This window comes from Pseudophryne corroboree, chromosome 1, assembly GCF_028390025.1.
Source record: "Pseudophryne corroboree isolate aPseCor3 chromosome 1, aPseCor3.hap2, whole genome shotgun sequence".
Taxonomy (NCBI): domain Eukaryota; kingdom Metazoa; phylum Chordata; class Amphibia; order Anura; family Myobatrachidae; genus Pseudophryne; species Pseudophryne corroboree.
In genome coordinates this window covers 47,007,508-47,079,182 of record NC_086444.1, presented here as the reverse complement: position 1 = coordinate 47,079,182, position 71,675 = coordinate 47,007,508, and the positions used below count along the sequence as shown (strand labels likewise).

Genomic DNA, 71,675 nt, shown 5'->3' with positions numbered 1-71,675 from the left:
AGCTGTAGTTGTGCAAGGGTTAAACAGCGTTGGTCAACAGATTTGACACTTAAAACTCACACAGGGTGGTCACTTACATATCACCCACCTGCAATTTTCCTTGACCAACAAGCATTTGGGCATGAAAATGGTGGCAAAGCGGGCACAGACACCAGATTTCATCATTTTGAATAAGAAGCTGTAGTTGTGCAAGGGTTAAACAGCGTTGGTCAACAGATTTGACACTTGAAAATCACACAAGGTGGTCACTTACATATCACCCACATGCAATTTGCCTTGACCAACAAGCATTTAGGCATGAAAATGGTGGTAAAGCGGGCACAGACACCAGATTTCATCATTTTGAATAAGAAGCTGTAGTTGTGCAAGGGTTAAACAGCATTGGTCAAAAGATTTGACACTTGAAACTCACACAGGGTGGTCACTTACATATCACCCACCTGCAATTTTCCTTGACCAACAAGCATTTGGGCATGAAAATGGTGGCAAGGCGGGCACAGACACCAGATTTCATCATTTTGAATAAGAAGCTGTAGCTGTGCAAAGGTTAAACAGCGTTGGTCAACAGATTTGACACTTGAAACCCACACAGGGTGATCACTTACATATCACCCACCTGCAATTTGCATTGACCAACAAGCATTTGGGCATGAAAATGGTGGTAACGCGGGCACAGACACCAGATTTCATCATTTTGAATAAGAAGCTGTAGTTGTGCAAGGGTTAAACAGCATTGGTCAAAAGATTTGACACTTGAAACTCACACAGGGTGGTCACTTACATATCACCCACCTGCAATTTGCCTTGACCAACAAGCATTTGGGCATGAAAATGGTGGCAAGGCGGGCACAGACACCAGATTTCATCATTTTGAATAAGAAGCTGTAGCTGTGTAAAGGTTAAACAGCGTTGGTCAACAGATTTGACACTTGAAACTCACACAGGGTGATCACTTACATATCACCCACTTGCAATTTGCCTTGACCAACAAGCATTTGGGCATGAAAATGGTGGTAAAGCGGGCACAGACACCAGATTTCATCATTTTGAATAAGAAGCTGTAGCTGTGCAAAGGTTAAACAGCGTTGGTCAACAGATTTGACACTTGAAACTCACACAGGGTGATCACTTACATATCACCCACCTGCAATTTGCCTTGACCAACAAGCATTTGGGCATGAAAATGGTGGTAACGCGGGCACAGACACCAGATTTCATCATTTTGAATAAGAAGCTGTAGTTGTGCAAGGGTTAAACAGCGTTGGTCAACAGATTTGACACTTAAAACTCACACAGGGTGGTCACTTACATATCACCCACCTGCAATTTTCCTTGACCAACAAGCATTTGGGCATGAAAATGGTGGCAAAGCGGGCACAGACACCAGATTTCATCATTTTGAATAAGAAGCTGTAGTTGTGCAAGGGTTAAACAGCGTTGGTCAACATATTTGACACTTGAAAATCACACAAGGTGGTCACTTACATATCACCCACATGCAATTTGCCTTGACCAACAAGCATTTAGGCATGAAAATGGTGGTAAAGCGGGCACAGACACCAGATTTCATCATTTTGAATAAGAAGCTGTAGTTGTGCAAGGGTTAAACAGCATTGGTCAAAAGATTTGACACTTGAAACTCACACAGGGTGATCACTTACATATCACCCACCTGCAATTTGCCTTGACCAACAAGCATTTGGGCATGAAAATGGTGGTAACGCGGGCACAGACACCAGATTTCATCATTTTGAATAAGAAGCTGTAGTTGTGCAAGGGTTAAACAGCGTTGGTCAACAGATTTGACACTTGAAACTCACACAGGGTGGTCACTTACTTATCACCCACTTGCAGTTTGTCTTGACCAACAAGCATTTGGGCATGAAAATGGTGGTAAAGCGGGCACAGACACCAGATTTCATCATTTTGAATAAGAAGCTGTAGCTGTGCAAAGGTTAAACAGCGTTGGTCAACAAATTTGACACTTGAAACTCACACAGGGTGATCACTTACATATCACCCACTTGCAATTTGCCTTGGCCAACAAGCATTTGGGCATGAAAATGGTGGTAAAGCGGGCACAGACACCAGATTTCATCATTTTGAATAAGAAGCTGTAGCTGTGCAAGGGTTAAACAGCGTTGGTCAACAGATTTGACACTTGAAACTCACACAGGGTGATCACTTACATATCACCCACTTGCAATTTGCCTTGACCAACAAGCATTTGGGCATGAAAATGGTGGTAACGCGGGCACAGACACCAGATTTCATCATTTTGAATAAGAAGCTGTAGTTGTGCAAGGGTTAAACAGCGTTGGTCAACAGATTTGACACTTGAAACTCACACAGGGTGGTCACTTACATATCACCCACCTGCAATTTTCCTTGACCAACAAGCATTTGAGCATGAAAATGGTGGCAAAGCGGGCACAGACACCAGATTTCATCATTTTGAATAAGAAGCTGTAGTTGTGCAAGGGTTAAACAGCGTTGGTCAAAAGATTTGACACTTGAAAATCACACAGGGTGGTCACTTACATATCACCCACATGCAATTTGCCTTGACCAACAAGCATTTGGGCATGAAAATGGTGGTAAAGCGGGCACAGACACCAGATTTCATCATTTTGAATAACAAGCTGTAGTTGTGCAAGGGTTAAACAGCGTTGGTCAAAAGATTTGACACTTGAAAATCACACAAGGTGGTCACTTACATATCACCCACATGCAATTTGCCTTGACCAACAAGCATTTGGGCATGAAAATGGTGGTAAAGCGGGCACAGACACCAGATTTCATAATTTTGAATAAGAAGCTGTGGTTGTGCATAGTGATGTACACCGGACATTTTTTGGGTTTTGTGTTTTGGTTTTGGATTCGGTTCCGCGACCGTGTTTTGGATTCGGACGCGTTTTGGCAAAACCTCCCTGAAAATTTTTTGTCGGATTCGGGTGTGTTTTGGATTCAGGTGTTTTTTAACAAAAAACAAACCCTCAAAAACAGCTTAAATCATAGAATTTGGGGGTAATTTTGATCCCATAGTATTATTAACCTCAATAACCATAATTTCCACTCATTTCTAGTCTATTCTGAACACCTCACACCTCACAATATTATTTTTAGTCCTAAAATTTGCACCGAGGTCGCTGGATGACTAAGGTAAGCGACCCAAGTGGCCGACAAAAACAACTGGCCCATCTAGGAGTGGCACTGCAGTGTCAGACAGGAAAGCAGATAAAAAAAAATTGTCCCCAAACAGCACATGATGCAAAGAAAAATAAGAATTTACTTACCGATAATTCTATTTCTCGTAGTCCGTAGTGGATGCTGGGAACTCCGTAAGGACCATGGGGAATAGCGGCTCCGCAGGAGTCTGGGCACATCTAAAGAAAGCTTTAGGACTACCTGGTGTGCACTGGCTCCTCCCCCTATGACCCTCCTCCAAGCCTCAGTTAGGATACTGTGCCCGGACGAGCGTACACAATAAGGAAGGATTTTGAATCCCGGGTAAGACTCATACCAGCCACACCAATCACACTGTACAACTTGTGATCTGAACCCAGTTAACAGTATGATAACAGAGGAGCCTCTAGAAAAGATGGCTCACTACAGCAATAACCCAAATTTTTTGGTAACAATAATTATGTACCAGTATTGCAGACAATCCGCACTTGGGATGGGCGCCCAGCATCCACTACGGACTACGAGAAATAGAATTATCGGTAAGTAAATTCTTATTTTCTCTGACGTCCTAGTGGATGCTGGGAACTCCGTAAGGACCATGGGGATTATACCAAAGCTCCCAAACGGGCGGGAGAGTGCGGATGACTCTGCAGCACCAAATGAGAGAACTCCAGGTCCTCCTCAGCCAGGGTATCAAATTTGTAGAATTTTACAAACGTATTTGCTCCTGACCAAGTAGCTGCTCGGCAAAGTTGTAAGCCGAGACCCCTCGGGCAGCCGCCCAAGATGAGCCCACCTTCCTTGTGGAGTGGGCATTTACAGATTTTTGGCTGTGGCAGGCCTGCCACAGAATGTGCAAGCTGAATTGTACTACAAATCCAACGAGCAATAGTCTGCTTAGAAGCAGGAGCACCCAGCTTGTTGGGTGCATACAGGATAAACAGCGAGTCAGATTTCCTGACTCCAGCCGTCCTGGAAACATATATTTTCGGGCCCTGACAACGTCTAGCAACTTGGAGTCCTCCAAGTCCCTAGTAGCCGCAGGCACCACAATAGGTTGGTTCAGGTGAACGCTGAAACCACCTTAGGGAGAAACTGAGGACGAGTCCTCAATTCCGCCCTGTCCGAATGGAAATTCAGATAAGGGCTTTTACAGGATAAAGCCGCCAATTCTGACACGCGCCTGGCCCAGGCCAGAGCCAACAGCATGACCACTTTTCCTGTGAGATATTTTAACTCCACAGATTTAAGTGGGTCAAACCAATGTGACTTTTGGAACCCAAAAACTACATTGAGAGCCCAAAGTGCCACTGAAGGCACAAAAGGAGACTGTATATGCAGTACCCCTTTTACAAACGTCTGAACTTCAGGGACTGAAGCTAGTTCTTTTTGGAAGAAAATTGACAGAGCCGAAATTTGAACCTTAATGGACCCCAATTTCAGGCCCATAGACACTCCTGTTTGCAGGAAATGTAGGAATCGACCCAGTTGAATTTCCTCCGTCGGGCCTTACTGGCCTCGCACCACGCAACATATTTTCGCCAAATGCGGTGATAATGTTTTGCGGTTACATCCTTCCTGGCTTTGATCAGGATAGGGATGACTTCATCCGGAATGCCTTTTTTCCTTCAGGATCCGGCGTTCAACCGCCATGCCGTCAAACGCAGCCGCGGTAAGTCTTGGAACAGACAGGGTCCTTGCTGGAGCAGGTCCCTTCTTAGAGGTAGAGGCCACGGAACCTCCGTGAGCATCTCTTGAAGTTCCGGTTACCAAGTCCTTCTTGGCCAATCCGGAGCCACGAATATAGTGCTTACTCCTCTCCATCTTATCAATCTCAGTACCTTGGGTATGAGAGGCAGAGGAGGGAACCCATACACTGATTGGTACACCCACGGTGTTACCAGAGCGTCTACAGCTATTGCCTGAGGGTCCCTTGACCTGGCGCAATACCTGTCGAGTTTTTCCCAACGGTTTATAATCATGTGGAAGACTTCTGGGTGAAGTCCCCACTCTCCCGGGTGGAGGTCGTGCTGAGGAAATCTGCTTCCCAGTTGTCCAATCCCGGAATGAATACTGCTGACAGTGCTATCACATGGTTTTCCGCCCAGCGAAGAATCCTTGCAGCTTCTGCCATTGCCCTCCTGCTTCTTGTGCCACCCTGTCTGTTTACGTGGGTGACTGCCGTAATGTTGTCCGACTGGATCAACACCGGCTGACCTTGAAGCAGAGGTCTTGCTAAGCTTAGAGCATTGTAAATGGCCCTTAGCTTCAGGATATTTATGTGAAGTGATGTCTCCAGGCTTGACCATAAGCCCTGGATATTCCTTCCCTGTGTGACTGCTCCCCAGCCTCGCAGGCTGGCATCCGTGGTCACCAGGACCCAGTCCTGAATGCCGAATCTGCGGCCCTCTAGAAGATGAGCACTCTGCAACCACCACAGGAGGGATACCCTTGTCCTTGGTGACAGGGTTATCCGCTGATGCATCTGAAGATGCGACCCGGACCATTTGTCCAGTAGGTCCCACTGGAAAGTTCTTGTGTGGAATCTGCCGAATGGGATTGCTTCGTAGGAAGCCACCATTTTTACCCAGAACCCTTGTGCATTGATGCACTGAGACTTGGCTCGGTTTTAGGAGGTTCCTGACTAGCTCGGATAACTCCCTGGCTTTCTCCTCCGGGAGAAACACCTTCTTTCTGGACTGTGTCCAGGATCATCCCTAGGAACAGAAGACAAGTCGTCGGAACCAGCTGCGATTTTGGAATATTGAGAATCCAATCGTGCTGCCGCAACACTACCTGAGATAGTGCTACACCGACCTCCAACTGTTCCCTGGATCTTACCCTTATCAGGGAATCGTCCAAGTAAAGAATAACTAAAATTCCCTTCCTTCGAAGGAATATCATCATTTCGGTCATTACTTTAGTAAAGACCCGGGGTGCCGTGGACCATCCCTACGGCAGCGTCTGAACTGATAGTGACAGTTCTGTACCATAACCTGAGGTACCCTTGGTGAGAAGGGTAAATTTTGACATGAAGGTAAGCATCCTTGATGTCCCGAGACATCATGTAGTCCCCTTCTTCCAGGTTCGCAATCACTGCTCTGAGTGACTCAATCTTGAATTTGAACCTCTGTATGTAAGTGTTCTAAGATTTTAGATTTTAGATTTAAAATCGGTCTCACCGAGCCGTCTGGCTTCGGTACCACAATAGTGTGGAATAATACCCCGTTCCCTGTTGCAGGAGGGGTACCTTGATTATCACCTGCTGGGAATACAGCTTGTGAATGGCTTCCAAAACTGCCTCCCTGTCAGAGGGAGACGTCGGTAAAACCGACTTTTGGAAACGGCGAGGGGGAGACGTCTCGAATTCCAATTTGAAATATTACCTGAAGGATCCAGGGGTCTAATTGCAAGTGAGCCCACTGCGCACTGAAATTCATTGAGAACGGGCCCCCACCGTGCCTGAGCTTGTAAAGCCCTAGCGTCATACTGAGGGCTTGGCAGAGGCGGGAAAGGGTTTCTGTTCCTGGGAACTGGCTAATCTGTGCAGCCTTTTTCCTCTCCCTCTGTCACGAGCAGAAAAGAGGAACCTTTTGTCCGCTTGCCAACAAAGGACTGCGCCTGATAATACGGCGTCTTATTTTGAGAGGCGACCTGGGGTACAAACGTGGATATCCCAGCTGTTGCCGTGGCCACCAGGTCTGAAAGACCGACCCCAAATGTCCCCTTTTTTAAGGCAATACTTCCAAATGCCGTTTGGAATCCGCATCACCTGACCACTTTACTGGTAGAATTGGACAACGCACTTATACTTGATGCCAGTCGGCAAATATTCCGCTGTGCATCATGCATATATAGAAATGCATCTTTTAACTGCTCTATAGGCAATAATATACTGTCCTTATCTAGGATATCAATATTTCCAGTCAGGGAATCCGACCACGCCAACCCAGCACTGCACATCCAGGCTGAGGCGATTGCTGGTCGCAGTATAACACCAGTATGTGTGTAAATACATTTTAGGATACCCTCCTGCTTTCTATCAGCAGGATCCTTAAGGGCGGCCATCTCAGGAGAGGGTAGAGCCCTTGTTCTTACAAGCGTGTGAGCGCCTTATCCCCCCTAGGGGGTGTTTCCCAACGCACCCTAACCTCTGGCGGGAAAAGGTATACTGCCAATAACTTTTTAGAAATTATCAATTGTTATCGGGGGGAAACCCACGCATCATCACACACCTCATTTTATTTCTCAGATTCAGGAAAACTACAGGTAGTTTTTCCTCACCAAACATAATACCCCTTTTTGGTGGTACTCATATTATCAGAAATGTGTAAACATTTTCCATTGCCTCAATCATGTAACGTGTGGCCCTATTGGAAATCACGGTTGTCTCTTCACCGTCGACACAGGAGTCAATATCCGTGTCTGCGTCTGTATCTGCCATCTGAGGTAACGGGCGCTTTAGAGCCCCTGACGGCCTATGAGACGTCTGGACATGCACAAGCTGAGTAGCCGGCTGTCTCATGTCAACCACTGTCTTTTATACAGAGCTGACACTGTCACGTAATTTTCAACAGTACATCCACTCAGGTGTCGACCCCCTAGGGGGTGACATCACTATTACAGACAATCTGCTCCGTCTCCACATCATTTTTCTCCTCATACATGTCGACACAAACGTACCGACACACAGCACACACACAGGGAATGCTCTGATAGAGGACAGGACCCCACTAGCCCTTTGGGGAGACAGAGGGAGAGTTTGCCAGCACACACCAGAGCGCTATATATATACAGGGATAACCTTATATAAGTGTTTTTCCCTTTATAGCTGCTGTATGTTTTAATACTGCGCCTAATTAGTGCCCCCCTCTCTTTTTTTAACCCTTTCTGTAGTGTAGTGACTGCAGGGGAGAGCCAGGGAGCTTCCCTCCAACTGAGCTGTGAGGGAAAATGGCGCCAGTGTGCTGAGGAGATAGGCTCCGCCCCCTTTTCGGCGGCCTTATCTTCCGTTTTTCTGTATATTCTGGCAGGGGTTAAATGCATCCATATAGCCCAGGAGCTATATGTGATGTATTTTTTTTTTTTTTTTGCCATGTAAGGTATTTTTATTGTGTTTTATTGCGTCTCAGGGCGCCCCCCCCCAGCGCCCTGCACCCTCAGTGACCGGAGTGTGAAGTGTGCTGAGAGCAATGGCGCACAGCTGCGGTGCTGTGCGCTACCTTATTGAAGACAGGAACGTCTTCTGCCGCCGATTTTTCCGGACCTCTTCGCTCTTCTGGCTCTGTAAGGGGGCCGGCGGCGCGGCTCCGGGACCCATCCAGGCTGGACCTGTGATCGTCCCTCTGGAGCTAATGTCCAGTAGCCAAGAAGCCCAATCCACTCTGCACGCAGGTGAGTTCGCTTCTTCTCCCCTTAGTCCCTCGATGCAGTGAGCCTGTTGCCAGCAGGTCTCACTGAAAATAACAAACCTAATCTAAAACTTTCACCAAGAAGCTCAGGAGAGCCTCTAGTGTGCACCCTTCTCGTTCGGGCACAGAGATCTAACTGAGGCTTGGAGGAGGGTCATAGGGGGAGGAGCCAGTGCACACCAGGTAGTCCTAAAGCTTTCTTTAGATGTGCCCAGACTCCTGCGGAGCCGCTATTCCCCATGGTCCTTACGGAGTTCCCATCATCCACTAGGACGTCAGAGAAAAAAGAGGTGCAATGAGGTAGCTGTGTGACTAAGCTAAGCGACCCAAGTGGCAGACACAAACGCCTGGCCCATCTAGGAGTGGCACTGCAGTGTCAGACAGGATGGCACTTAAAAAAAATAGTCCCCAAACAGCACATGATGCAAAGAAAAAAAGAGGTGCACCAAGGTCGCTGGATGGCTAAGCTAAGCGACTCAAGTGGCCGACACAAACACCTGGCCCATCTAGGAGTGGCACTGCAGTGTCAGACAGGATGGCAGATTTAAAAAATTGTCCCCAAACAGCACATGATGCAAAGAAAAAAAGAGGTGCACCAAGGTCGCTGGATGGCTAAGCTAAGCGACCCAAGTGGCCGACACAAACATCTGGCCCATCTAGGAGTGGCACTGCAGTTTTCTAGGGAGAGGATGAGTGCTTCCATCCTCATGTGAAGCTGAACCACTAGCCATGAACCCTCAGCCGTTCCTTGCCACTCCGTGTCGTAAATGGCACATTGGCAAGTTTACGCTTCTCCTCAGACGATTTTAATTTACATTTTTGGGTCATTTTACTGAACTTTAATTTTTTGTATTTTACATGCTCTCTACTATGACATTGGTCATCGGCCTTGGCAGACGACGTTGATGGCATTTCATCATCTCGGCCATGGCTAGTGGCAGCAGCTTCAGCACGAGGTGGAAGTGGATCTTGATCTTTCCCTATTTTACCCTCCACATTTTTGTTCTCCATTTTTTAATGTGTGTAATTATATTCCAGTAATATATCAATAGCAATGGCCTACTACTATATATACTGCGCACAAAAACTTAAATGCACCACAGGTATGGATGGATAGTATACTTGACGACACAGAGGTAGGAAGAGCAGTGGCCTACTGTACCGTACTGCTATATATTATATACTGGTGGTCAGCAAAATTATGCACTGTCCTACTACTATATATATATACTGCGCACAAAAACTTAAATGCACCACAGGTATGGATGGATAGTATACTTGAAGACACAGAGGTAGGTAGAGCAGTGACCTACTGTACCGTATTGCTATATATTATATACTGGTGGTCAGCAAAATGATGCACTGTCCTACTACTATATATATACTGCGCACAAAAACTTAAATGCACCACAGGTATGGATGGATAGTATACTTGACAACATAGAGGTAGGTAGAGCAGTTGCCTACTGTACCGTACTGCTATATATTATATACTGGTGGTCAGCAAAATGATGCACTGTCCTACTATATATATACTGCGCACAAAAACTTAAATGCACCACAGGTATGGATGGCTAGTATACTTGACGACACAGAGGTAGGTAGAGCAGTGACCTACTGTACCGTACTGCAATATATTATATACTGGTGGTCAGCAAAATGATGCACTGTCCTACTACTATATATATATACTGTGCACAAAAACTTAAATGCACCACAGGTATGGATGGATAGTATACTTGACGACACAGAGGTAGGTAGAGCAGTGGCCTACTGTACCGTACTGCTATTATATACTGGTGGTCAGCAAAATTATGCACTGTACTCATATATACTACAATGCAGCACAGATATGGAGCGTTTTTCAGGCAGAGAATGTATAATACTGGTGGTCACTGGTCACTGGTCAGCAAAACTCTGCACTGTCCTCCTTCTATATAATACTGGTGGTCCCCAGTCCCCACAATAAAGCACACTGAGCACAGATATTTGCAGCACACTGAGCACAGATATGGAGCGTTTTTCAGGCAGAGAACGTATAATACTGGTGGTCACTGGTCACTGGTCAGCAAAACTCTGCACTGTCTTCCTCCTATATAATACTGGTGGTCCCCAGTCCCCACAATAAAGCACACTGATCACAGATATTTGCAGCACACTGAGCACAGATATGGAGCATTTTTCAGGCAGAGAACGTAGATATTTGCAGCACACTGAGCACAGATATTTGCAGCACACTGAGCACAGATATTTGCAGCTCACAGAGCACAGATATTTGCATCACACTGAACAAACTGAGAGAACGCTAGCAACGTCCTCTCCCTATCATCTCCAATGCACGAGTGAAAATAGCGGCGACGCGCGGCTCCTTCTATAGAATACGAATCTCGCGAGAATCCGACAGCGGGATGATGACGGTCGGGCGCGCTCGGCTTAACCGAGCAAGGCGGGAGGATCGGAGTTTGCCTCGGAACCGTGTAAAATGGGTGAAGTTCGGGGGGGGTTCGGATTCCGAGGAACCGAACCCGCTCATCACTATGCAGAACTACAGCTTCTTATTCAAAATTATGAAATCTGGTGTCTGTGCCCGCTTTACAACCATTTTCATGACCAAATGCTTGTTGTTCAAGGCAAATTGCAAGTGGGTGATATGTAAGTGACCACCCTGTGCGAGTTTTAAGTGTCAAATCTTTTGACCAACGCTGTTTAACCCTTGCACAGCTACAGCTTCTTATTCAAAATGATGAAATCTGGTGTCTGTGTCCGCTTTACCACCATTTTCATGGCCAAATGCTTGTTGGTCAAGGAAAATTGCAGGTGAGTGATATGTAAGTGACCACCCTGTGTGAGTTTCAAGTGTCAAATTTTTTGACCAACGCTGTTTAACCCTTGCACAGCTACAACTTCTTATTCAAAATGATGAAATCTGGTGTCTGTGTCCGCCTTGCCACCATTTTCATGCCCAAATGCTTGTTGGTCAAGACAAACTGCAAGTGGGTGATATGTAAGTGACCACCCTGTGTGAGTTTCAAGTGTCAAATCTTTTGACCAACGCTGTTTAACCCTTGCACAGCTACAGCTTCTTATTCAAAATGATGAAATCTGGTGTCTGTGCCCTCCTTGCCACCATTTTCATGCCCAAATGCTTGTTGGTCAAGGAAAATTGCAGGTGAGTGATATGTAAGTGACCACCCTGTGTGAGTTTCAAGTGTCAAATCTGTTGACCAACGCTGTTTAACCCTTGCACAACTACAGCTTCTTATTCAAAATGATAAATCTGGTGTCTGTGCCCGCTTTACCACCATTTTCATGGCCAAATGCTTGTTGGTCAAGACAAACTGCAAGTGGGTGATATGTAAGTGACCACCCTGTGTGAGTGTCAAGTGTCAAATCTGTTGACCAACGCTGTTTAACCCTTGCACAGCTACAGCTTCTTATTCAAAATGATGAAAACTGGTGTCTGTGCCCGCCTTGCCACCATTTTCATGCCCAAATGCTTGTTGGTCAAGGAAAATTGCAGGTGGGTGATATGTAAGTGACCACCCTGTGTGAGTTTCAAGTGTCAAATCTTTTGACCAACGCTGTTTAACCTTTGCACAGCTACAGCTTCTTATTCAAAATGATGAAATCTGGTGTCTGTGCCCGCTTTACCACCATTTTCATGCCCAAATGCTTGTTGGTCAAGGAAAATTGCAGGTGGGTGATATGTAAGTGACCACCCTGTGTGAGTTTCAAGTGTCAAATCTGTTGACCAACGCTGTTTAACCCTTGCACAGCTACAGCTTCTTATTCAAAATGATGAAATCTGGTGTCTGTGCCCGCCTTGCCACCATTTTCATGCCCAAATGCTTGTTGGTCAAGGAAAATTGCAGGTGGGTGATATGTAAGTGACCACCCTGTGTGAGTTTCAAGTGTCAAATCTTTTACCAACGCTGTTTAACCATTGCACAACTACAACTTCTTATTCAAAATGATGAAATCTGGTGTCTGTGCCCGCCTTGCCACCATTTTCATGCCCAAATGCTTGTTGGTCAAGACAAACTGCAAGTGGGTGATATGTAAGTGACCACCCTGTGTGAGTTTCAAGTGTCAAATCTTTTGACCAACGCTGTTTAACCTTTGCACAGCTACAGCTTCTTATTCAAAATGATGAAATCTGGTGTCTGTGCCCGCCTTGCCACCATTTTCATGCCCAAATGCTTGTTGGTCAAGACAAACTGCAAGTGGGTGATATGTAAGTGACCACCCTGTGTGAGTTTCAAGTGTCAAATCTTTTGACCAACGCTGTTAAACCCTTGCACAGCTACAGCTTCTTATTCAAAATGATGAAATCTGGTGTCTGTGCCCGCCTTGCCACCATTTTCATGTCCAAATGCTTGTTGGTCAAGACAAACTGCAAGTGGGTGATATGTAAGTGACCACCCTGTGTGAGCTTCAAGTGTCAAATCTTTTGACCAACGCTGTTTAACCCTTGCACAGCTACAGCTTCTTATTCAAAATGATGAAATCTGGTGTCTGTGTCCGCTTTACCACCATTTTCATGCCCAAATGCTTGTTGGTCAAGACAAACTGCAAGTGGGTGATATGTAAGTGACCACCCTGTGTGAGTTTCAAGTGTCAAATCTTTTGACCAACGCTGTTTAACCCTTGCACAGCTACAGCTTCTTATTCAAAATGATGAAATCTGGTGTCTGTGCCCTCCTTGCCACCATTTTCATGCCCAAATGCTTGTTGGTCAAGGAAAATTGCAGGTGAGTGATATGTAAGTGAACACCCTGTGTGAGTTTCAAGTGTCAAATCTGTTGACCAACGCTGTTTAACCCTTGCACAACTACAGCTTCTTATTCAAAATGATGAAATCTGGTGTCTGTGCCCGCTTTACCACCATTTTCATGGCCAAATGCTTGTTGGTCAAGACAAACTGCAAGTGGGTTATATGTAAGTGACCACCCTGTGTGAGTTTCAAGTGTCAAATCTTTTGACCAACGCTGTTTAACCCTTGCACAGCTACAGCTTCTTATTCAAAATGATGAAATCTGGTGTCTGTGCCCGCCTTGCCACCATTTTCATGCCCAAATGCTTGTTGGTCAAGACAAACTGCAAGTGGGTGATATGTAAGTGACCACCCTGTGTGAGTTTCAAGTGTCAAATTTTTTGACCAACGCTGTTTAACCCTTGCACAGCTACAGCTTCTTATTCAAAATGATGAAATCTGGTGTCTGTGCCCTCCTTGCCACCATTTTCATGCCCAAATGCTTGTTGGTCAAGGAAAACTGCAGGTGAGTGATATGTAAGTGACCACCCTGTGTGAGTTTCAAGTGTCAAATCTGTTGACCAACGCTGTTTAACCCTTGCACAGTTACAGCTTCTTATTCAAAATGATGAAATCTGGTGTCTGTGCCCGCCTTGCCACCATTTTCATGCCCAAATGCTTGTTGGTCAAGCCAAATTGCAAGTGGGTAATATGTAAGTGACCACCCTGTGTGAGTTTCAAGTGTCAAATCTGTTGACCAACGCTGTTTAACCCTTGCACAGCTACAGCTTCTTATTCAAAATGATGAAATCTGGTGTCTGTGCCCGCCTTGCCACCATTTTCATGCCCAAATGCTTGTTGGTCAATGCAAATTGCAGGTGGGTGATATGTAAGTGATCACCCTGTGTGAGTTTCAAGTGTCAAATCTGTTGACCAACGCTGTTTAACCCTTGCACAGCTACAGCTTCTTATTCACAATGATGAAATCTGGTGTCTGTGCCCGCCTTGCCACCATTTTCATGCCCAAATGCTTGTTGGTCAATGCAAATTGCAGGTGGGTGATATGTAAGTGATCACCCTGTGTGAGTTTCAAGTGTCAAATCTGTTGACCAACGCTGTTTAACCCTTGCACAGCTACAGCTTCTTATTCAAAATAATGAAAACTGGTGTCTGTGCCCGCCTTGCCACCATTTTCATGCCCAAATGCTTGTTGGTCAATGCAAATTGCAGGTGAGTGATATGTAAGTGACCACCCTGTGTGAGTTTCAAGTGTCAAATCTTTTGACCAACGCTGTTTAACCCTTGCACAGCTACAGCTTCTTATTCAAAATGATGAAATCTGGTGTCTGTGTCCGCTTTACCACCATTTTCATGGCCAAATGCTTGTTGGTCAAGGAAAATTGCAGGTGAGTGATATGTAAGTGACCACCCTGTGTGAGTTTCAAGTGTCAAATTTTTTGACCAACGCTGTTTAACCCTTGCACAGCTACAGCTTCTTATTCAAAATGATGAAATCTGGTGTCTGTGTCCGCCTTGCCACCATTTTCATGCCCAAATGCTTGTTGGTCAAGACAAACTGCAAGTGGGTGATATGTAAGTGACCACCCTGTGTGAGTTTCAAGTGTCAAATCTTTTGACCAACGCTGTTTAACCCTTGCACAGCTACAGCTTCTTATTCAAAATGATGAAATCTGGTGTCTGTGCCCGCCTTGCCACCATTTTCATGCCCAAATGCTTGTTGGTCAAGACAAACTGCAAGTGGGTGATATGTAAGTGACCACCCTGTGTGAGTTTCAAGTGTCAAATCTTTTGACCAACGCTGTTTAACCCTTGCACAGCTACAGCTTCTTATTCAAAATGATGAAATCTGGTGTCTGTGTCCGCTTTACCACCATTTTCATGCCCAAATGCTTGTTGGTCAAGACAAACTGCAAGTGGGTGATATGTAAGTGACCACCCTGTGTGAGTTTCAAGTGTCAAATCTTTTGACCAACGCTGTTTAACCCTTGCACAGCTACAGCTTCTTATTCAAAATGATGAAATCTGGTGTCTGTGCCCTCCTTGCCACCATTTTCATGCCCAAATGCTTGTTGGTCAAGGAAAATTGCAGGTGAGTGATATGTAAGTGACCACCCTGTGTGAGTTTCAAGTGTCAAATCTGTTGACCAACGCTGTTTAACCCTTGCACAACTACAGCTTCTTATTCAAAATGATGAAATCTGGTGTCTGTGCCCGCTTTACCACCATTTTCATGGCCAAATGCTTGTTGGTCAAGACAAACTGCAAGTGGGTGATATGTAAGTGACCACCCTGTGTGAGTTTCAAGTGTCAAATCTTTTGACCAACGCTGTTTAACCCTTGCACAGCTACAGCTTCTTATTCAAAATGATGAAATCTGGTGTCTGTGCCCGCCTTGCCACCATTTTCATGCCCAAATGCTTGTTGGTCAAGACAAACTGCAAGTGGGTGATATGTAAGTGACCACCCTGTGTGAGTTTCAAGTGTCAAATTTTTTGACCAACGCTGTTTAACCCTTGCACAGCTACAGCTTCTTATTCAAAATGATGAAATCTGGTGTCTGTGCCCTCCTTGCCACCATTTTCATGCCCAAATGCTTGTTGGTCAAGGAAAACTGCAGGTGAGTGATATGTAAGTGACCACCCTGTGTGAGTTTCAAGTGTCAAATCTGTTGACCAACGCTGTTTAACCCTTGCACAGTTACAGCTTCTTATTCAAAATGATGAAATCTGGTGTCTGTGCCCGCCTTGCCACCATTTTCATGCCCAAATGCTTGTTGGTCAAGCCAAATTGCAAGTGGGTAATATGTAAGTGACCACCCTGTGTGAGTTTCAAGTGTCAAATCTGTTGACCAACGCTGTTTAACCCTTGCACAGCTACAGCTTCTTATTCAAAATGATGAAATCTGGTGTCTGTGCCCGCCTTGCCACCATTTTCATGCCCAAATGCTTGTTGGTCAATGCAAATTGCAGGTGGGTGATATGTAAGTGATCACCCTGTGTGAGTTTCAAGTGTCAAATCTGTTGACCAACGCTGTTTAACCCTTGCACAGCTACAGCTTCTTATTCACAATGATGAAATCTGGTGTCTGTGCCCGCCTTGCCACCATTTTCATGCCCAAATGCTTGTTGGTCAATGCAAATTGCAGGTGGGTGATATGTAAGTGATCACCCTGTGTGAGTTTCAAGTGTCAAATCTGTTGACCAACGCTGTTTAACCCTTGCACAGCTACAGCTTCTTATTCAAAATAATGAAAACTGGTGTCTGTGCCCGCCTTGCCACCATTTTCATGCCCAAATGCTTGTTGGTCAATGCAAATTGCAGGTGAGTGATATGTAAGTGACCACCCTGTGTGAGTTTCAAGTGTCAAATCTTTTGACCAACGCTGTTTAACCCTTGCACAGCTACAGCTTCTTATTCAAAATGATGAAATCTGGTGTCTGTGTCCGCTTTACCACCATTTTCATGGCCAAATGCTTGTTGGTCAAGGAAAATTGCAGGTGAGTGATATGTAAGTGACCACCCTGTGTGAGTTTCAAGTGTCAAATTTTTTGACCAACGCTGTTTAACCCTTGCACAGCTACAGCTTCTTATTCAAAATGATGAAATCTGGTGTCTGTGTCCGCCTTGCCACCATTTTCATGCCCAAATGCTTGTTGGTCAAGACAAACTGCAAGTGGGTGATATGTAAGTGACCACCCTGTGTGAGTTTCAAGTGTCAAATCTTTTGACCAACGCTGTTTAACCCTTGCACAGCTACAGCTTCTTATTCAAAATGATGAAATCTGGTGTCTGTGCCCTCCTTGCCACCATTTTCATGCCCAAATGCTTGTTGGTCAAGGAAAATTGCAGGTGAGTGATATGTAAGTGACCACCCTGTGTGAGTTTCAAGTGTCAAATCTGTTGACCAACGCTGTTTAACCCTTGCACAACGACAGCTTCTTATTCAAAATGATAAATCTGGTGTCTGTGCCCGCTTTACCACCATTTTCATGGCCAAATGCTTGTTGGTCAAGACAAACTGCAAGTGGGTGATATGTAAGTGACCACCCTGTGTGAGTGTCAAGTGTCAAATCTGTTGACCAACGCTGTTTAACCCTTGCACAGCTACAGCTTCTTATTCAAAATGATGAAATCTGGTGTCTGTGCCCGCTTTACCACCATTTTCATGCCCAAATGCTTGTTGGTCAAGGAAAATTGCAGGTGGGTGATATGTAAGTGACCACCCTGTGTGAGTTTCAAGTGTCAAATCTGTTGACCAACGCTGTTTAACCCTTGCACAGCTACAGCTTCTTATTCAAAATTATGAAATCTGGTGTCTGTGCCCGCCTTGCCACCATTTTCATGCCCAAATGCTTGTTGGTCAAGGAAAATTGCAGGTGGGTGATATGTAAGTGACCACCCTGTGTGAGTTTCAAGTGTCAAATCTTTTGACCAACGCTGTTTAACCTTTGCACAGCTACAGCTTCTTATTCAAAATGATGAAATCTGGTGTCTGTGCCCGCTTTACCACCATTTTCATGCCCAAATGCTTGTTGGTCAAGGAAAATTGCAGGTGGGTGATATGTAAGTGACCACCCTGTGTGAGTTTCAAGTGTCAAATCTGTTGACCAACGCTGTTTAACCCTTGCACAGCTACAGCTTCTTATTCAAAATGATGAAATCTGGTGTCTGTGCCCGCCTTGCCACCATTTTCATGCCCAAATGCTTGTTGGTCAAGGAAAATTGCAGGTGGGTGATATGTAAGTGACCACCCTGTGTGAGTTTCAAGTGTCAAATCTTTTACCAACGCTGTTTAACCATTGCACAACTACAACTTCTTATTCAAAATGATGAAATCTGGTGTCTGTGCCCGCCTTGCCACCATTTTCATGCCCAAATGCTTGTTGGTCAAGACAAACTGCAAGTGGGTGATATGTAAGTGACCACCCTGTGTGAGTTTCAAGTGTCAAATCTTTTGACCAACGCTGTTTAACCTTTGCACAGCTACAGCTTCTTATTCAAAATGATGAAATCTGGTGTCTGTGCCCGCCTTGCCACCATTTTCATGCCCAAATGCTTGTTGGTCAAGACAAACTGCAAGTGGGTGATATGTAAGTGACCACCCTGTGTGAGTTTCAAGTGTCAAATCTTTTGACCAACGCTGTTAAACCCTTGCACAGCTACAGCTTCTTATTCAAAATGATGAAATCTGGTGTCTGTGCCCGCCTTGCCACCATTTTCATGCCCAAATGCTTGTTGGTCAAGACAAACTGCAAGTGGGTGATATGTAAGTGACCACCCTGTGTGAGTTTCAAGTGTCAAATCTTTTGACCAACGCTGTTTAACCCTTGCACAGCTACAGCTTCTTATTCAAAATGATGAAATCTGGTGTCTGTGTCCGCTTTACCACCATTTTCATGCCCAAATGCTTGTTGGTCAAGACAAACTGCAAGTGGGTGATATGTAAGTGACCACCCTGTGTGAGTTTCAAGTGTCAAATCTTTTGACCAACGCTGTTTAACCCTTGCACAGCTACAGCTTCTTATTCAAAATGATGAAATCTGGTGTCTGTGCCCTCCTTGCCACCATTTTCATGCCCAAATGCTTGTTGGTCAAGGAAAATTGCAGGTGAGTGATATGTAAGTGACCACCCTGTGTGAGTTTCAAGTGTCAAATCTGTTGACCAACGCTGTTTAACCCTTGCACAACTACAGCTTCTTATTCAAAATGATGAAATCTGGTGTCTGTGCCCGCTTTACCACCATTTTCATGGCCAAATGCTTGTTGGTCAAGACAAACTGCAAGTGGGTGATATGTAAGTGACCACCCTGTGTGAGTTTCAAGTGTCAAATCTTTTGACCAACGCTGTTTAACCCTTGCACAGCTACAGCTTCTTATTCAAAATGATGAAATCTGGTGTCTGTGCCCGCCTTGCCACCATTTTCATGCCCAAATGCTTGTTGGTCAAGACAAACTGCAAGTGGGTGATATGTAAGTGACCACCCTGTGTGAGTTTCAAGTATCAAATTTTTTGACCAACGCTGTTTAACCCTTGCACAGCTACAGCTTCTTATTCAAAATGATGAAATCTGGTGTCTGTGCCCTCCTTGCCACCATTTTCATGCCCAAATGCTTGTTGGTCAAGGAAAACTGCAGGTGAGTGATATGTAAGTGACCACCCTGTGTGAGTTTCAAGTGTCAAATCTGTTGACCAACGCTGTTTAACCCTTGCACAGTTACAGCTTCTTATTCAAAATGATGAAATCTGGTGTCTGTGCCCGCCTTGCCACCATTTTCATGCCCAAATGCTTGTTGGTCAAGCCAAATTGCAAGTGGGTAATATGTAAGTGACCACCCTGTGTGAGTTTCAAGTGTCAAATCTGTTGACCAACGCTGTTTAACCCTTGCACAGCTACAGCTTCTTATTCAAAATGATGAAATCTGGTGTCTGTGCCCGCCTTGCCACCATTTTCATGCCCAAATGCTTGTTGGTCAATGCAAATTGCAGGTGAGTGATATGTAAGTGACCACCCTGTGTGAGTTTCAAGTGTCAAATCTTTTGACCAACGCTGTTTAACCCTTGCACAGCTACAGCTTCTTATTCAAAATGATGAAATCTGGTGTCTGTGTCCGCTTTACCACCATTTTCATGGCCAAATGCTTGTTGGTCAAGGAAAATTGCAGGTGAGTGATATGTAAGTGACCACCCTGTGTGAGTTTCAAGTGTCAAATTTTTTGACCAACGCTGTTTAACCCTTGCACAGCTACAGCTTCTTATTCAAAATGATGAAATCTGGTGTCTGTGTCCGCCTTGCCACCATTTTCATGCCCAAATGCTTGTTGGTCAAGACAAACTGCAAGTGGGTGATATGTAAGTGACCACCCTGTGTGAGTTTCAAGTGTCAAATCTTTTGACCAACGCTGTTTAACCCTTGCACAGCTACAGCTTCTTATTCAAAATGATGAAATCTGGTGTCTGTGCCCTCCTTGCCACCATTTTCATGCCCAAATGCTTGTTGGTCAAGGAAAATTGCAGGTGAGTGATATGTAAGTGACCACCCTGTGTGAGTTTCAAGTGTCAAATCTGTTGACCAACGCTGTTTAACCCTTGCACAACGACAGCTTCTTATTCAAAATGATAAATCTGGTGTCTGTGCCCGCTTTACCACCATTTTCATGGCCAAATGCTTGTTGGTCAAGACAAACTGCAAGTGGGTGATATGTAAGTGACCACCCTGTGTGAGTGTCAAGTGTCAAATCTGTTGACCAACGCTGTTTAACCCTTGCACAGCTACAGCTTCTTATTCAAAATGATGAAATCTGGTGTCTGTGCCCGCTTTACCACCATTTTCATGCCCAAATGCTTGTTGGTCAAGGAAAATTGCAGGTGGGTGATATGTAAGTGACCACCCTGTGTGAGTTTCAAGTGTCAAATCTGTTGACCAACGCTGTTTAACCCTTGCACAGCTACAGCTTCTTATTCAAAATTATGAAATCTGGTGTCTGTGCCCGCCTTGCCACCATTTTCATGCCCAAATGCTTGTTGGTCAAGGAAAATTGCAGGTGGGTGATATGTAAGTGACCACCCTGTGTGAGTTTCAAGTGTCAAATCTTTTGACCAACGCTGTTTAACCTTTGCACAGCTACAGCTTCTTATTCAAAATGATGAAATCTGGTGTCTGTGCCCGCTTTACCACCATTTTCATGCCCAAATGCTTGTTGGTCAAGGAAAATTGCAGGTGGGTGATATGTAAGTGACCACCCTGTGTGAGTTTCAAGTGTCAAATCTGTTGACCAACGCTGTTTAACCCTTGCACAGCTACAGCTTCTTATTCAAAATGATGAAATCTGGTGTCTGTGCCCGCCTTGCCACCATTTTCATGCCCAAATGCTTGTTGGTCAAGGAAAATTGCAGGTGGGTGATATGTAAGTGACCACCCTGTGTGAGTTTCAAGTGTCAAATCTTTTACCAACGCTGTTTAACCATTGCACAACTACAACTTCTTATTCAAAATGATGAAATCTGGTGTCTGTGCCCGCCTTGCCACCATTTTCATGCCCAAATGCTTGTTGGTCAAGACAAACTGCAAGTGGGTGATATGTAAGTGACCACCCTGTGTGAGTTTCAAGTGTCAAATCTTTTGACCAACGCTGTTTAACCTTTGCACAGCTACAGCTTCTTATTCAAAATGATGAAATCTGGTGTCTGTGCCCGCCTTGCCACCATTTTCATGCCCAAATGCTTGTTGGTCAAGACAAACTGCAAGTGGGTGATATGTAAGTGACCACCCTGTGTGAGTTTCAAGTGTCAAATCTTTTGACCAACGCTGTTAAACCCTTGCACAGCTACAGCTTCTTATTCAAAATGATGAAATCTGGTGTCTGTGCCCGCCTTGCCACCATTTTCATGCCCAAATGCTTGTTGGTCAAGACAAACTGCAAGTGGGTGATATGTAAGTGACCACCCTGTGTGAGTTTCAAGTGTCAAATCTTTTGACCAACGCTGTTTAACCCTTGCACAGCTACAGCTTCTTATTCAAAATGATGAAATCTGGTGTCTGTGTCCGCTTTACCACCATTTTCATGCCCAAATGCTTGTTGGTCAAGACAAACTGCAAGTGGGTGATATGTAAGTGACCACCCTGTGTGAGTTTCAAGTGTCAAATCTTTTGACCAACGCTGTTTAACCCTTGCACAGCTACAGCTTCTTATTCAAAATGATGAAATCTGGTGTCTGTGCCCTCCTTGCCACCATTTTCATGCCCAAATGCTTGTTGGTCAAGGAAAATTGCAGGTGAGTGATATGTAAGTGACCACCCTGTGTGAGTTTCAAGTGTCAAATCTGTTGACCAACGCTGTTTAACCCTTGCACAACTACAGCTTCTTATTCAAAATGATGAAATCTGGTGTCTGTGCCCGCTTTACCACCATTTTCATGGCCAAATGCTTGTTGGTCAAGACAAACTGCAAGTGGGTGATATGTAAGTGACCACCCTGTGTGAGTTTCAAGTGTCAAATCTTTTGACCAACGCTGTTTAACCCTTGCACAGCTACAGCTTCTTATTCAAAATGATGAAATCTGGTGTCTGTGCCCGCCTTGCCACCATTTTCATGCCCAAATGCTTGTTGGTCAAGACAAACTGCAAGTGGGTGATATGTAAGTGACCACCCTGTGTGAGTTTCAAGTATCAAATTTTTTGACCAACGCTGTTTAACCCTTGCACAGCTACAGCTTCTTATTCAAAATGATGAAATCTGGTGTCTGTGCCCTCCTTGCCACCATTTTCATGCCCAAATGCTTGTTGGTCAAGGAAAACTGCAGGTGAGTGATATGTAAGTGACCACCCTGTGTGAGTTTCAAGTGTCAAATCTGTTGACCAACGCTGTTTAACCCTTGCACAGTTACAGCTTCTTATTCAAAATGATGAAATCTGGTGTCTGTGCCCGCCTTGCCACCATTTTCATGCCCAAATGCTTGTTGGTCAAGCCAAATTGCAAGTGGGTAATATGTAAGTGACCACCCTGTGTGAGTTTCAAGTGTCAAATCTGTTGACCAACGCTGTTTAACCCTTGCACAGCTACAGCTTCTTATTCAAAATGATGAAATCTGGTGTCTGTGCCCGCCTTGCCACCATTTTCATGCCCAAATGCTTGTTGGTCAATGCAAATTGCAGGTGGGTGATATGTAAGTGATCACCCTGTGTGAGTTTCAAGTGTCAAATCTGTTGACCAACGCTGTTTAACCCTTGCACAGCTACAGCTTCTTATTCACAATGATGAAATCTGGTGTCTGTGCCCGCCTTGCCACCATTTTCATGCCCAAATGCTTGTTGGTCAATGCAAATTGCAGGTGGGTGATATGTAAGTGATCACCCTGTGTGAGTTTCAAGTGTCAAATCTGTTGACCAACGCTGTTTAACCCTTGCACAGCTACAGCTTCTTATTCAAAATAATGAAAACTGGTGTCTGTGCCCGCCTTGCCACCATTTTCATGCCCAAATGCTTGTTGGTCAATGCAAATTGCAGGTGGGTGATATGTAAGTGATCACCCTGTGTGAGTTTCAAGTGTCAAATCTGTTGACCAACGCTGTTTAACCCTTGCACAGCTACAGCATCTTATTCAAAATGATGAAAACTGGTGTCTGTGCCCGCCTTGCCACCATTTTCATGCCCAAATGCTTGTTGGTCAAGGAAAATTGCAGGTGGGTGATATGTAAGTGACCACCCTGTGTGAGTTTCAAGTGTCAAATTTTTTGACCAACGCTGTTTAACCCTTGCACAACTACAGCTTCTTATTCAAAATGATGAAATCTGGTGTCTGTGCCCTCCTTGCCACCATTTTCATGCCCAAATGCTTGTTGGTCAAGACAAACTGCAAGTGGGTGATATGTAAGTGACCACCCTGTGTGAGTCTCAAGTGTCAAATCTGTTGACCAACGCTGTTTAACCCTTGCACAGCTACAGCTTCTTATTCAAACTGATGAAATTTGGTGTCTGTGCCCGCGTTACCACCATTTTCATGCCCAAATGCTTGTTGGTCAAGACAAACTGCAAGTGGGTGATATGTAAGTGACCACCCTGTGTGAGTCTCAAGTGTCAAATCTGTTGACCAACGCTGTTTAACCCTTGCACAGCTACAGCTTCTTATTCAAAATGATGAAATCTGGTGTCTGTGCCCGCCTTGCCACCATTTTCATGCTCAAATGCTTGTTGGTCAATGCAAGTTGCAGGTGGGTGATATGTAAGTGACCACCCTGTGTGAGTTTCAGGTGTCAAATCTGTTGACCAATGCTGTTTAACCCTTGCACAGCTACAGCTTCTTATTCAAAATGATGAAATCTGGTGTCTGTGCCCGCTTTACCACCATTTTCATGCCCAAATGCTTGTTGGTCAAGGAAAATTGCAGGTGGGTGATATGTAAGTGACCACCCTGTGTGAGTTTCAAGTGTCAAATCTGTTGACCAACGCTGTTTAACCCTTGCACAGCTACAGCTTCTTATTCAAAATGATGAAATCTGGTGTCTGTGCCCGCCTTGCCACCATTTTCATGCCCAAATGCTTGTTGGTCAAGGAAAATTGCAGGTGGGTGATATGTAAGTGACCACCCTGTGTGAGTTTCAAGTGTCAAATCTTTTACCAACGCTGTTTAACCATTGCACAACTACAACTTCTTATTCAAAATGATGAAATCTGGTGTCTGTGCCCGCCTTGCCACCATTTTCATGCCCAAATGCTTGTTGGTCAAGACAAACTGCAAGTGGGTGATATGTAAGTGACCACCCTGTGTGAGTTTCAAGTGTCAAATCTTTTGACCAACGCTGTTTAACCCTTGCACAGCTACAGCTTCTTATTCAAAATGATGAAATCTGGTGTCTGTGTCCGCTTTACCACCATTTTCATGCCCAAATGCTTGTTGGTCAAGACAAACTGCAAGTGGGTGATATGTAAGTGACCACCCTGTGTGAGTTTCAAGTGTCAAATCTTTTGACCAACGCTGTTTAACCCTTGCACAGCTACAGCTTCTTATTCAAAATGATGAAATCTGGTGTCTGTGCCCTCCTTGCCACCATTTTCATGCCCAAATGCTTGTTGGTCAAGGAAAATTGCAGGTGAGTGATATGTAAGTGACCACCCTGTGTGAGTTTCAAGTGTCAAATCTGTTGACCAACGCTGTTTAACCCTTGCACAACTACAGCTTCTTATTCAAAATGATGAAATCTGGTGTCTGTGCCCGCTTTACCACCATTTTCATGGCCAAATGCTTGTTGGTCAAGACAAACTGCAAGTGGGTGATATGTAAGTGACCACCCTGTGTGAGTGTCAAGTGTCAAATCTGTTGACCAACGCTGTTTAACCCTTGCACAGCTACAGCTTCTTATTCAAAATGATGAAATCTGGTGTCTGTGCCCGCTTTACCACCATTTTCATGCCCAAATGCTTGTTGGTCAAGGAAAATTGCAGGTGGGTGATATGTAAGTGACCACCCTGTGTGAGTTTCAAGTGTCAAATCTTTTACCAACGCTGTTTAACCATTGCACAACTACAACTTCTTATTCAAAATGATGAAATCTGGTGTCTGTGCCCGCTTTACCACCATTTTCATGGCCAAATGCTTGTTGGTCAAGACAAACTGCAAGTGGGTGATATGTAAGTGACCACCCTGTGTGAGTTTCAAGTGTCAAATCTTTTGACCAACGCTGTTTAACCCTTGCACAGCTACAGCTTCTTATTCAAAATGATGAAATCTGGTGTCTGTGCCCGCCTTGCCACCATTTTCATGCCCAAATGCTTGTTGGTCAAGGCAAATTGCAAGTGGGTGATATGTAAGTGATCACCCTGTGTGAGCTTCAAGTGTCAAATCTTTTGACCAACGCTGTTTAACCCTTGCACAACTACAACTTCTTATTCAAAATGATGAAATCTGGTGTCTGTGCCCGCTTTGCCACCATTTTCATGCCCAAATGCTTGTTGGTCAAGACAAACTGCAAGTGGGTGATATGTAAGTGACCACCCTGTGTGAGTTTCAAGTGTCAAATCTGTTGACCAACGCTGTTTAACCCTTGCACAGCTACAGCTTCTTATTCAAAATGATGAAATCTGGTGTCTGTGCCCGCCTTGCCACCATTTTCATGCCCAAATGCTTGTTGGTCAAGACAAACTGCAAGTGGGTGATATGTAAGTGACCACCCTGTGTGAGTTTCAAGTGTCAAATTTTTTGACCAACGCTGTTTAACCCTTGCACAGCTACAGCTTCTTATTCAAAATGATGAAATCTGGTGTCTGTGCCCTCCTTGCCACCATTTTCATGCCCAAATGCTTGTTGGTCAAGGAAAACTGCAGGTGAGTGATATGTAAGTGACCACCCTGTGTGAGTTTCAAGTGTCAAATCTGTTGACCAACGCTGTTTAACCCTTGCACAGTTACAGCTTCTTATTCAAAATGATGAAATCTGGTGTCTGTGCCCGCCTTGCCACCATTTTCATGCCCAAATGCTTGTTGGTCAAGCCAAATTGCAAGTGGGTAATATGTAAGTGACCACCCTGTGTGAGTTTCAAGTGTCAAATCTTTTGCCAACGCTGTTTAACCATTGCACAGCTACAGCTTCTTATTCAAAATGATGAAATCTGGTGTCTGTGCCCGCCTTGCCACCATTTTCATGCCCAAATGCTTGTTGGTCAATGCAAATTGCAGGTGGGTGATATGTAAGTGATCACCCTGTGTGAGTTTCAAGTGTCAAATCTGTTGACCAACGCTGTTTAACCCTTGCACAGCTACAGCTTCTTATTCACAATGATGAAATCTGGTGTCTGTGCCCGCCTTGCCACCATTTTCATGCCCAAATGCTTGTTGGTCAATGCAAATTGCAGGTGGGTGATATGTAAGCGATCACCCTTTGTGAGTTTCAAGTGTCAAATCTGTTGACCAACGCTGTTTAACCCTTGCACAACTACAACTTCTTATTCAAAATAATGAAAACTGGTGTCTGTGCCCGCCTTGCCACCATTTTCATGCCCAAATGCTTGTTGGTCAATGCAAATTGCAGGTGGGTGATATGTAAGTGATCACCCTGTGTGAGTTTCAAGTGTCAAATCTGTTGACCAACGCTGTTTAACCCTTGCACAGCTACAGCTTCTTATTCAAAATGATGAAATCTGGTGTCTGTGCCCGCCTTGCCACCATTTTCATGCCCAAATGCTTGTTGGTCAAGACAAACTGCAAGTGGGTGATATGTAAGTGACCACCCTGTGTGAGTTTCAAGTGTCAAATTTTTTGACCAACGCTGTTTAACCCTTGCACAGCTACAGCTTCTTATTCAAAATGATGAAATCTGGTGTCTGTGCCCTCCTTGCCACCATTTTCATGCCCAAATGCTTGTTGGTCAAGGAAAACTGCAGGTGAGTGATATGTAAGTGACCACCCTGTGTGAGTCTCAAGTGTCAAATCTGTTGACCAACGCTGTTTAACCCTTGCACAGCTACAGCTTCTTATTCAAAATGATGAAATCTGGTGTCTGTGCCCGCGTTACCACCATTTTCATGCCCAAATGCTTGTTGGTCAAGACAAACTGCAAGTGGGTGATATGTAAGTGACCACCCTGTGTGAGTCTCAAGTGTCAAATCTGTTGACCAACGCTGTTTAACCCTTGCACAGCTACAGCTTCTTATTCAAAATGATGAAATCTGGTGTCTGTGCCCGCCTTGCCACCATTTTCATGCTCAAATGCTTGTTGGTCAATGCAAGTTGCAGGTGGGTGATATGTAAGTGACCACCCTGTGTGAGTTTCAGATGTCAAATCTGTTGACCAATGCTGTTTAACCCTTGCACAGCTACAGCTTCTTATTCAAAATGATGAAATCTGGTGTCTGTGCCCACTTTACCACCATTTTCATGCCCAAATGCTTGTTGGTCAAGACAAACTGCAAGTGGGTGATATGTAAGTGACCACCCTGTGTGAGTCTCAAGTGTCAAATCTGTTGACCAACGCTGTTTAACCCTTGCACAGCTACAGCTTCTTATTCAAAATGATGAAATCTGGTGTCTGTGCCCGCCTTGCCACCATTTTCATGCCCAAATGCTTGTTGGTCAAGACAAACTGCAAGTGGGTGATATGTAAGTGACCACCCTGTGTGAGTTTCAAGTGTCAAATCTTTTGACCAACGCTGTTTAACCCTTGCACAGCTACAGCTTCTTATTCAAAATGATGAAATCTGGTGTCTGTGTCCGCTTTACCACCATTTTCATGCCCAAATGCTTGTTGGTCAAGACAAACTGCAAGTGGGTGATATGTAAGTGACCACCCTGTGTGAGTTTCAAGTGTCAAATCTTTTGACCAACGCTGTTTAACCCTTGCACAGCTACAGCTTCTTATTCAAAATGATGAAATCTGGTGTCTGTGCCCTCCTTGCCACCATTTTCATGCCCAAATGCTTGTTGGTCAAGGAAAATTGCAGGTGAGTGATATGTAAGTGACCACCCTGTGTGAGTTTCAAGTGTCAAATCTGTTGACCAACGCTGTTTAACCCTTGCACAGCTACAGCTTCTTATTCAAAATGATGAAATCTGGTGTCTGTGCCCGCTTTACCACCATTTTCATGGCCAAATGCTTGTTGGTCAAGACAAACTGCAAGTGGGTGATATGTAAGTGACCACCCTGTGTGAGTGTCAAGTGTCAAATCTGTTGACCAACGCTGTTTAACCCTTGCACAGCTACAGCTTCTTATTCAAAATGATGAAATCTGGTGTCTGTGCCCGCTTTACCACCATTTTCATGCCCAAATGCTTGTTGGTCAAGGAAAATTGCAGGTGGGTGATATGTAAGTGACCACCCTGTGTGAGTTTCAAGTGTCAAATCTGTTGACCAACGCTGTTTAACCCTTGCGCAGCTACAGCTTCTTATTCAAAATGATGAAATCTGGTGTCTGTGCCCGCCTTGCCACCATTTTCATGCCCAAATGCTTGTTGGTCAAGGAAAATTGCAGGTGGGTGATATGTAAGTGACCACCCTGTGTGAGTTTCAAGTGTCAAATCTTTTACCAACGCTGTTTAACCATTGCACAACTACAACTTCTTATTCAAAATGATGAAATCTGGTGTCTGTGCCCGCTTTACCACCATTTTCATGGCCAAATGCTTGTTGGTCAAGACAAACTGCAAGTGGGTGATATGTAAGTGACCACCCTGTGTGAGTTTCAAGTGTCAAATCTTTTGACCAACGCTGTTTAACCCTTGCACAGCTACAGCTTCTTATTCAAAATGATGAAATCTGGTGTCTGTGCCCGCTTTACCACCATTTTCATGCCCAAATGCTTGTTGTTCAAGGAAAATTGCAGGTGGGTGATATGTAAGTGACCACCCTGTGTGAGTTTCAAGTGTCAAATCTGTTGACCAACGCTGTTTAACCCTTGCACAGCTACAGCTTCTTATTCAAAATGATGAAATCTGGTGTCTGTGCCCGCTTTACCACCATTTTCATGCCCAAATGCTTGTTGTTCAAGGAAAATTGCAGGTGGGTGATATGTAAGTGACCACCCTGTGTGAGTTTCAAGTGTCAAATCTGTTGACCAACGCTGTTTAACCCTTGCACAGCTACAGCTTCTTATTCAAAATGATGAAATCTGGTGTCTGTGCCCGCCTTGCCACCATTTTCATGCCCAAATGCTTGTTGGTCAAGGCAAATTGCAAGGGGGTGATATGTAAGTGATCACCCTGTGTGAGCTTCAAGTGTCAAATCTTTTGACCAACGCTGTTTAACCATTGCACAACTACAACTTCTTATTCAAAATGATGAAATCTGGTGTCTGTGCCCGCTTTACCACCATTTTCATGGCCAAATGCTTGTTGGTCAAGACAAACTGCAAGTGGGTGATATGTAAGTGACCACCCTGTGTGAGTTTCAAGTGTCAAATCTGTTGACCAACGCTGTTTAACCCTTGCACAGCTACAGCTTCTTATTCAAAATGATGAAATCTGGTGTCTGTGCCCGCCTTGCCACCATTTTCATGCCCAAATGCTTGTTGGTCAAGGAAAATTGCAGGTGGGTGATATGTAAGTGACCACCCTGTGTGAGTTTCAAGTGTCAAATCTTTTACCAACGCTGTTTAACCATTGCACAACTACAACTTCTTATTCAAAATGATGAAATCTGGTGTCTGTGCCCGCTTTACCACCATTTTCATGGCCAAATGCTTGTTGGTCAAGACAAACTGCAAGTGGGTGATACGTAAGTGACCACCCTGTGTGAGTTTCAAGTGTCAAATCTTTTGACCAACGCTGTTTAACCCTTGCACAGCTACAGCTTCTTATTCAAAATGATGAAATCTGGTGTCTGTGCCCGCTTTACCACCATTTTCATGCCCAAATGCTTGTTGTTCAAGGAAAATTGCAGGTGGGTGATATGTAAGTGACCACCCTGTGTGAGTTTCAAGTGTCAAATCTGTTGACCAACGCTGTTTAACCCTTGCACAGCTACAGCTTCTTATTCAAAATGATGAAATCTGGTGTCTGTGCCCGCTTTACCACCATTTTCATGCCCAAATGCTTGTTGGTCAAGGAAAATTGCAGGTGGGTGATATGTAAGTGACCACCCTGTGTGAGTTTCAAGTGTCAAATCTTTTGACCAACGCTGTTTAACCCTTGCACAGCTACAGCTTCTTATTCAAAATGATGAAATCTGGTGTCTGTGCCCTCCTTGCCACCATTTTCATGCCCAAATGCTTGTTGGTCAAGGAAAATTGCAGGTGAGTGATATGTAAGTGACCACCCTGTGTGAGTTTCAAGTGTCAAATCTGTTGGCCAACGCTGTTTAACCCTTGCACAGTTACAGCTTCTTATTCAAAATGATGAAAACTGGTGTCTGTGCCCGCCTTGCCACCATTTTCATGCCCAAATGCTTGTTGGTCAATGCAAATTGCAGGTGGGTGATATGTAAGTGATCACCCTGTGTGAGTTTCAAGTGTCAAATCTGTTGACCAACGCTGTTTAACCCTTGCACAGCTACAGCTTCTTATTCAAAATGATGAAAACTGGTGTCTGTGCCCGCCTTGCCACCATTTTCATGCCCAAATGCTTGTTGGTCAAGGAAAATTGCAGGTGGGTGATATGTAAGTGACCACCCTGTGTGAGTTTCAAGTGTCAAATTTTTTGACCAACGCTGTTTAACCCTTGCACAACTACAGCTTCTTATTCAAAATGATGAAATCTGGTGTCTGTGCCCGCTTTACCACCATTTTCATGCCCAAATGCTTGTTGGTCAAGACAAACTGCAAGTGGGTGATATGTAAGTGACCACCCTGTGTGAGTTTCAAGTGTCAAATCTGTTGACCAACGCTGTTTAACCCTTGCACAGCTACAGCTTCTTATTCAAAATGATGAAATCTGGTGTCTGTGCCCGCTTTACCACCATTTTCATGCCCAAATGCTTGTTGGTCAAGACAAACTGCAAGTGGGTGATATGTAAGTGACCACCCTGTGTGAGTCTCAAGTGTCAAATCTGTTGACCAACGCTGTTTAACCCTTGCACAGCTACAGCTTCTTATTCAAAATGATGAAAACTGGTGTCTGTGCCCGCCTTGCCACCATTTTCATGCCCAAATGCTTGTTGGTCAATGCAAATTGCAGGTGGGTGATATGTAAGTGATCACCCTGTGTGAGTTTCAAGTGTCAAATCTGTTGACCAACGCTGTTTAACCCTTGCACAGCTACAGCTTCTTATTCAAAATGATGAAAACTGGTGTCTGTGCCCGCCTTGCCACCATTTTCATGCCCAAATGCTTGTTGGTCAAGGAAAATTGCAGGTGGGTGATATGTAAGTGACCACCCTGTGTGAGTTTCAAGTGTCAAATTTTTTGACCAACGCTGTTTAACCCTTGCACAACTACAGCTTCTTATTCAAAATGATGAAATCTGGTGTCTGTGCCCGCTTTACCACCATTTTCATGCCCAAATGCTTGTTGGTCAAGACAAACTGCAAGTGGGTGATATGTAAGTGACCACCCTGTGTGAGTCTCAAGTGTCAAATCTGTTGACCAACGCTGTTTAACCCTTGCACAGCTACAGCTTCTTATTCAAAATGATGAAATCTGGTGTCTGTGCCCGCGTTACCACCATTTTCATGCCCAAATGCTTGTTGGTCAAGACAAACTGCAAGTGGGTGATATGTAAGTGACCACCCTGTGTGAGTCTCAAGTGTCAAATCTGTTGACCAACGCTGTTTAACCCTTGCACAGCTACAGCTTCTTATTCAAAATGATGAAATCTGGTGTCTGTGCCCGCCTTGCCACCATTTTCATGCTCAAATGCTTGTTGGTCAATGCAAGTTGCAGGTGGGTGATATGTAAGTGACCACCCTGTGTGAGTTTCAAGTGTCAAATCTTTTGACCAACGCTGTTTAACCCTTGCACAGCTACAGCTTCTTATTCAAAATGATGAAATCTGGTGTCTGTGTCCGCTTTACCACCATTTTCATGCCCAAATGCTTGTTGGTCAAGACAAACTGCAAGTGGGTGATATGTAAGTGACCACCCTGTGTGAGTTTCAAGTGTCAAATTTTTTGACCAACGCTGTTTAACCCTTGCACAGCTACAGCTTCTTATTCAAAATGATGAAATCTGGTGTCTGTGCCCTCCTTGCCACCATTTTCATGCCCAAATGCTTTTGGTCAAGGAAAATTGCACGTGAGTGATATGTAAGTGACCACCCTGTGTGAGTTTCAAGTGTCAAATCTGTTGACCAACGCTGTTTAACCCTTGCACAACTACAGCTTCTTATTCAAAATGATGAAATCTGGTGTCTGTGCCCGCTTTACCACCATTTTCATGGCCAAATGCTTGTTGGTCAAGACAAACTGCAAGTGGGTGATATGTAAGTGACCACCCTGTGTGAGTCTCAAGTGTCAAATCTGTTGACCAACGCTGTTTAACCCTTGCACAGCTACAGCTTCTTATTCAAAATGATGAAATCTGGTGTCTGTGTCCGCTTTACCACCATTTTCATGCCCAAATGCTTGTTGGTCAAGACAAACTGCAAGTGGGTGATATGTAAGTGACCACCCTGTGTGAGTTTCAAGTGCCAAATTTTTTGACCAACGCTGTTTAACCCTTGCACAGCTACAGCTTCTTATTCAAAATGATGAAATCTGGTGTCTGTGCCCTCCTTGCCACCATTTTCATGCCCAAATGCTTTTGGTCAAGGAAAATTGCAGGTGAGTGATATGTAAGTGACCACCCTGTGTGAGTTTCAAGTGTCAAATCTGTTGACCAATGCTGTTTAACCCTTGCACAACTACAGCTTCTTATTCAAAATGATGAAATCTGGTGTCTGTGCCCGCTTTACCACCATTTTCATGGCCAAATGCTTGTTGGTCAAGACAAACTGCAAGTGGGTGATATGTAAGTGACCACCCTGTGTGAGTGTCAAGTGTCAAATCTGTTGACCAACGCTGTTTAACCCTTGCACAGCTACAGCTTCTTATTCAAAATGATGAAATCTGGTGTCTGTGCCCGCCTTGCCACCATTTTCATGCCCAAATGCTTGTTGGTCAAGGAAAATTGCAGGTGGGTGATATGTAAGTGACCACCCTGTGTGAGTTTCAAGTGTCAAATCTTTTACCAACGCTGTTTAACCATTGCACAACTACAACTTCTTATTCAAAATGATGAAATCTGGTGTCTGTGCCCGCTTTACCACCATTTTCATGGCCAAATGCTTGTTGAACAAGACAAACTGCAAGTGGGTGATATGTAAGTGTCCACCCTGTGTGAGTTTCAAGTGTCAAATCTTTTGACCAACGCTGTTTAACCCTTGCACAGCTACAGCTTCTTATTCAAAATGATGAAATCTGGTGTCTGTGCCCGCCTTGCCACCATTTTCATGCTCAAATGCTTGTTGGTCAATGCAAGTTGCAGGTGGGTGATATGTAAGTGACCACCCTGTGTGAGTTTCAGATGTCAAATCTGTTGACCAATGCTGTTTAACCCTTGCACAGCTACAGCTTCTTATTCAAAATGATGAAATCTGGTGTCTGTGCCCGCTTTACCACCATTTTCATGCCCAAATGCTTGTTGGTCAAGACAAACTGCAAGTGGGTGATATGTAAGTGACCACCCTGTGTGAGTCTCAAGTGTCAAATCTGTTGACCAACGCTGTTTAACCCTTGCACAGCTACAGCTTCTTATTCAAAATGATGAAATCTGGTGTCTGTGCCCGCCTTGCCACCATTTTCATGCCCAAATGCTTGTTGGTCAAGACAAACTGCAAGTGGGTGATATGTAAGTGACCACCCTGTGTGAGTTTCAAGTGTCAAATCTTTTGACCAACGCTGTTTAACCCTTGCACAGCTACAGCTTCTTATTCAAAATGATGAAATCTGGTGTCTGTGTCCGCTTTACCACCATTTTCATGCCCAAATGCTTGTTGGTCAAGACAAACTGCAAGTGGGTGATATGTAAGTGACCACCCTGTGTGAGTTTCAAGTGTCAAATCTTTTGACCAACGCTGTTTAACCCTTGCACAGCTACAGCTTCTTATTCAAAATAATGAAATCTGGTGTCTGTGCCCTCCTTGCCACCATTTTCATGCCCAAATGCTTGTTGGTCAAGGAAAATTGCAGGTGAGTGATATGTAAGTGACCACCCTGTGTGAGTGTCAAGTGTCAAATCTGTTGACCAACGCTGTTTAACCCTTGCACAGCTACAGCTTCTTATTCAAAATGATGAAATCTGGTGTCTGTGCCCGCTTTACCACCATTTTCATGGCCAAATACTTGTTGGTCAAGACAAACTGCAAGTGGGTGATATGTAAGTGACCACCCTGTGTGAGTGTCAAGTGTCAAATCTGTTGACCAACGCTGTTTAACCCTTGCACAGCTACAGCTTCTTATTCAAAATGATGAAATCTGGTGTCTGTGCCCGCTTTACCACCATTTTCATGCCCAAATGCTTGTTGGTCAAGGAAAATTGCAGGTGGGTGATATGTAAGTGACCACCCTGTGTGAGTTTCAAGTGTCAAATCTGTTGACCAACGCTGTTTAACCCTTGCGCAGCTACAGCTTCTTATTCAAAATGATGAAATCTGGTGTCTGTGCCCGCCTTGCCACCATTTTCATGCCCAAATGCTTGTTGGTCAAGGAAAATTGCAGGTGGGTGATATGTAAGTGACCACCCTGTGTGAGTTTCAAGTGTCAAATCTTTTACCAACGCTGTTTAACCATTGCACAACTACAACTTCTTATTCAAAATGATGAAATCTGGTGTCTGTGCCCGCTTTACCACCATTTTCATGGCCAAATGCTTGTTGGTCAAGACAAACTGCAAGTGGGTGATATGTAAGTGACCACCCTGTGTGAGTTTCAAGTGTCAAATCTTTTGACCAACGCTGTTTAACCCTTGCACAGCTACAGCTTCTTATTCAAAATGATGAAATCTGGTGTCTGTGCCCGCTTTACCACCATTTTCATGCCCAAATGCTTGTTGTTCAAGGAAAATTGCAGGTGGGTGATATGTAAGTGACCACCCTGTGTGAGTTTCAAGTGTCAAATCTGTTGACCAACGCTGTTTAACCCTTGCACAGCTACAGCTTCTTATTCAAAATGATGAAATCTGGTGTCTGTGCCCGCTTTACCACCATTTTCATGCCCAAATGCTTGTTGTTCAAGGAAAATTGCAGGTGGGTGATATGTAAGTGACCACCCTGTGTGAGTTTCAAGTGTCAAATCTGTTGACCAACGCTGTTTAACCCTTGCACAGCTACAGCTTCTTATTCAAAATGATGAAATCTGGTGTCTGTGCCCGCCTTGCCACCATTTTCATGCCCAAATGCTTGTTGGTCAAGGCAAATTGCAAGGGGGTGATATGTAAGTGATCACCCTGTGTGAGCTTCAAGTGTCAAATCTTTTGACCAACGCTGTTTAACCATTGCACAACTACAACTTCTTATTCAAAATGATGAAATCTGGTGTCTGTGCCCGCTTTACCACCATTTTCATGGCCAAATGCTTGTTGGTCAAGACAAACTGCAAGTGGGTGATATGTAAGTGACCACCCTGTGTGAGTTTCAAGTGTCAAATCTGTTGACCAACGCTGTTTAACCCTTGCACAGCTACAGCTTCTTATTCAAAATGATGAAATCTGGTGTCTGTGCCCGCCTTGCCACCATTTTCATGCCCAAATGCTTGTTGGTCAAGGAAAATTGCAGGTGGGTGATATGTAAGTGACCACCCTGTGTGAGTTTCAAGTGTCAAATCTTTTACCAACGCTGTTTAACCATTGCACAACTACAACTTCTTATTCAAAATGATGAAATCTGGTGTCTGTGCCCGCTTTACCACCATTTTCATGGCCAAATGCTTGTTGGTCAAGACAAACTGCAAGTGGGTGATATGTAAGTGACCACCCTGTGTGAGTTTCAAGTGTCAAATCTTTTGACCAACGCTGTTTAACCCTTGCACAGCTACAGCTTCTTATTCAAAATGATGAAATCTGGTGTCTGTGCCCGCTTTACCACCATTTTCATGCCCAAATGCTTGTTTTTCAAGGAAAATTGCAGGTGGGTGATATGTAAGTGACCACCCTGTGTGAGTTTCAAGTGTCAAATCTGTTGACCAACGCTGTTTAACCCTTGCACAGCTACAGCTTCTTATTCAAAATGATGAAATCTGGTGTCTGTGCCCGCTTTACCACCATTTTCATGCCCAAATGCTTGTTGGTCAAGGAAAATTGCAGGTGGGTGATATGTAAGTGACCACCCTGTGTGAGTTTCAAGTGTCAAATCTGTTGACCAACGCTGTTTAACCCTTGCACAGCTACAGCTTCTTATTCAAAATGATGAAATCTGGTGTCTGTGCCCGCCTTGCCACCATTTTCATGCCCAAATGCTTGTTGGTCAAGGCAAATTGCAAGGGGGTGATATGTAAGTGATCACCCTGTGTGAGCTTCAAGTGTCAAATCTTTTGACCAACGCTGTTTAACCATTGCACAACTACAACTTCTTATTCAAAATGATGAAATCTGGTGTCTGTGCCCGCTTTACCACCATTTTCATGGCCAAATGCTTGTTGGTCAAGACAAACTGCAAGTGGGTGATATGTAAGTGACCACCCTGTGTGAGTTTCAAGTGTCAAATCTGTTGACCAACGCTGTTTAACCCTTGCACAGCCACAGCTTCTTATTCAAAATGATGAAATCTGGTGTCTGTGCCCGCCTTGCCACCATTTTCATGCCCAAATGCTTGTTGGTCAAGACAAACTGCAAGTGGGTGATATGTAAGTGACCACCCTGTGTGAGTTTCAAGTGTCAAATTTTTTGACCAACGCTGTTTAACCCTTGCACAGCTACAGCTTCTTATTCAAAATGATGAAATCTGGTGTCTGTGCCCTCCTTGCCACCATTTTCATGCCCAAATGCTTGTTGGTCAAGGAAAATTGCAGGTGAGTGATATGTAAGTGACCACCCTGTGTGAGTTTCAAGTGTCAAATCTGTTGGCCAACGCTGTTTAACCCTTGCACAGTTACAGCTTCTTATTCAAAATGATGAAAACTGGTGTCTGTGCCCGCCTTGCCACCATTTTCATGCCCAAATGCTTGTTGGTCAATGCAAATTGCAGGTGGGTGATATGTAAGTGATCACCCTGTGTGAGTTTCAAGTGTCAAATCTGTTGACCAACGCTGTTTAACCCTTGCACAGCTACAGCTTCTTATTCAAAATGATGAAAACTGGTGTCTGTGCCCGCCTTGCCACCATTTTCATGCCCAAATGCTTGTTGGTCAAGGAAAATTGCAGGTGGGTGATATGTAAGTGACCACCCTGTGTGAGTTTCAAGTGTCAAATTTTTTGACCAACGCTGTTTAACCCTTGCACAACTACAGCTTCTTATTCAAAATGATGAAATCTGGTGTCTGTGCCCGCTTTACCACCATTTTCATGCCCAAATGCTTGTTGGTCAAGACAAACTGCAAGTGGGTGATATGTAAGTGACCACCCTGTGTGAGTTTCAAGTGTCAAATCTGTTGACCAACGCTGTTTAACCCTTGCACAGCTACAGCTTCTTATTCAAAATGATGAAATCTGGTGTCTGTGCCCGCTTTACCACCATTTTCATGCCCAAATGCTTGTTGGTCAAGACAAACTGCAAGTGGGTGATATGTAAGTGACCACCCTGTGTGAGTCTCAAGTGTCAAATCTGTTGACCAACGCTGTTTAACCCTTGCACAGCTACAGCTTCTTATTCAAAATGATGAAAACTGGTGTCTGTGCCCGCCTTGCCACCATTTTCATGCCCAAATGCTTGTTGGTCAAGACAAACTGCAAGTGGGTGATATGTAAGTGACCACCCTGTGTGAGTTTCAAGTGTCAAATCTGTTGACCAACGCTGTTTAACCCTTGCACAGCTACAGCTTCTTATTCAAAATGATGAAATCTGGTGTCTGTGCCCGCCTTGCCACCATTTTCATGCCCAAATGCTTGTTGGTCAAGGCAAATTGCAAGGGGGTGATATGTAAGTGATCACCCTGTGTGAGCTTCAAGTGTCAAATCTTTTGACCAACGCTGTTTAACCATTGCACAACTACAACTTCTTATTCAAAATGATGAAATCTGGTGTCTGTGCCCGCTTTACCACCATTTTCATGGCCAAATGCTTGTTGGTCAAGACAAACTGCAAGTGGGTGATATGTAAGTGACCACCCTGTGTGAGTTTCAAGTGTCAAATCTGTTGACCAACGCTGTTTAACCCTTGCACAGCTACAGCTTCTTATTCAAAATGATGAAATCTGGTGTCTGTGCCCGCCTTGCCACCATTTTCATGCCCAAATGCTTGTTGGTCAAGACAAACTGCAAGTGGGTGATATGTAAGTGACCACCCTGTGTGAGTTTCAAGTGTCAAATTTTTTGACCAACGCTGTTTAACCCTTGCACAGCTACAGCTTCTTATTCAAAATGATGAAATCTGGTGTCTGTGCCCTCCTTGCCACCATTTTCATGCCCAAATGCTTGTTGGTCAAGGAAAATTGCAGGTGAGTGATATGTAAGTGACCACCCTGTGTGAGTTTCAAGTGTCAAATCTGTTGGCCAACGCTGTTTAACCCTTGCACAGTTACAGCTTCTTATTCAAAATGATGAAAACTGGTGTCTGTGCCCGCCTTGCCACCATTTTCATGCCCAAATGCTTGTTGGTCAATGCAAATTGCAGGTGGGTGATATGTAAGTGATCACCCTGTGTGAGTTTCAAGTGTCAAATCTGTTGACCAACGCTGTTTAACCCTTGCACAGCTACAGCTTCTTATTCAAAATGATGAAAACTGGTGTCTGTGCCCGCCTTGCCACCATTTTCATGCCCAAATGCTTGTTGGTCAAGGAAAATTGCAGGTGGGTGATATGTAAGTGACCACCCTGTGTGAGTTTCAAGTGTCAAATTTTTTGACCAACGCTGTTTAACCCTTGCACAACTACAGCTTCTTATTCAAAATGATGAAATCTGGTGTCTGTGCCCGCTTTACCACCATTTTCATGCCCAAATGCTTGTTGGTCAAGACAAACTGCAAGTGGGTGATATGTAAGTGACCACCCTGTGTGAGTTTCAAGTGTCAAATCTGTTGACCAACGCTGTTTAACCCTTGCACAGCTACAGCTTCTTATTCAAAATGATGAAATCTGGTGTCTGTGCCCGCTTTACCACCATTTTCATGCCCAAATGCTTGTTGGTCAAGACAAACTGCAAGTGGGTGATATGTAAGTGACCACCCTGTGTGAGTCTCAAGTGTCAAATCTGTTGACCAACGCTGTTTAACCCTTGCACAGCTACAGCTTCTTATTCAAAATGATGAAAACTGGTGTCTGTGCCCGCCTTGCCACCATTTTCATGCCCAAATGCTTGTTGGTCAATGCAAATTGCAGGTGGGTGATATGTAAGTGATCACCCTGTGTGAGTTTCAAGTGTCAAATCTGTTGACCAACGCTGTTTAACCCTTGCACAGCTACAGCTTCTTATTCAAAATGATGAAAACTGGTGTCTGTGCCCGCCTTGCCACCATTTTCATGCCCAAATGCTTGTTGGTCAAGGAAAATTGCAGGTGGGTGATATGTAAGTGACCACCCTGTGTGAGTTTCAAGTGTCAAATTTTTTGACCAACGCTGTTTAACCCTTGCACAACTACAGCTTCTTATTCAAAATGATGAAATCTGGTGTCTGTGCCCGCTTTACCACCATTTTCATGCCCAAATGCTTGTTGGTCAAGACAAACTGCAAGTGGGTGATATGTAAGTGACCACCCTGTGTGAGTCTCAAGTGTCAAATCTGTTGACCAACGCTGTTTAACCCTTGCACAGCTACAGCTTCTTATTCAAAATGATGAAATCTGGTGTCTGTGCCCGCCTTGCCACCATTTTCATGCTCAAATGCTTGTTGGTCAATGCAAGTTGCAGGTGGGTGATATGTAAGTGACCACCCTGTGTGAGTTTCAAGTGTCAAATCTTTTGACCAACGCTGTTTAACCCTTGCACAGCTACAGCTTCTTATTCAAAATGATGAAATCTGGTGTCTGTGTCCGCTTTACCACCATTTTCATGCCCAAATGCTTGTTGGTCAAGACAAACTGCAAGTGGGTGATATGTAAGTGACCACCCTGTGTGAGTTTCAAGTGTCAAATTTTTTGACCAACGCTGTTTAACCCTTGCACAGCTACAGCTTCTTATTCAAAATGATGAAATCTGGTGTCTGTGCCCTCCTTGCCACCATTTTCATGCCCAAATGCTTTTGGTCAAGGAAAATTGCACGTGAGTGATATGTAAGTGACCACCCTGTGTGAGTTTCAAGTGTCAAATCTGTTGACCAACGCTGTTTAACCCTTGCACAACTACAGCTTCTTATTCAAAATGATGAAATCTGGTGTCTGTGCCCGCTTTACCACCATTTTCATGGCCAAATGCTTGTTGGTCAAGACAAACTGCAAGTGGGTGATATGTAAGTGACCACCCTGTGTGAGTCTCAAGTGTCAAATCTGTTGACCAACGCTGTTTAACCCTTGCACAGCTACAGCTTCTTATTCAAAATGATGAAATCTGGTGTCTGTGTCCGCTTTACCACCATTTTCATGCCCAAATGCTTGTTGGTCAAGACAAACTGCAAGTGGGTGATATGTAAGTGACCACCCTGTGTGAGTTTCAAGTGTCAAATTTTTTGACCAACGCTGTTTAACCCTTGCACAGCTACAGCTTCTTATTCAAAATGATGAAATCTGGTGTCTGTGCCCTCCTTGCCACCATTTTCATGCCCAAATGCTTTTGGTCAAGGAAAATTGCAGGTGAGTGATATGTAAGTGACCACCCTGTGTGAGTTTCAAGTGTCAAATCTGTTGACCAACGCTGTTTAACCCTTGCACAACTACAGCTTCTTATTCAAAATGATGAAATCTGGTGTCTGTGCCCGCTTTACCACCATTTTCATGGCCAAATGCTTGTTGGTCAAGACAAACTGCAAGTGGGTGATATGTAAGTGACCACCCTGTGTGAGTGTCAAGTGTCAAATCTGTTGACCAACGCTGTTTAACCCTTGCACAGCTACAGCTTCTTATTCAAAATGATGAAATCTGGTGTCTGTGCCCGCTTTACCACCATTTTCATGCCCAAATGCTTGTTGGTCAAGGAAAATTGCAGGTGGGTGATATGTAAGTGACCACCCTGTGTGAGTTTCAAGTGTCAAATCTGTTGACCAACGCTGTTTAACCCTTGCACAGCTACAGCTTCTTATTCAAAATGATGAAATCTGGTGTCTGTGCCCGCCTTGCCACCATTTTCATGCCCAAATGCTTGTTGGTCAAGGAAAATTGCAGGTGGGTGATATGTAAGTGACCACCCTGTGTGAGTTTCAAGTGTCAAATCTTTTACCAACGCTGTTTAACCATTGCACAACTACAACTTCTTATTCAAAATGATGAAATCTGGTGTCTGTGCCCGCTTTACCACCATTTTCATGGCCAAATGCTTGTTGAACAAGACAAACTGCAAGTGGGTGATATGTAAGTGTCCACCCTGTGTGAGTTTCAAGTGTCAAATCTTTTGACCAACGCTGTTTAACCCTTGCACAGCTACAGCTTCTTATTCAAAATGATGAAATCTGGTGTCTGTGCCCGCTTTACCACCATTTTCATGCCCAAATGCTTGTTGTTCAAGGAAAATTGCAGGTGGGTGATATGTAAGTGACCACCCTGTGTGAGTTTCAAGTGTCAAATCTGTTGACCAACGCTGTTTAACCCTTGCACAGCTACAGCTTCTTATTCAAAATGATGAAATCTGGTGTCTGTGCCCGCCTTGCCACCATTTTCATGCCCAAATGCTTGTTGGTCAAGGCAAATTGCAAGTGGGTGATATGTAAGTGATCACCCTGTGTGAGCTTCAAGTGTCAAATCTTTTGACCAACGCTGTTTAACCCTTGCACAACTACAACTTCTTATTCAAAATGATGAAATCTGGTGTCTGTGCCCGCTTTACCACCATTTTAATGCCCAAATGCTTGTTGGTCAAGACAAACTGCAAGTGGGTGATATGTAAGTGACCACCCTGTGTGAGTTTCAAGTGTCAAATCTGTTGACCAACGCTGTTTAACCCTTGCACAGCTACAGCTTCTTATTCAAAATGATGAAATATGGTGTCTGTGCCCGCCTTGCCACCATTTTCATGCCCAAATGCTTGTTGGTCAAGACAAACAGAAGTGGGTGATATGTAAGTGACCACCCTGTGTGAGTTTCAAGTGTCAAATTTTTTGACCAACGCTGTTTAACCCTTGCACAGCTACAGCTTCTTATTCAAAATGATGAAATCTGGTGTCTGTGCCCTCCTTGCCACCATTTTCATGCCCAAATGCTTGTTGGTCAAGGAAAATTGCAGGTGAGTGATATGTAAGTGACCACCCTGTGTGAGTTTCAAGTGTCAAATCTGTTGACCAACGCTGTTTAACCCTTGCACAGCTACAGCTTCTTATTCAAAATGATGAAATCTGGTGTCTGTGCCCGCCTTGCCACCATTTTCATGCCCAAATGCTTGTTGGTCAATGCAAATTGCAGGTGGGTGATATGTAAGTGATCACCCTGTGTGAGTTTCAAGTGTCAAATCTGTTGACCAACGTTGTTTAACCCTTGCACAGCTACAGCTTCTTATTCAAAATGATGAAAACTGGTGTCTGTGCCCGCCTTGCCACCATTTTCATGCCCAAATGCTTGTTGGTCAATGCAAATTGCAGGTGGGTGATATGTAAGTGATCACCCTGTGTGAGTTTCAAGTGTCAAATCTGTTGACCAACGCTGTTTAACCCTTGCACAGCTACAGCTTCTTATTCAAAATGATGAAAACTGGTGTCTGTGCCCGCCTTGCCACCATTTTCATGCCCAAATGCTTGTTGGTCAAGGAAAATTGCAGGTGGGTGATATGTAAGTGACCACCCTGTGTGAGTTTCAAGTGTAAAATTTTTTGACCAACGCTGTTTAACCCTTGCACAACTACAGCTTCTTATTCAAAATTATGAAATCTGGTGTCTGTGCCCGCTTTACCACCATTTTCATGCCCAAATGCTTGTTGGTCAAGACAAACTGCAAGTGGGTGATATGTAAGTGACCACCCTGTGTGAGTCTCAAGTGTCAAATCTGTTGACCAACGCTGTTTAACCCTTGCACAGCTACAGCTTCTTATTCAAAATGATGAAATCTGGTGTCTGTGCCCACTTTTCCACCATTTTCATGCCTAAATCAATTTTGTTTAATGCAAAATGTCATGTAAATTAGTGTAAGGGACACTATTTAAAGTTTATGCAATGTTAACTTAGTGATCTATCCTTATTTAATTTATTTTAATATAATAATTTCTGAATAAGAAGCTGGAGCCGAATAAGAAGCTAACTTCAGCCTCGTGTCAGGATTCTGGTGTCGGTCACATGACCGCCACCATGCTAACTGCATTCCCAGTGTAGACCCCCCAGCATGACTCCTTACACCCATATTCTAAACGCAAATGTCATGTTGGAGGGTCTAACACAGAAAACTCTATAGGTCTCTAACATGTCTCAGGAACACCGTATTCAGGTTGCCATTGAAGCCAGCTGCCTCTTCCCAGTTTTGTCACATACAATGAGCATTGCTGGATGTACTGTAGCTGTGAACAGACAGACCAATGGTTGGCACGGCAACATCAGTGGTTGGCAAGATGGCGGTGGGTGCCCACAGCCTCGGCTCTCGCGAGACTTCCCGTCGTGATACCGCTCCCAGAATGCTTTGCCAACCCTCTTCCTGCGCGGCCTGAGGTGAGTGAGACATGGCGACTGCGAGCAGCTCGGGGACTCGGAGCCCAATCCTTTCGGAATCCCGGGCATCCGGCCCCGGAGAGCGGCGGCAGCGGGACAGGGAAGCTCGGTGTCAAGTTCGGCGGGAGACGGGACCGGTATGATGCCGATACGGGGATGCGCGGGGTGCTCCGGGCAGAGTCCCCTAGAGATGCCGGGGATGCGGCCTGGAAGCCGGGCAGTGGGTTATTGTACCCAGCCTGCCACCTTCCCTGCTTACTGCTAGGCCTCGTTCCCCATCCCCAGGGCTCTATACCGGGCTCATGGCTGTCGTGGCTGCCCGGCAGTGGCAGAAACTACAACTCCCAGCATGCTTCGCAGTAGCCCCCCTGTGTGTAGCCTATGGCAGCTGCGGAGCAATGCATTATTAGCATTGTAGTCCTTTCTGTTGTGTGTAGTGCAATGTTCCCGGTACTGCTTATACTGTGCTGCTTATACTGGCTGTGTCAGGGTGCTGGCTTTATAGGGATGCTGTCACAAGGGTCATGTGAGGCAGCACGGTGGTGTTGTGGCTAGTATTTCCTTACAGCTGTAATGTCCCGAGCTAATTTTCTGACCAAGGGTCTATCTGTCCGGAGTCTTTGCGTGGGTTTTCTTCCATGCTCCAAAAACATACTGGTGGGTTCACTGACTTCTGACAAAGTAATGTGTCCATGTGCTAGATATAGATTGTAAGCTCTGCTGGGACAGGGACTGAAATGACCGATGCTCTGTAAAGTGCTGCGTAAATATTGGGCCAGCATTGTAGCATGTGGGAACACACGAATTCCTGGAAAGTGTTAGGCATTAGGTGGCAGTGATGGGGAAGTACCCCCCCGTCCCAACGGGTCATGTTTTGTGGATGTCTTTAATTATGCACAGGTGAGCTGATCTGTTCTGCTGGGTCAGTAATTATGCCACTGGCATCCACAGACATCCTAGAAACGTGACATGTTGAGGACCACACATCTAGATATATAGGGGTATATGCAATTCACGGCGAATCGCGGCAATTTTTCGCCGTTTTTTAATTCGACTAAATTCGCCAGGTGAATTCCGGAAGGTGGCTTCCGGAATTCACCATATTCAATGAAAAACGGATTCGCCAGAATCGCGGGCGAAAATCGGCCGATTTGGCGGATTTTGCCGCGATTTTAAAAACCGGGAAAAACCCGGAAAAAAAAATGGCGTGGGGTCCCCCCTCCAAAGCATAACCAGCCTCGGGCTCTTCGAGCTGGTCCTGGTTCTGAAAATGCAGGGGAAAAATTGGGCAGGGATCCCCCGTATTTTTAAAACCAGCACCGGGCTCTGCGCCTGGTGCTGGTGCCAAAAATACGGGGGACAAAAAGAGTAGGGGTCCCCCGTATTTTTAACACCAGCATCGGGCTCCACTAGCTGGACAGATAATGCCACAGCCGGGGGTCACTTTTATGCCGTGGCATTAAATATCCAACTAGTCACCCCTGGCCGGGGTACCCTGGGGGAGTGGGGACCCCTTCAATCAAGGGGTCCCCCCCCACCCAAGGGCCAGGGGTGAAGCCCGAGGCTGCCCCCCCCCCCCCCCATCCAATGGGCTGCGGATGGGGGGGCTGATAGCCTTTTGTGATAATAAAAAGAAATTGTTTTTTTCCAGCAGTACTACAAGTCCCAGCAAGCCTCCCCCGCAAGCTGGTACTTGGAGAACCACAAGTACCAGCATGCGGGAGAAAAACGGGCCTGCTGGTACCTGTAGTACTACTGGGAAAAAATACCCAAATAAAAACAGGACACAGACACCTTGATAGTAAAACTTTATTTCATACGCCGACACACACATACTTACCTATGTTGACACGCCGACTGCCACGGTCTCCGACGATCCGAGGTACCTGTGAAAAAATTATACTCGCCTTCCAGCGTCCAGAGGTACATCCAGGTCCAGAGATAATCCACGTACTTGGCAAAAAAAAAAAACGAACACCGATCCATACCGGACTGAAAGGGGTCCAATGCTTTCACATCAGACCCCTTTCTCCCGAATGCCGGGACATCACGTGACTCCTGTCACTGAAGTCCCTTCAGCCAATCAGGAAGCGCTACTTCCGTGGCGCTCACCTGATTGGCTGTGCGCTGTCTGTGCTGTGACAGCACATCGCAAAGCCGCTCCATTACTTTCAATGGTGGGAACTTTGCGGGTAGCAGTGGGGTCACCCGCCGGTCAGCCGCTGACCGGCGGGTGACCTCACCGCTAGCCGCTAAGTTCCCACCATTGAATATAATGGACTGGGCTGTGCGATGCGCTGTCTGCTCAGACGCACAGAGCCAATCAGATGAGCGCAACGAAGTTGCGCTTCCTGATTGGCTATAGAGACCTCTCTGTGACAGCTGTCACTGACAGGTCTCTCTGCATTCGGGGATAGGGGTCCCATGTGTCAGCATGGGACCCCTTTCAGTCCGTTTGGTCGGGTATTTGCGTTTTCTTGTTTTCTACAAGTACGTGGATGTATCTCTGGACCATGGCTGAGGTGAGTATATTGATCTTTTTTTTCAGGTACCCCTGGATTCTACATGGAGAAGAGGACCGATGTCGGCGTGTGAACATAGGTAAGTATGTGTGTGTCGACGTAAGAAATAAAGTTTTACTTTCACGGTGTGTGTCCTGTTTTTATTTGGGTATTTTTTTTCCAGTAGTACTACAGGTACCAGCGGGCCCGTTTTTCTCCCGCATGCTGGTACTTGTGGTTCTCCAAGTACCAGCTTGCGGGGGAGGCTTGCTGGGACTTGTAGTACTACTGGAAAAAACAATATCTTTTAATTATCACAAAAGGCTATCAGCCCCCCCATCCGCAGCCCATTGGATGGGGGGGGGGGACAGCCTCGGGCTTCACCCCTGGCCCTTGGGTGGCTGGGGGGGGGGGGACCCCTTGATTGAAGGGGTCCCCACTCCCCCAGGGTACCCCGGCCAGGGGTGACTAGTTGGATATTTAATGCCACGGCCGCAGGGCACGGCATAAAAGTGACCCCCGGCTGTGGCATTATCTGTCCAGCTAGTGGAGCCCGATGCTGGTGTTAAAAATACGGGGGACCCCTACTCTTTTTGTCCCCTGTATTTTTGGCACCAGCACCAGGCGCAGAGCCCGGTGCTGGTTTTAAAAATACGGGGGATCCCCTGTCAATTTTTCCCCCCGCATTTTTAGAACCAGGACCAGCTCGAAGAGCCCGAGGCTGGTTATGCTTTGGAGGGGGGACCCCACGCAATTTTTTTTTCGGATTGTACCGTTCCAGCAATAAAAAAATAAATAAAATAATATTTTAAAAAAATTATAAATAATATTTGTGCCTCAAAAAAAAAAAAAAAAAAAAAAAAAGTACCTAATCCCTTCTAATATAAATAGATCTGCTATTCCCAAAAAAAAAAAACACAAAAAAAACCATGTTTAAAATTTTTTTATTTGTTTTCACCCTCCAAAGTGTGGCGGATTGAAAATGACGAATTTGCTGTCTAAAAGCACTGCTGTCGAATTTCCAAACTTGAATTTAATATGCTTTGGTCGAATTGCAGCACTTATATCATTGCAGAAAAGTCGAATTTGCAAAAATTCGAATTTCAAAAAGTCGAATTTTGAAAGTCAGTTTTTTGGTCGGAAAGCACTGAATTGCATAGGCGAATTTTTTTTTGGGTCGAAAGTGACCCGAAATTCGACAATTTCGGGAATTCGACCGCAATTGCATATACCCCATAATGAGCAGCGTTTTGTTGGTTGTGCTAGGTGATTGGCCAGTCTTGCGATTTGATTTTTGGGTGTGTGGGTTGCAGCTGCTGTGATGACCATCTTAGGACACCTTTGGAACTAAACATGAAAACAACCTTTATATCTGAGCAGCTGCATCTGATGTCCTGCATTCAGCTACAGCCTTGGGTTCTGTGTGACTGAAGTGTGTGTTTTGTACACCCAGGTATCCTCTGAAAATGGTCCGCTACTCACTAGACCCGGAAAACCCCACAAAATGTAAGGAACTTATTTTCTCTTGCCGTGTCTTCTATTTATATTATAATTCTTGTTTATAATTGTAATGGTCTAATACATCTTGTTCTCCACAGCATGCAAAGCGCGGGGCTCAAATCTGCGAGTGCACTTTAAGGTAAGCGGTACATGCGTTGCTTACATCCTTCCTGAAGGTCTCTGTGCTGCTGTGATGATTTCTTAGGACACCTTTGGATTATCCATGAAAAGAAACAAGAATTCTGAGCAGCAATTTTTTTATATTTACTGGTATATTGGAACAGGCATGTGCTGGGTCACCGTGGTTGGCCCGCTGCTCTGCTCCACCTGTGCTCCATCCCGTATTGTCCCTGATGGCAGATGTATATTTTGTGGAGCGGTCAGTGGTCTTCTGTCCAGGCCTGTCCGGTCGCTTACGGCAGTGGTCGCCGTTGGAGGAGGCGAGCGGCCCGGGTCTTGCATGTTGGAGCCAGACCAGACCATAGCAGTTTTATTATATAGATCTACAATTCATGGAGTGTTGTATATAATATATTAGAGATCTATAGATGACTGGCTGTCCCCAGTACTTGGCTGTTTTGATCAGGGCTGCCTTACTGTACTGCAGGGCCAATGTAAAGCAATTAACATATTTACTGTACAATTCACCGTTTCCCAGTGTACTATAAGTTACCCATGGCGTGTACATGGCATAGGTAAAGGGGATTAATAGCACTCTTCCTTTTGAATATTATGTTGGAATAAAAAATGTTGATAGAACTTGGTGACTTCAAATATTTCTTGATTGGCCATGATCAGAATCGCAGTTATGTGCGTAGATTTTTCCACGTCGCACATTTACCTCCAGGCCTTGTATCATATACTAAAAGGTATTTTTTTTTTTTTTTTTTTTCCCTCTTAGAACACTCGCGAAACTGCACAGGCCATTAAGGGCATGCACATCCGCAAGGCCACAAAGTACTTAAAAGATGTCACCCTGAAGAAGCAGTGCGTTCCCTTCCGCAGATACAACGGAGGTGTTGGCAGGTGTGCCCAGGTGAGTGTGCTGGGGATTGTTGTGGGAGGATGGTTTGGGATCACTGGAATCTGTTTAGCTATGTTTCTGAGTAGCTGTATCTATGGAGTTGCAATGATGACAATCTTAGGACACCTTTGGAATAACCATGAAAACAACTAAGTTCTGAGCAACCCTCACGTTCTGCTTGGTGTGACTTATGGTTTTAAGAAGATAGTTCCTCAAATTGTTTTATGAGCTGTGCTCTCTCCAGGCGCCACAACTAGAGTTAGGTGGTGTGTGTACTGGGAACCGGCCTGTGGGAGGCCACGGTAGTCAGCCAGCCCAAGTGGAGCTGTGGATTGCTGTGCTGCCTGGAAGAGAGCATAGCACAGTATAGAACTGCTCTTCCCATAGACTGGGTTCTGGTAATACCAGATGTCTAATGCCCCTTTTCCACTGTGTAGCATGGGTCACAGCTGTGTCGCCTGACGCGGCTGCGACCTGTGCTACAGCCCCCTTTTACACAGTGCTCACAACCCCGGCATATTGCCGGGTTGGTGATGGGTCGGTGCTGGGAGATCAGTGATCTCCCAGCGCCGCCCTCCAGTACACTGTGAACTGGAGCCGTGTCCGCTCCCGTTCACACTAGACAGCTTACCGGGTTGAACTCATGTTCAACCCGGCAAGCTACCCGGGTAGGATTCCCGGATCACTTGATCCGGGAATTTGCATGGGGACCCTTTTCCACTAGGGAAAAACACAGGTAAATGAGCGTCCCCGCGCATTTACCCGTGTTTTAAGGAGCTAGTGGAAAAGGGGTATTACTGTACAAAGCAAGAGCAATGCAGGAGGTCCTAGTAACAGGCCTGCTTTATTTTATCCTATGCCTAATACTACTGGGTTTTAGTTTTCTTTGAACCTTGTTAAATGTTTAGGTGGAAATTCACTTAGGTTGTGGTTAGCCTGTATGGGGGAAATGTAGCAAACCTACCTTCTAAAGAGTAGAAATGTTGCCCATAGCATTTAATCAGCGTCTACCTTGCATCAAGTACATCCTATGAAATAGGTAGAAGCTGTTTGCTATGTGCACTACTTCCTTTTGATCTACCCAATGTGTTATAGAATACACAGCTGTAATCTGTTACTGTTCTATATCCTGAGCTGTTAATGCTCTGATGTCAAAACTCACCAAAAGTATTCTGTACCCGAGTGCTTTTTTACCTTGCAAGTTGCAGGGACTGAAGTACTAAATTGCTGTTTCTCTAACGTCCTAGTGGATGCTGGGAACTCCGTAAGGACCATGGGGAATAGCGGGCTCCGAAGGAGGCTGGGCACTCTAGAAAGATCTTAGACTACCTGGTGTGCACTGGCTCCTCCCACTATGACCCTCCTCCAAGCCTCAGTTAGATTTCGTGCCCGGCCGAGGTTGGATGCACACTAGGGGCTCTCCTGAGCTCTTAGAAAGTTATAGTCTTAGAATTTGTTATTTTCAGTGAGACCTGCTGGCAACAGGCTCACTGCAGCGAGGGACTAAGGGGAGAAGAAGCGAACTCGCCTGTTTGCAGCCGGATTGGGCTTCTTAGGCTACTGGACACCATTAGCTCCAGAGGGATCGACCGCAGGCCCAGCCTTGATGTTCGGTCCCGGAGCCGCGCCGCCGTCCCCCTTACAGAGCCAGAAGCAAGAAGATGGTCCGGAAAATCGGCGGCATGAAGACTGTCTTCACCAAGGTAGCGCACAGCACTGCAGCTGTGCGCCATTGCTCCTCTCACACACTTCACACTCCGGTCACTGAGGGTGCAGGGCGCTGGGGGGGGCGCCCTGAGGCAGCAATAAAAACACCTTGGCTGGCTAAAATACCTCAATATATGGCCCCAGGGGCTATATATGAGGTAAATACCCCTGCCAGAATTCCATAAAAAACGGGAGAATAGGCCGCGAAAAAGGGGCGGAGCCTATCTCCTCAGCACACTGGCGCCATTTTTCCCTCACAGCTCGGCTGGAAGGAAGCTCCCTGGCTCTTCCCTGCAATTCTACAGTACAGTAAGAGGGAAAAGAGAGGGGGGGGCATTAAAATTGGCACTGTATACAGTATATTATATAAAAAGCAGCTATTAGGGACATAACTCAGTTAGTCCCTGTGTGTGTGTGTGTGTGTGTATATATGTATATATATATATATATATATATATATATATAATATAGCGCGCTCTGGTGTGTGCTGGCATACTCTTACTCTGTCCCCCCAAAGGGCTTTTGTGGGTCCTGTCCTCGTTTAGAGCATTCCCTGTGTGTCTGTGGTGTGTCGGTACGGCTGTGTCGACATGTTGAATGAGGAGGCTTATATGGTGACAGAACAGAGGCCGATATATGTGATGTCGCCCCCTGTGGGGCCGACACCAGAGTGGATGGATAGGTGAAAGGTATTAACCGACAGTGTCAACTCCTTACATAAAAGGGTGGATGACGTAACAGCTGTGGGACAGCCGGCTTCGCAGCCCGCGCCTGCCCAGGCGTCTCAAAGGCCATCAGGGGCTCAAAAACGCCCGCTCTCTCAGATGGCAGACACAGATGTCGACACGGAGTCTGACTCCAGTGTCGACAAGGTGGAGACATATACACAATCCACTAGGAACATCTGTGACGTGATCCCGGCAATAAAAAATGTGTTATACATTTCTGACTTTAACCCAAGCACCTCTAAAAATGGGTTTTAGGTTTGGGGAGAAAAAACAGGCAGTGTTTTGTTCCCCCATCAGATGAATAAATGAAGTGTGTGAAAGCGTGGGTTCCCCCGTTAAGAAACTGGTAATTTATAAAAAGTTACTGATGGCGTACCCTTTCCCGCCAGGTGGATAAGTTACGCTGGGAGATATCCCCTAGGGTGGATAAGGCGCTCACACGTTTGTCAAAAAAGGTGGCACTGCCGTCTTAGGATACGGCCACTTTAATAGGTACCTGTTGATAAAAAACAGGAGGCTATCCTGAAGTCTGTATTTACACACTCAGGTACTAGACTGAGACCTGCAGATAGTGCTGCTGCAGCGTGGTCGGTGACCCTGTCAAACAGGGATACTAGTTGGCAAACATAAAAACATATTAAAGACGTCGTCTTATATATGGGGGATGCACAGAGGGATATTTTGCCGGCTGGCATCCAAAATAAATGTAATGTCCATTCTGTCAGGAGGGTATTAGAGACCTGTCACTGGACAGGTGATGCTGACTTAAAAAGCGCATAGAGAGCCTTATAAGGGTGAGGAATTATTTGGGGATGGTCTCTGGGACCTCGTATCCACAGCAACTGCTGGGAAGAAATAATTTTACCTCAGGTTTCCTCACAGACAAAGGTACAGTCCTTTCGGCTTCAGAAACAAATGGCGCTTCCTTTCTGTACAGAGACAAGGGTAGAGGGAAAAAAGCTGCACCAGTCAGCCTGTTCCCAGAATCAAGATTCTTCCCCCGCCTCCTGTGAGACCACACCATGACGCGGGTGCTCCACAGGTGTAGCCAGGTACGGTGGGGGGCCGTCTCAAAAATTTCAGCAATTAGTGGGCTCGCTCACAGGTGGATCCCTGTTTCTTTCAAGTAGTATTTCAGGGGTACAAGCTGGAATTAGAGATGTCTCCCCCCAGCCGTTTCCTAAAATATGCCTTGCTGACAACTCCCTCAGGCAGGGAGGCTGTGCTAGAGGCAATTAATAAGCGGTATTCCCAGCAGGTAATACTCAAGGTGCCCCTACTTCAACAAGGACGGGGTTACTATTCCACACGGGTTGGGGTACCGAAACCGCATGGTTCGGTGTGACCCATTTTATATTTAAAATCCTTGAACACAAAAATTCAAGTTCAAGATGGAATCGCTCAGGGCGGTTATTCCAAGCCTGGACGAGGGGGATTACATGGTATCCTGGGACATCAAGGATGCTTACCTGCATGTCCCCATTTACCATCCTCGCCAGGAGTACCTCAGATTTGTGGTACAGGATTACCATTACCAAGTCCAGACACTGCCGTTTGGACTGTACATGGCACCGAGGGTGTTTTATCAAGGTAATGGCCGAAATGTTGATACTCCTTCAAAAAAAGGGAGTTGTAATTATCCCGTACTTGGACAATCTCGTTATAAGGGCGAGGTCCAAGGAGCAGTTGGTAGTCGGGGTAGCACTATTTTGGAAAGTGCTACAACAGCATGGTTGGATTCTAAACAGTCCAAAGTCACAGCTGGTTCCTATGACACGTCTACTGTTCCTGGGGATGGTTCTGGACATAAACCAGAAATAGTGTTTCTCCCGGAGGAGAAAGCCAAGGAGTTGTCATCTCTAGTCAGAGACCTCCTGAAGCCAAAATAGGTAGCGGTGCATCATTGCACGCGAGTCCTGGGAAAAATGGTAGCTTCCTACGAAGCAATCCCATTAGGCAGGTTCCATACAAGAACTTTTCAGAGGGACCTGTTGGACAAGTGGTCCGGATCGCATCTTCCGATGCATAGGCTGATAACCCTGTCTCCAAGGACCAGGGTATCTCTACTGTGGTGGCTGCAGAGTGCCCATCTTCAAGAGGGCCGCAGGTTCGGCATACAGGACTAGGTCCTAGTGACCATGGATTCCAGCCTTTGAGGCTGGGAGGCAGTCACACAGGGAAGAAATTTCCAGGGACTTTGGTCAAGTCAGGTTATTTCCCTACACATAAATATTCTGGACCTGAGGGCCATTTACAATGCCCTGAGGCCGGCAAGGCCTCTGCTTCAAAACCAGCCGGTACTGATCCAATCAGACAACATCACGGCAGTCGCCCATGTAAACCAACAGGGCGGCACAAGAAGCAGGATGGCGATGGCAGAAGCCACAAGGATTCTCCGATAGGCGGAAAATCATGTGTTAGCACTGTCAGCAGTGTTCATTCCCGGAGTGGACAACTGGGAAGCAGATCTTCTCAACAGACACGACCTCCACCCGGGAGAATGGGGACTTCCTCCAGAAGTCTTCCAATAGGATTGTACACCATTGGGAAAGGCCACAGGTGGACATGATGGCGTCCCGCCTCAACAAAAAGCTATAAAAGATATTGCACCGGGTCAAGGGACCCTCAGGCGATAGCTATGGACGCTCTGGTAACACCGTGGGTGTACCAGTCGGTTTATGTGTTCTCCCCTCTGCCTCTCATACCAAAGGCACTGAGAATAATAAGAAGGCGAGGAGTAAGAACGATACTCGTGGATGGCCAAGAAGAGCTTGGTACCCAGAACTTCAAGAATTTATATCAGAGGACCCATGGCCTCTGCCACTCAGACAGGACCTGCGGCAGCAGGGGCCCTGTCTGTTCCAAGACTTACCGCGGCTGCGTTTGTCGGCATGGCGGTTGAACGCCGGATCCTGAAGGAAAAGGGCATTCCGGAGGAAGTCATTCCTACGCTTACTAAAGCCAGAAAAGAGGTTACAGCAACTCATTATCACCGCATATGGCGAAAATATGTTGCATGGTGTGAGGCCGAAAGGGCCCCAACAGAGGAATTTCAACTAGGTCGATTTCTGCATTTCCTGCAAGCAGGAGTGACTATGGGCTTTAAATTGGGTTCCATTAAGGTACAGATCTCGGCTCTGTCGATTTTCTTTCAAAAAGAACTAGCTTCAGTACCTGAAGTTCAGACATTTATAAAAGGAGTGCTGCAGAGTCAGCCCCCGTTTGTGCCTCCTGTGGCACCTTGGGATCTCAACGTGGTGTTGAGTTTCTTAAAATCACATTGGTTTGAACCACTAAAAACCGTGGATCTGAAATATCTCACGTGGAAGGTGGTTATGTTATTGGCCTTGGCTTCTGCCAGGCGAGTATCAAAGCTGGCGGCTTTGTCTTGTAAAAGCCCTTATTTGATTTTCCATACGGATAGGGCAGAATTGAGGACTCGTCCCCAGTTTCTCCCAAAGGTGGTGTCAGCGTTTCACCTGAACCAGCCTATTGTGGTGCCTAGGCTACTAGGGACTTGGAGGACTCCAAGTTGCTAGACATTGTCAGGGCACTGAAAATATGTTTCCAGAACGGCTAGAGTCAGAAAATCTGACTTGCTGTTTATCCTATATGCACCTAACAAGCTGGGTGCTCCTGCTTCTAAGCAGACTATTGCTCGCTGGATTTGTAGTACAATTCAGCTTGCACATACTGTGGCAGGCCTGCCACAGCCAAAATCTGTCAATGCCCATTCCACAAGGAAGGTGGGCTCATCTTGGGCGGCTGCCCGAGGGGTCTCGGCTTTACAACTTTGCCGAGCAGCTACTTGGTCAGGGGCAAACACGTTTGCAAAATTCTACAAATTTGATACCCTGGCTGAGGAGGACCGGGAGTTCTCTCATTCAGTGCTGCAGAGTCATCCGCACTCTCCCGCCCGTTTGGGAGCTTTGGTATAATCCCCATGGTCCTTACGGAGTTCCCAGCATCCACTAGGACGTTAGAGAAAATAAGAATTTACTCACCGGTAATTCTATTTCTCGTAGTCCGTAGTGGATGCTGGGCGCCCATCCCAAGTGCGGTTTATCTGCAATACTTGTACATAGTTATTGTTAACTAAATCGGGTTATTGTTGAGCCATCTGTTGAGAGGCTCTATTGTTTCATACTGTTAACTGTGTTTCATATCACGAGTTGTACGGTGTGGCTGGTATGAGTCTTACCCAGGATTCAAAATCCTTCCTTATTGTGTACGCTCGTCCGGGCACAGTACCTAACTGAGGCTTGGAGGAGGGTCATAGTGGGAGGAGCCAGTGCACACCAGGTAGTCTAAGATCTTTCTAGAGTGCCCAGCCTCCTTCGGAGCCCGCTATTCCCCATGGTCCTTACGGAGTTCCCAGCATCCACTACGGACTACGAGAAATAGAATTACCGGTGAGTAAATTCTTATTTTTTATATGGCTGAAACCTTTTTGGACAGGTTACTCCTATATTTTGTGGAAACTGGATCTGTATCCCCCATATACTGCACATGTTTTGCGTATATATATGCACTATATGGGGGCTGTTACGGAATGGCACATCTCAGTGGAGCAATTAATTGAATTACTTCCAATGACTGACAGTTTAAGGCTAGTTTCTCACAACGGATTTGTCTGTCCAGGGAAATAATGGTGGCATTTCCTGTGGATCAGCTGCTTTCACATGCAACTGTTTGTGCCGTATGTAATGTTACGGCCGGGTCAACCTGAGCCATCACCGCGTGGTCCAACAGCGAAGATGCACGGCAGCCGTCCTTGTCAGTGGTTATCACGGCTGTAACACGATGACCGTGCCATGTGAAAGCTCTAATATATGGGTCACTTCTTCTCCCGTTAAACAATGGGAAGAAAAAATGTCCAGCATTTTGCTGGCCGGAAAAATCTAAAATCTTTGTGTGAAATAGCCCTTACCCTATACTTATCTCTGGGGCCGCTCAGCAAGTGGCAGATTCAAAATCCTAATCCAGTCTCCATCTAAACTCCTGCCAGACAGGATGTCTCCATTGCTCTGACTCTAATGCAGCCGTATTGTTGTAACTCTTGTATACAAAGCCTAAACTGAGGCCATGGCATCTTGTAGATGGGAAATTACTTTTTCAGGTGTCTGTGGACATCGGCCTACCTATTGCCTCCATTATTAGGTCTAGTTGAACAGGGCACAATTGTAATAAGAAATGTATTATAATCTATAATTGGTCACCAATGTGATTTTATGTAATGATTGTTGGCCTGTACAGCAGGAAGACTCTGATATGTTTACCTTCCCCCTGTTAGAGCGCTCTATCAGCACACATGGCGGATGTGGCCGATTTATTCTTGGACTCGAGTATTTCTTATGCCCTATCCAAAGAATTACCTAGATGCTAGTATGTATCTAACGGCTTATGTGCAATGGCTCAATGGTTGTTTGTTGTATGTAGGCCAAGCAATGGGACTGGACACAGGGACGCTGGCCTAAGAAGAGCGCAGAATTCCTCCTGCACATGCTGAAGAACGCAGAGAGCAATGCTGAGCTGAAGGTATGTGACACTGCAGGACTTACAGGAGAACGTCTCTAGATGTAGCATAGGAGCCATTTAATTTTTAGATATGTTTGTGATGCGATCAGAGGTAACTCTTTATCCCTTGCAGTTCTGCTACATGTGTTTACTACAAGTTGCTTCTGCTCAGACAATAGATGTTGCTAAATCATTAGTATCCTTAGCAGTATTTGTTCAGTATGAACTGGTCCTCACTGCAACCTGGTAGTCACAGTGAGTATTAGTAATATGCCACAAGTGCTCTGCAGCATCTAATACCAAAGTTCATATACAAACAAAACAAGAAAACAGCAACTTACAGTACAAGACGATGCAGGACAAGTACAGGATATATAAACGTCTCCGTCAGCGCACAGTGGCAGAAAAACCGTGGGCCAGGTGCCGTTGTATGGGGTGGAAGATAGTCTAACACCCCTTTTCCACTGGCTTCAGTGATTTTGGTCAGTGTAAACACAACCTACGCGGGACTAACTGCCGTGTCCCCAACTCTGCTCCCGACCAGGGTCACTGACTGGTCCATCAACATAACAATTTCCTAGGTCTCGGTTCAATTTCTCTGGTTGCAGTCGATAAGGGGTATAAGAGAGGTCCCTGCTTGTGAGCTCACATTCTGAAGGGAAGGGGCAGATAGCAGTGACATAAGGGAGACACAATGAGCAATGGAACAGAGGGTTAGGATGAGACGTCTGGGTTTGCTGAAGAACTGGGTCTTGAGAATAATAGAAATAGTATTACTAACATTATACCTGGAGAAACGTTACTGCATGGGTTAGCGGCAGGTACAGGGAGCAGACTGTTGGACGTGTGTACTTGTGAGTGTGTATTGCATTGAAAACCAAGTGTATCGCACCTTTGCACCTAAAGTTGTATGAGGCTCTCAAGGGCGGCAGTGATGACTATCTTAGGACACCTTTGGAATCCAACATGAAACAAATCTTTGTTCTGAGCCCCCAGTGTTCGCCTCCTTTCCTAGCAGAGCTCTATTCTTGCAAACCTTGTGTGACTTTACTTTCCTGTTATTTCCAGGGATTGGACGTCGATTCTCTGGTCATCGAGCACATCCAGGTGAACAAAGCCCCCAAGATGCGCAGACGAACTTACCGTGCTCATGGACGTATCAACCCTTACATGAGTTCCCCCTGCCACATTGAGATGATCCTAACAGAGAAAGAGCAGATCGTCCCCAAACCAGAGGAGGAGGTGGCTCAAAAGAAAAAGGTGACTTACTACTGCTGCTTGTGGCAGAGACCAGCGCACAAAGGAGATTTGCATTGGGCCAGATCTACATTGGGTGTGGCCTCTGTCTATTTAAGATGCTCAATAAAGAAATTATTCTGTTTGGTGTTTTGGGGTGATTGCCCGCAGAAATGAGTTGATAGGCCCCATTGTGATGTAGGTGTGCAGGCAAGGGCCGGTTAGTGACAGGAAACCTGTGTATATTGCTGTGTCCTGTGGCACGCTTCAGTTTCTATAGGTGGAACAGGCACGTGTTAACACACTGGATATATTACCCATCCCGGTGGAGTTTGTCAGAAGACCAGTTTATTTTTGCTTACACCGCAGAACAGAAATGGAGTTACTGCGCCAAATTAATGATTAGCTTTACGTTACAATAGTACCTTCATCAAAGTGCTTCCCCAATGTATGTAGATAACTATTTGTGCAGGCTGAGAGGTAACTGGTAATGCACAATGGTCCCTTTCTGTTAGAGCCTTTTAAATATAGTAAAAGTTAATGGGGCAGATGTATTAACCTGGAGAAGGCATAAGGAAGTGATAAACCACATGTGCAAGGTGATAAACACACCAGCCAATCAGCTCCAATATGTAAATTAACAGTTAAGATCTGATTGGCTGGTGTTTATCACCTTGCACATATCACTGGTTTATCACTTCCTTATGCCTTCTCCAGGTTAATACATCTGCCCCAATGTTTGTTGCCTGTGTCCTATACTTATGGAGGTGGGGTGTATTTAAGTGAAGACCTTCATGCAGTCTAGTTGATGAGATTGTAGTAAGAATAGTGTTTAATGCTGGAACCATGTCGCTTATGAATTCAGTGTGCGGTATTCAAATGATATATCGCGCCCAATCTCCTTTCTAAAGTGATCCCCCATTATCGCTAATATCGTATAGTAATCCGGTTTAGCTGCATAAAGGGTTGGGTGCCTCGCTACCCCGGGTGTAGCAAGCTGAAATGATGCCACACCCGTCCGCAGAAACAGATCAGGTGTGGAAGGGAGTGAAACGAATTGAATACCGGCCAGTATGTGCTGATGTTTTGGTTTGTAGTAACTTCTGGCTGTTCCTTGGGCCACTTAGTGCTCTGCGTTTTGTTTCAACCAAATTCTGGTAGTCTGTGTTGTGTAATTGTTTTAAACCACTGTCAGCAGCCATTCCACCTGCTAGGACTGGCCGATCCTGGTCTAAGACCTGACTTTTAATAGCAGCTCGTTAAATGTAAAACAAGCATTTATTCAATCTATTTAATGAGCGCTACTAAAGTCCATAATAGCTGGTGCTGTACTTAAAAGGAGATACAGAGCTCCCTATGGAATGGGTCAGTATATGCTCTGGAGCAGATGAGGTAGACCCGGCGGCATCCTGTAATAGTCATGTGACTTGTAAGAGGCACTCACTTGTGGCAATGATGACCAACTTAGGACACCTTTGGAATCAAACATGAAACAAATCTTTGCTCTGAGCCCCCAGTGTTCGCCTCCTTCCTAGCTGACCTTTGTCTAATTCTGTGAACAAGTTAAGTAATATATTTTTTTTTTATTTCAGATCTCTCAGAAGAAATTGAAGAAGCAGAAGCTCATGGCCCGGGAGTAAAACTCATATGTACAGAAATAAATTACCTTCTCAAGCTGCGTATTCTATTTTGTGTTGTCACTTTAATCTCTTGGCTGTGTTTAAAGCATTTGGGTTCAAAGTTTATTGAGGTGGGTAGATGTGCTGTACTGCAGGGGTTTCAGATGGTGGGGACATACGTAAAGTTCTAGTTTGTAGTGGAAAGTCAGCTGCCCATATGCCATCATCCATTGTTTCTCTTACGTCCTAGAGGATGCTGGGGACTCCGTAAGGACCATGGGGTATAGATGGGCTCCGCAGGAGACATGGGCACTATAAAGAACTTTAGATTGGTGTGCACTGGCTCCTTCCTCTATGCCCCTCCTCCAGACCTCAGGTATATCCTGTGCCCAGAGGAGTCTGGGTGCACTGCAGGGGAGCTCTCCTGAGTTTCTCTGAAAGAATTTTGTTAGGTTTTTAGGCTACAGGACACCATTAGCTCCAGAGGGTCGGAACGCAGGTCTCGCCCTCGCCGTTCGTCCCAGAGCCTCACTGCCGTCTTCCTCACAGAGCCGGAAGATAGAAGCCGGGTGAGTATAAGAAAGAAGACTTCAAAGGCGGCAGAAGACTTCAGATCTTCTCTGAGGTAACGCTGTGCGCCATTGCTCCCACACAAAACACATACAGCGGGCACTGAAGGGTGCAGGGGGGGCGCCCTGGGCAGCAATAATAAACCTCTAGGGACTGGCTAACATGAGAGAGAGAGAGAGCGCTGCGGAGGCAAGTATATTATATAATCCCTCCCCCCCCCCAGTATTGGAAATTTGAGCGGGACTGAAACCTGCCGCTGAGGGGGCGGCGCTTGATCCTCCAGCACTAACCAGCCCCATTTTTTCCACAGCACTGCAGAGAAGCTGGCTCCCTGGACTCTCCCCTGCTGAACACTGACAGAGGGCAAAAAAAAGAGGGCTGTGGGGGGCACTTTTAATTTGTGCAGTGAGTGTATATATTTATATAAAAGAGCTATTTTATCTGGGAATTTGGTTTCCAGTGTCAGTTGGCGCTAGGTGTGTGCTGGCATTCTCTCTCTCTCTCTCTCTCTCTCTCTCTCTCTCTCTCTCTCTCTCTCTCTCTCTCTCTCTCTCTCTCTCTCTCTCTCTCTCTCTCTCTCTCTCTCTCTCTCTCCCCCTTATTGGGGAACTGTCTCCATATAGATATATCCCTGTGTGTGGGGGTGTCGGTATGCGTGCGTCGGCATGTCTGAAGCGGAAGGCTCATCAAGGAGGAAGTAGAGCAGATGATTGTGGTGCCTCCGGCAACGCTGACACCTGATTGGATATGTTGAATGTTTTAAATGCAAATGTGTCTTCATTACAGAGAGATTGGACAAAGCAGAGTCCAGGGATAGAATAGGGAGTCAATCCATGGCTTTGACTGTGTCACAGGGCCCTTCAGGGTCTCAGGAACGTCCCCTGTCCCAAGTAGCAGACACTGATACCGACACGGATTCTGACTCCAGTGTCGACTACGATGATGCAAGGTTACACCCAAGGGTGACCAAAAGTATTCATTATATGATTATTGCATGACGCTGGGGCTTCACTGAGGGAGTCTGCGCCGGTGGGGGCACGTCTTCGAGTCTTCAGCCACGTCTGGGTTCAGTCAGATGTGGATCCTTGGGCAATGGAAATTGTATCTCAGGGTTACAAGCTGGAATTTGAAGACGTGCCTCCTCACCAGTTTTTCAAATTGGCTTTACCAGCATCTTCCCCAGAAAGGGAGATAGTTTTAGCTGCAATTCAAAAGCTGTGTCAACAAGTAGTTGTCGAGGTTCCCCTACTATTCAACCCTATTTGTGGTCCCGAAACCGGATGGCTCGGTCAGATCCATTCTAAATTTAAAATCCCTAAACCTGTACTTGAAAAAGTTCAAGATGAAATCGCTCCGGGCAGTGATCTCCAGCCTGGAAGGGGGGGATTTTATGGTGTCACTGGACATAAAGGACGCATACCTTCATGTCCCCATATATCCCCCTCATCAGGTGTACCTGAGATTCGCTGTACAGGACTGTCATTACCAGTTTCAGACGTTGCTGTTTGGGCTTTCCACGGCCCTGAGGATTTTCACCAAGTTAATGGCGGAAATGATGGTGCTCCTGCGCAGGCAGGGAGTCACAATTATCCCGTACTTGGACGATCTGATAAAAGCGAGATCGAGAGATCAATTGCTGAAAAGCGTGTCGCTCTCCCTGAGAGTGCTGCAGCAGCATGGCTGGATTCTGAATCTACCAAAGTCACAGTTGATTCCAAAGACTCTGCTATCTTTCTTTAGGCATGATTCTGGACGCTGAACAGAAGAGGGTTTTTCTCCCAATGGAGAATGACCATGCTCTGGAGTTCCTGGGCTGAGACCTGCTAAAACCAAAAAGAGTGAGTCCATCAATGCACTCGAGTACTGGGAAAATTGGTGGCGACCTACGAGGACATCCCCTTCGGCAGGTTTCATGCGAGGACGTTTCAGTGGGACCTTCTGGACAAGTGGTCGGGGTCCCATCTACAAATACATCAGAAAATAAGCCTGTCCCCCAGAGTCAGGGTGTCTCTCCTGTGGTGGCTGCAGAGTGCTCACCTTCTCGAGGGTTGCAGCTTCGGCATTCAAGACTGGGTTCTGGTGACCACGGACGCGAGCCTCCGAGGATGGGGAGCAGTCACACATGGAAGAAATTTTCAGGGACTATGGTCAAGCCAGGAGGCTTGTCTACACATCAATGTACTGGAATTGAGGGCCATATACAACGGCCTACGTCAAGCGGATAATTTTTTCTTTGTGACCTACTGGTTCTGATTCAGCCAACGTCACAGCCGTGGCTCATGTAAACCGCCAAGGCAGTACAAGGAGCAGAGCGGCAATGGCGTAAGCCACCAGGATTCTTCGCTGGGTGGAAAATCACATAAGTGTGTTGGCAGCAGTCTTCATTCTGGGAGTGGACAACTGGGAAGCAGACACTATCTCCATCCAGGAGAGTGGGGACTTCATCAATAAGTTTTTGCAGAGATAACAAGTCATTGGGGACTTCCTCAAATAGACATGATGGCGTCACGCCTCAATAAGAAGCTTCTGAGGTATTGTGCCAGGTCAAGGGACCCTCAGGCAGTAGCAGTAGACGCCCTAGTGACACCGTGGGTGTTTTAGTCGGTCTGTGTGTTCCCTCCTCTTCCACTCATCCAAAAGATATTGAGAATCCTAAGACGAAAAAGCGTGCAGATCTGGTATTCAGATATTCAGGAAATGCTCACAGAAGATCTGTGGCCTCTTCCTCTCAGAGAGGACCTGTTGCAACAGGGGCCCTGCGTGTTCCAAGACTTACCATGGTTACGTTTGATGGCATGGCGGTTGAACTCCGAATCCTGGCTGGAAAAGGCATCCCAGAAGAAGTCATCCCTACTCTGATAAAGGCTAGGAAGGAGGTGACGGCGAAACATTATCACCGTATCTGGAGAAAGTATGTATCTTGGTGTGAAGCCAAGAATGCTCCTACTGAGGAATTCTATCTGGGCCGTTTCTCCACTTTCTACAGACAGGAGTGGATATGGGCCTAAAATTAGGCTCCATTAAGGTACAGATTTCGGCCTTATCAATTTTCTTTCAGAAGGAATTGGCTTCTCTCCCAGAAGTCCAGACTTTTGTAAAGGGAGTGCTGCACATACAGCCTCCTTTTGTGCCTCCAGTGGCACCATGGAACCTTAACGTGGTGTTACAGTTCCTAAAATCTAACTGGTTTGAACCTCTTCAAACGGTTGAATTAAAATTTCTCACTTGTGAGGTGGTCATGTTAGCCTTGGCATCTGCAAGGCAGGTCTCCGAATTGGCGACTTTGTCTCACGAACGCCCCTATCTGATTTTCCATGTGGATAGAGCAGAGTTGAGGACGCGTCCTCAATTTTTTGCCTTAAGTGGTTTCATCGTTTAATATGAACCAACCTATTGTGGTACCTGTGGCTACGGGTGACTTGGAGGATTCCAAGTCCCTTGATGTGATCAGGGCCATAAAAATGTATGTAGCCAGGACGGCTCGGGTTAGGAAAACAGAGGCACTGTTTATCCTGTATGCAGCCAACAAGGTTGGCGCTCCTACTTCTAAGCAGACTATTTTGGTGCATTATATGTACATTATAAAAGCGCTGCAGGTCTGGGGCATTTTCTGTGGTGGTTCAGACCAGGATTGAGCGCTGGGGTGTGAGCTGGCAATAACTCTGTGTGTCTCTCTGACAGGCTTTACTGTGGGTCTGCCCACTATAGGCCCAGTGTGTCTGTTGGGTACACGTGTGTTGGCATGTCTGAGGCGGAGTGCTCTTTCCAGGAGGAGACTGTATTAGGGACACAAACAGCTGTGGGAGTGACACTGTCTGCACCGCCGACACCTGATTGGGTGAATGTTTTGAGTGCTTTGAATGCTAATGTGGCTCTGATAAATAAGAGATTGGATAAATCGGAGTCTCAGAACCAGGCATGGAAGAAATCCTTAGAGGTTGTATTGTTTCAAGTCTAGACCCCCTCGGTCACAAGTGTTCATTTGCCCAACTGGCAGACACGGACACTGACTCAAGTGTCGTCTATAGTGAGGCCAGATTAGATCCAAAACTGGCAAAGAGCAGTCAGTACATGATTGTGGCAATAAGACGTATTACATATCATTGAGGACACTGTTCCTGATACTAGGGTCTGTATGTATAAAGGAAAGAAACCTGTGGTAACGTTTCCTCCCTCTCATGAACTGAACACGCTTTGTGAAAAGGTTTGGAAAATCCTGACAAAGTTTGTTTCCCAAAAGGATTCCAGTGGTGTATCTGTTTCCCTCTGGGGATAGGGAAAAATGGGAATCATCCCCCATTGTGGACAAAGCTCTGTCACGGCTGTCCAAAAAGGTGGCTCTTCCGTCCCCTGACACGGCAGCCCTAAAGGATCCTGCGGATCGTAGGCAGGAAAATACATTGAAATCCATTTGTCACCACTGGTACACTACTCAGACCAGCCATTGCATGTGCGTGGGTGAGTAGAGCTATCGAAAAATGGGCAGATAACTTGTCATCTGAAATAAATACCCTGGATAGAGAGCATTCTTTTGACACTGGGTTATATCGGGGATGCTGCAGTCTACCTAAAGGAAGCTGTGAGGGATAGAGGGATGTTGGCCTCTTGGGAGCAAGGGCCAATGCCATGGCAGTCTCGGCTAGGAGAGCATTGTGGAATCCTCAATGGAATGCTGACTCTAAGTAAGCTATGGAGTCTCTACCGTATAAAGGTGGTGTATTGTTTGGTGACGGCCTCGCTGACTTGGTATCTACGGATTCCGCGGGTAAGTCATAATTTTTACCTTATGTGCCTGCACCACAAAAGAAAGCACACCACTATCAGATGCAGTCCTTTCGGCCCAATAAATACAGAAAGGGCCGAGGGTCTTCCTTCCTTGCTACTAGAGGAAAAGGAAGGGGTAAACAATCACCGGCCGTGTCCGGTTCCCAGGAGCAGAAGTCCTCCCCGGCTTCGGCCATATCCACTGCATGACGCTGGGGCTCCTCTGCGGGAGTCCACACTGGTGGGGGCACGTCTCAAGCTCTTCAGTCAGTTCTTGGCTCGTTCGGCCCTGGACCCATAGGTTTTAGAAATAGTGTCCCAGGGGTACAGACTGGAGTTTCAAGACGTTCCCCCTAACCGATTTTTCAAATCGGCCTTACCAGCTTCTCTTCTGGACAGGGAGGTGGTATGCGCAGCAATACAAAAATTGTGTCACAAGTCATTGTCAAGGTTCCCCCGTCGCAACAGGGAGGCTTTTTTCTGCTGCGGGGTACACTGGGCTCCACAAGGATAGACATAGGGGGTGTAGAGTAGGATCTTGATCCGAAGCACCAACAGGCTCAAAAGCTTTGACCTTCTTCTTTCCAAGATGCATAGCGCCGCCTCCTATATCACCCCGCCTCCGTGCACAGGAGCTTAGTTTGTAGTTGGTGCTTGCAGTGCAAGCATGTGACAGGAAGAGCTGAGGAAAAAAGACTACAAGGGCTGCAGCTGAGGCACAGATTGTGCTGGTTGTCAGTAGACATTGCCTGCTGCAGCTCCATCTCTCCCCCAGCGGCGCTGTACACTCCCATGCCCTGGTTGCCGGGTACCTACAGCAGGAGGCTCCGGTTTTCTTCCAAGTTAGTCACACGGCTGGGGATCTCCGGGATCGCGTGGCCGCACTTCGGGAGGAGGTAAGTGGGTTTTTATCGCGATCCGGCGCGGGGGCGGTGGACACTGTGGCAGTACAGGCGATCCCACTAGATCACCAGGGCATGGGACAGGTCAGGTTTTCTCTCTAAACCTTTTTTACAAGTAGCCCGCACTACCTGGTGGTTTTGCCAGCAGAAGGGATAAGGCTTAGACCTGGAGCCCCAGCCCCAGGGCGCCATTTCCCACAAATGTTCCCGTCCTGGAGCTGCATATCTGTCTCTCCCTCACTCCCTGGCAGTGTCTGCGGCGCCATTTCCTTCAGCTCATTGTTCCTGGGAATGCTTGGGCAAATCCTCCTATTTAAAGCCGCCTGGTTGTCAGTGCTGTGACTTTAGAAGATACTTAAGTATTCTACCTGCCTTTTTTTAGTTGGTGTTAGTTAAGAAAGAGTGCACTTAGTCAGGGTTTCCTAGTACAATTACCCTGTGATATACATCCAGTTCTTACTGTGTACTGTTATATCTATTGTTATATAGCTGTGTAAGCTAGTCCAGTGCAGTATTATTAGTAATAACCTCTGCATTGTACAGACTGTGACTTTCTGTTTGTGCATTTGATAGCTGAGTGGTGTCCATTTCGTGTCTTTCACTCAACCTGCTATCCCTATATTCTATAACCTGATTTTCACAAATATATGCTGTATTACGTATTTCTCTAACGTCCTAGTGGATGCTGGGAACTCCGTAAGGACCATGGGGAATAGACTGGCTCCGCAGGAGACTGGGCACTCTAAAGAAAGATTCAGTACTATCTGGTGTGCACTGGCTCCTCCCTCTATGCCCCTCCTCCAGACCTCAGTTAGAATCTGTGCCCGGCCAGAGCTGGGTGCTCCTAGTGGGCTCTCCTGAGCTTGCTAGAAAAGAGAGGATTTTGTCAGGTTTTTTATTTTCAGAGAGCTTCTGCTGGCAACAGACTCTGCTACGTGGGACTGAGGGGAGAGAAGCAAACCTACTCACTGCAGCTAGGTTGCGCTTCTTAGGCTACTGGACACCATTAGCTCCAGAGGGATCGAACACGGGTACCTAACCTTGATCGTACGCTCCCGGAGCCGCGCCGCCGTCCCCCTCGCAGAGCCAGAAGAACTGAAGCAGCAGAAGCAAGAAGTCATCGAAAGCAGCGGCAGAAGACTCCAGTCTTCACTTAAGGTAGCGCACAGCACTGCAGCTGTGCGCCATTGCTCCCACAACACACCGCACACTCCGGTCACTGTAGGGCGCAGGGGGGGGGGGGGGCGCCATGGGCAGCAATTAAGTACCTTTTGGCAAAAATAGACATGTATACAGTCTGGGACTGTATATATGACCGAGTCCCCGCCAGTTTTTACACATGAAAGCAGGACAGAAGCCCGCCGCTGAGGGGGCGGGGCCTTCTTCCTCAGCACTAACCAGCGCCATTTCTCTTCACGGCTCCGCTGGAAGCAGTTCCCCAGGCTCTCCCCTGCAGTATCCAGGTACAAGAAGGGGTAAAAGAGGGGGGGCACATAAATTTAGGTGCAAAAACGTTATAATCAGCAGCTACTGGGTGGACACTAATTACAGTGTATATCCCTGAGTTATATAGCGCTGTGGTGTATGCTGGCATACTCTCTCTCTGTCTCCCCAAAAGCCTTTGTGGGGCCCTGTCCTCAGTCAGAGCATTCCCTGTGTGTGTGTGCAGTGTGTCGGTACGTCAGTGTCGACATGTTTGAGGAGGAGAGTTACGTGGAGGCGGAACAAGTGCAGATGAATGTGGTGTCGCAGCCGGCGGGGCCGACACCTGATTGGATGGATATGTGGAAGGTCTTAAATGATAATGTAAGCTCCTTACATAGAAGATTTGATAAGGCTGAAGCCTTGGGACAGTCAGGGTCTCAACCCATGTCTGATCCTGCAGCTCAGAGGCCGTCAGGGTCTCAGAAGCGGCCACTATCTCAGCTGGTTGACACAGTTGTCGACACGGAGTCTGACTCCAGTGTCGATGATGATGAGGCAAAATTACAGCCTAAAATGACCAAGGCCATCCGTTACATGATTATTGCAATGAAGGAGGTATTGCACATTGCAGAGGAAAACCCTGTCCCTGACGAGGGTTTATATGTTTGGGGAGAAAAGACAAGAAGTGACTTTTCCCCCTTCACATGAGTTAAATGAATTATGTGAAGAAGCGTGGGGTTCCCCTGATAAGAGAGTGGTGATTTCCAAAAAGCTACTGATGGCGTATCCTTTCCCGCCAACGGACAGGTTACGCTGGGAATCCTCCCCTAGGGTAGACAAAGCGCTGACACACTTATCTAAGAAGGTGGCCCTGCCGTCACAGGATACGGCCGCCCGAAAGGATCCTGCAGATAGGAAGCTATCCTGAAGTCTGTTTATACACATTCTGGTACTCTACTGAGGCCAGCCATTGCTTCGGCCGGGATGTGTAGTGCGGTAGCAGCATGGACAGATACTCTGTCGGAGGACATAGATACCCTGGACAGGGACGCTGTTTTACTAACCCTGGGGCATATCAAAGACGCCGTCCTATGGATGCCCAGAGGGACAGTTGCCTGCTGGGCTCTATAATAAATGCAATGTCCATTTCTGCCAGAAGGGTCTTATGGACTCGGCAATGGACAGGGGATGCCGACTCTAAAAAACACTTGGAGGTTTTGCCTTACAAAGGTGAGGAATTATTTGGGGACGGTCTTTCGGACCTTGTGTCCACAGCCACAGCTGGGAAGTCAAATTTCTTGCCTTACGTTCCCTCACAGCCAAAGAAAGCACCGTATTACCAAATGCAGTCCTTTTCGTTCTCAAAAAAGCAAGAAAGTCGGAGGTGCATCCTTTCTTGGCAGGGGTAGAGGAAAGAAGCTGCACCGGGCAGCTAGTTCTTAGGAACAAAAGTCCTCCCCGGCTTCCACTAAATCCACCGCATGACGCTGAGGCTCCACGATTGGAGCCAGGAGCGGTGGGGGCGCGTCTCAGAAATTTCAGCCACTAGTGGGTTCGCTCACAGGTAGATCCTTGGCTTATACAAGTTGTGTCTCAAGGATACAAGCTGGAATTCGAAGTGACCCCCCCCTCACAGTTTCCTAAAGTCGGCCTTGCCAGCTTCCCCCACGGAAAGGGAGGTAGTGCTGGCGGCAATTCACAAGCTGTACATCCCGCAGGTGATAATATAGGTTCCCCTCCTTCAACAAGGAAGGGGTTACTATTCCACGATGTTTGTGGTACCGAAACCGGACGGTTCGGTAAGGCCCATCTTGAATTTAAAATCCCTGAACATTTATCTGAAAAAATTCAAGTTCAAAATGGAATCGCTCAGAGCGGTCATTGCAAGCCTGGAGGAGGGGGATTTTATGGTATCTCTGGACATCAAGGATGCTTACTTGCAAGTTTCCATTTATCCACATCATCAGGAGTACCTCAGGTTTGTGGTACAGGACTGTCATTTACCAATTCCAGACGTTGCCGTTTGGCTTGTCCACGGCACCGAGAATATTTACCAAGGTGATGGCGGAAATGATTGTGCTCCTTCGGAAGCAAGGAGTTACAATTATCCCATACTTGGACGATCTCCTCATAAAGGCGAGGTCCAGGGAGCAGTTGCTGATCAACGTAGCACATTCTCAGGAAGTGTTGCGTCTGCACGGCTGGATTCTGAATATTCCAAAGTCGCAGCTGATTCCTACGACGCGTCTGCCCTTCTTGGGCATGATTCTGGACACAGATCTTTCAGTGGGATCTGCTGGACAAGTGGTCAGGATCGCATCTTCAGATGCATCGGCTGATCACCCTGTCTCCCAGGGCCAGGGTGTCTCTTCTGTAGTGGCTGCAAAGTGCTCACCTCCTCGAGGGCCGCAGGTTCGGCATACAGGACTGGGTCCTGGTGACCACGGATGCAAGCCTCCGAGGATGGGGAGCAGTCACTCAGGGAAGAAACTTCCAAGGGCTGTGGTCAAGTCAAGAGACTTGTCTGCACATCAATATCCTGGAACTAAGGGCCATATACGACGCCCTGAGTCAAGCGGAGCCTCTACTTCGAGACCAACCAGTGCGGCACAAGAAGCAGGATGGCAATGGCGGCAGCCACCAGGATTCTTCGGTGGGCGGAGAATCACGTGCAAGCACTGTCAGCAGTGTTCATTCCGGGAGTGGACAACTGGGAAGCAGACTTCCTCAGCAGACACGATCTCCACCCGGGAGAGTGGGGACTTCATCAAGAAGTCTTCAAGCAGATTGCAAATCGGTGGGAACTGCCACAGGTGGACATGATGGCGTCCCGCCTCAACAAAAAGCTAAAATGGTATTGCGCCAGGTCAAGGGACCCTCAGGCGAGAGCTGTGGACGCACTGGTAACACCGTGGGTATTCCAGTCGGTCTATGTGTTTCCTCCTCTCCCTCTCATACCCAAAGTACTGAGAATCGTAAGAAAAAGAAGAGTGAAAATAATACTCATTGTTCTGGACTGGCTAAGAAGGACTTGGTATCCGGAACTGCAAGAAATGCTCACAGAGGAACCATGGCCTCTGCCTCTCAGACAGGACCTGTTGCAACAGGGGCCCTGTCTGTTCCAGGACTTACTGCGGCTGCGTTTGACGGCATGGCGGCTGAACGCCGGATCCTAGCAGAAAAGGGCATTCCGGATGAAGTTATTCCTACGATGATAAAGACTAGGAAGGACGTGACAGCAAAGCATTATCACCGTACATGGCGAAAATATGTTGCTTGGTGTGAGGCCAGGAAGGCCCCTACAGAGGAATTCCAGCTAGGTCGATTCCAGCACTTCCTACAGTCAGGTGTGACTATGGGCCTAAAATTAGGGTCCATAAAGGTCCAGATTTCGGCCCTATCCATTTTCTTTCAAAAAGAACTGGCTTCACTGCCTGAGGTTCAGACATTTGTTAAAGGAGTGCTGCATGTTCAACCCCCTTTTGTGCCACCAGTGGCACCTTGGGATCTTAACGTGGTGTTGGATTTTCTGAAATCCCACTGGTTTGAGCCACTTAAGACCGTGGAACTAAAGTATCTCACGTGGAAAGTGGTCATGCTGTTGGCTTTAGCTTCAGCTAGGTGTGGGTCAGAATTGGCGGCTTTGTCATGTAAAAGCCCCTATCTGGTTTTCCATATGGACAGGGCAGAATTGCGGACTCGTCTGCAGTTTCTGCCAAAGGTGGTGTCATCTTTTCATTTGAACCAACCTATTGTGGTGCCTCCGGCTACTCGTGACTTGGAGGACTCCAAGTTGCTGGACGTAGTCCGGGCTTTGAAGATTTATGTAACCAGAACGGCTGTAGTCCGAAAGACTGACTCGCTGTTTATCCTGTATGCATCCAACAAGCTGGGTGCTCCTGCTTCAAAGCAAACTATTGCTCGCTGGATCTGTAACACGATTCAGCAGGCTCATTCTGCGGCGGGATTGCCGCAGCCGAAATCAGTGAAAGCCCATTCCACAAGGAAAGCGGGCTCTTCTTGGGCGGCTGCCCGAGGGGTCTCGGCATTACAGC

At 46.0% G+C, this 71,675-nt stretch overlaps 1 protein-coding gene and 5 non-coding genes across 6 annotated transcripts; all 6 read left to right on the top strand.

Moving 5' to 3' along the window:
* The first annotated feature begins 44,103 nt into the window (after positions 1-44,103).
* RPL17 (ribosomal protein L17) lies at positions 44,104-60,014 on the top strand. The gene is made up of 7 exons (XM_063959186.1): positions 44,104-44,127; positions 48,082-48,134; positions 48,227-48,267; positions 49,030-49,164; positions 57,027-57,125; positions 58,173-58,364; positions 59,933-60,014. Exons 2-7 carry the CDS (start codon positions 48,095-48,097, stop codon positions 59,978-59,980), a joined length of 555 nt encoding a protein of 184 aa, XP_063815256.1. The 5' UTR covers positions 44,104-44,127; positions 48,082-48,094; the 3' UTR covers positions 59,981-60,014.
* LOC134932656 (small nucleolar RNA SNORD58) lies at positions 47,942-48,009 on the top strand. Its single transcript, XR_010179442.1, has one exon. It is a non-coding gene; the product is annotated as a small nucleolar RNA SNORD58 (small nucleolar RNA).
* LOC134932654 (small nucleolar RNA SNORD58) lies at positions 48,314-48,379 on the top strand. Its single transcript, XR_010179441.1, has one exon. It is a non-coding gene; the product is annotated as a small nucleolar RNA SNORD58 (small nucleolar RNA).
* On the top strand, positions 49,253-49,317 carry LOC134932651 (small nucleolar RNA SNORD58). Its single transcript, XR_010179440.1, has one exon. It is a non-coding gene; the product is annotated as a small nucleolar RNA SNORD58 (small nucleolar RNA).
* LOC134932666 (small nucleolar RNA SNORD58) lies at positions 58,031-58,097 on the top strand. The gene has a single exon (XR_010179443.1). It is a non-coding gene; the product is annotated as a small nucleolar RNA SNORD58 (small nucleolar RNA).
* Positions 59,788-59,854, top strand: LOC134932670 (small nucleolar RNA SNORD58). Its single transcript, XR_010179444.1, has one exon. It is a non-coding gene; the product is annotated as a small nucleolar RNA SNORD58 (small nucleolar RNA).
* Positions 60,015-71,675: the final 11,661 nt, after the last annotated feature.

Bases quoted from the DNA above. Each gene is read 5' to 3' on its own strand.
- RPL17 (XM_063959186.1), top strand. From the start codon at position 48,095: ATGGTCCGCTACTCACTAGACCCGGAAAACCCCACAAAAT. The intron at 48,135-48,226 runs GTAAGGAACTTA...TGTTCTCCACAG, and splicing joins CCCGGAAAACCCCACAAAAT to CATGCAAAGCGCGGGGCTCA. The intron at 58,365-59,932 runs GTGACTTACTAC...TTTTTATTTCAG, and splicing joins AGGTGGCTCAAAAGAAAAAG to ATCTCTCAGAAGAAATTGAA.